Source organism: Schistocerca gregaria, chromosome 4, assembly GCF_023897955.1.
Source record: "Schistocerca gregaria isolate iqSchGreg1 chromosome 4, iqSchGreg1.2, whole genome shotgun sequence".
In the NCBI taxonomy this organism is placed as follows: Eukaryota; Metazoa; Arthropoda; class Insecta; order Orthoptera; family Acrididae; genus Schistocerca; species Schistocerca gregaria.
In genome coordinates, this window is record NC_064923.1 from 685830770 (window position 1) to 685902858 (window position 72089).

The following is a 72089-nucleotide window of genomic DNA, read 5'->3' on the forward strand; positions in this document are numbered from 1 at the left end:
CAAAAGTTCACTTGAAATTTCCGCTCGGTTGGTCTTCCGTGACACGGTCGGCACGCAGAGGTTTACAATAACAGACGTCCTGCCGCTTCCACAGCTCGGAGAGCACTGAAACCGGTTTCGCGGCAAAGCTTAGCGTCCCCCCCCCCCCCCCCCCCCCCCACCTACTCCATGTGGCCCGCTCCCACTCCGACTACTAGGAGCGGCGCGGGAAATTCAATTGCATTACTTTCGGAACGTACCCTGTACTGACGGGCGTAGACCACCTGGTGGTGTAGTTACGAATGTGCAGGAAACGTCAGGTAGTAAGTTACGTGAGACGTTTGTGGGAAGACCGTTAGACACAGAGAAAAAACAACCAACGCACTGACGTGTGTACATACTAAAGTATCACATATGAAAATATTTGCACATATACCAGTTACAACCTTTATATGCAGGGTGTTCAGAAACTGCGTGAAAAACTTGTAATGCTGTTGTGCTGATAAATAATTGCTAAAAAAATTCGGAACTTCGCGCCGTTTCCGAGTTGATTGGCACTGAAGTTAGCCAATCAGGCCGCTGCGCGCAAATTCAAGCGATCCTCCGCAGGCAGTATCGGTGGACATATGCTTCGTTTGGTTTCATGAAACCAAACAGTATAGCAAAATAAAAAATGGATATGAGACTGCAGTAAGGACCAAAGCCGACCCAAAGACTGAGCAGTTACGTTCAGCGTCACCTGGGGTGTGAGAGCAACTGACACTCGTTGTATCGGGCGGGTCGCTTGAATTTGCGCCCACAATGGCCTGATTTGGCAGCTTCAGTGATAATCAACTCGGAAACGGCGCAAAGTACCGAAGTTTTTTTCTTAGAAGGGGATACCCTCAGATTAGTGAAGAACTTTACTCAATAAAAGCAAGTCCTCCGTATCAGGTTCTGTACCACTTAGAGTCCTTTCAGAGTATTCTCCATACTTAACAATCGTACACAACCGCTCGCTCGAAGAAAGATTCGTACCCAAAGACTGGAAAGTTGCACAGGTCACACCAATATTCAAGGAAGGAAATTTGAATAATCCACTAAATTGTAGGCCCATACAATTAACTTCGATATCATGCAGGATTTTGGAACACATATTGTGTTCGAACGTTACGAATTACCTCGAACAGACACAGTCAACAGATATTTAGAAAACATCACTCTCGTAGAACACGATTACCTCTCCACTCACACGAAGTGTTGAGTGCTATCTGCAGGGGATTTCGAATTGATTCCGGTTGGTAGATTCCCAGAAGGCTTCCGAGCCTGTACCTCACAAACGGATTTTAATCAAATTGTGTGATTGTGGAATATCGTTTCAGTTATGCCACTGGACTCGTGATTTCTTGTCAGAGGGCTCACGTTGGTAGTAGGTTAAACAGAAGTGATATCTGGCTTCCACGAGGTAGTTTTATAGGCCCTCTGCTGTTCCTTACCTTTACAAACAGCAGGCCATCTGAGCAGCAGCTGCTTGCAGACGACGCTCTCGTTACCACCTGGTAAAGTCGTCAGAAAATGAAAACAGATTACAAAAAGATTTAGAAAAGATATCCATACGGTGCGGTGCATAATTAATGACAGTGCGATGTCATCCACATACTGCCAGAACGGAATCCGTTAAAATTCGGTAACAAGATAAATCAATCGAATATGGAGGCCGTAAGTTTTGTTAAATGTATAGGAATTACAATTACCGACAACTCAAAGAGGAAAGAACACATAGCAAACATTGTGGGGAAGGCAAACCAAATATTGAACTTCACTGGCGGAACACTTAGAAGATGCAACAGATCTATTAAAGAGACTACCTCCTCTACACTTTTTCGTACTCTTTTAGAGTACTACTGCGCTCTATGGGATCATTACGAGGTAGGGTTAACAGAATACATCGAGAAAGTTCATAGACGAACAGCGCATTTCGTATTATCCAAGGATATCATGCAGAATTTAGGGTGGACTTAATTAAAACGAAGGCGTTGTCGTTGCCGTGGGATCTTCTCAAGAAATATCAATCAACAACTTTTTCCTTCGAAAGCGAAAATATATTGTTGACGCCAACCTACAAAGGGAGAAATTTTCATTCTGCAATGGAGTGGGCTTTGATATGAAACTTCCAGTCAGACTGAAACGGTGTGCCGGACCGAGACTTCTGCGGACAAGTACTTTACCGTCAGAGCTTCCAAAGCACGACTCACATTCTGCATGATATCACAGATTTGCTTCAGCCAGTGCCTCATCTCCTACCTTGCAAGTATAATTTGCGGAGTATCCATGTATATTCAGATTATGTGCATAACATACACACAGAACATAGTGAATGCTGCAAAACAGCAGCAAAAAATTTGCTGCGCCGAAAGATAGAATTTTGATGCTACTAGGACCAAGAGTCTTTAGTATGGATGAAGTGGAGCTAGAAACACCACTGGATGCCGCCCCACGTCGTCTGCCAGAAAGACACTTCCAACAGCCATTATAAAGCCCCGAGGAGTCGCGTGGGTGTACCTCACTCCTCAGTCTATAAAGGAATATACCAGATTCCGCCAAAATAAGACAGCCAAACGATGTCCTACATGTTGGTAATGGAGACGATACTGAATGTTTAATTCTTTATCATAATGTCCGCTCTTTTTAAGCTTCTCGGAGACAAATTGTCGTGGAGACTCGGTTTGAGACCCAGTTCGAAACTATGTTCCGAAATAATAATCAATATTGTTCACAATTTTTTTTTACTAAAAGTTAAAATCACATGTCAGTGGTAACCACTTTCGATCATATCTAGATCATCATCACACCACGCCTCATTAGGTGGTAAGCATAGCACTGACAAGTGTCGGATGACACACCTGGCAGCTGGTGAGTGTCTGAGAGCTACTCATATACGTCGTCAGAGGGTGCTGATTTCATTAACAGTAGTGTTGGGAGCTGTATCCGCTAGAATATTACTTTCATACTCTACAATATGAAAGTTGTCTGTTGTATTTGTCAACGTCAACATAGTGGCTTTATTACATGTCGACTACTTGCAACTTCACAGTTATCTCTGAACTCACTGGTCAACTCTAGGTGTCTGCTGTGGCATCTGCTAAGTTAGTTTTCTCTGACGATGATCCTTGAGGCGAGAACGGCCCCAGCCGTCGAGGAGCAAGGGTGCTCCGCAAGTTTTGAAGGAGGAGAAGCGTTCTTAAATGTAGAAAGAAGCCATAAGTCTCAGGCCCTGTCAACGTCATCAGTTACTACCCTACTTTAAACGTAATATTAAGCATTATAGTAGAGCCAGTTTAATCTTCAGAGCTGTCATCCAACTTTAACCTCATTCGTCAATGCTGTCAGCCTATTTCAAACTGTGTATTCTAACGTTGTTCTTGTTCATTTGAAGAGAGAAACCGGTAAATAAAATATACAAAGTACGACTTGTGGTTGTTTTCGAAAACTTAGTTTGTCAGTCGCTTCCCCTGCAGGTAACGCCTGCTCTTATGAAAGCATTCTTGTTCTATTCTGTTCCAGTCTGTGCTACAGTGAAGGTGTATTTTGCTTACTGTTTTTTACAGTGTTCCATTAAAAGTGGATGCTGACAAAGAGAGAGAGAGAAAGAGACAGACGCCTATGTACAAAAGCAACAATGGTTTTGTATTAGCAAAGTGCTGCACAAAATTATAAAACTTCTCTCACGCTAGTATTCTGGATCAAAAGGCAACATATCTCTGCATCTAAATTTTTGTCAGTGGATGTTGGATTGACGAAATTTCTTAGGCTTTTTTTTTCTTTTGTTATCAGTCTACCGACTGATTTGATGCGGCCCGCCACGAATTCCTTTCCTGTGCTAACCTCTTCATCTCAGAGTAGCATTTGCAACCTATGTCCTCAATTATTTGCTTGACGTATTCCAATCTCTGTCTTCCTCTACAGTTTTTGTGCCCTCTACAGCTCCCTCTAGTAACATGGAAGTCATTCCCTCATGTCTTAGCAGATGTCCTATCATCCTGTCCCTTCTCCTTATCAGTGTTTTCCATATATTTCTTTCCTCTCCGATTCTGCGCAGAACCTCCTCATTCCATACCTTATAAGTCCACCTAATTTTCAACATTCTTCTATAGCACCACATCTCAAATGCTTCGATTCTCTTCTGTTCCGGTTTTCCCACAGTCCATGTTTCACTACCATACAATCCTGTACTCCAGACGTACATCCTCAGAAATTTCTTTCTCAAATTAAGGCCTGTATTTGATATTAGTAGACTTCTCTTGGCCAGAAATGCCTTTTTTGCCATAGCGAGTCTGCTTTTGATGTCCTCCTTGCTCCGTCCGTCATTGGTTATTTTACTGCCTAGGTAGCAGAATTCGTTAACTTCATTGACTTCGTGACCATCAATCCTGATGTTAAGTTTCTCGCTGTTCTCATTTCTGCTACTTCTCATTACCTTCGTCTTTCTCCTATTTACTCCCAAACCATACTGTGTACTCATTAGACTGTTCATTCCGTTCAGCTTATCATTTAATTCTTCTTCACTTTCACTCACGATAGCAATGTCATCAGCGAATCGTATCATTGATATCCTTTCACTTTGTATTTTAATTCCACTCCTGAACCTTTCTTTTATTTCCATCATTGCTTCCTCGATGTACAGATTGAAGAGTAGGGGCGAAAGGCTACAGCCTTGTCTTACACCCTTCTTAATACGAGCACTTCGTTCTTGATCGTCCACTCTTATTATTCCCTCTTGGTTGTTGTACATATTGTATATGACCCGTCTCTCCCTATAACTTACCCCTACGTTTTTCAGAATCTCGAACAGCTTGCACCATTTTATATTGTCGAACGCTTTTTCCATGTCGACAAATCCTATGAACGTGTCTTGATTTTTCTTTAGCCTTGCTTCCATTATTAGCCGTAACGTCAGAATTGCCTCTCTCGTGCCTTTACTTTTCCGAAAGCCAAACTGATCGTCACCTAGAGCATTATCAATTTTCTTTTCCATTCTTCTGTATATTATTCTTGTAAGCAGCTTCGATGCATGAGCTGTTAAGCTGATTGTGCGATAATTCTCGCACTTGTTAGCTCTTGCCGTCTTCGGAATTGTGTGGATGATGCTTTTCCGAAAGTCAGATGGTATGTCGCCAGACTCATGTATTCTTCACACCAACGTGAATAGTCGTTTTGTTGCCACTTCCCCTAATGATTTTAGAAATTCTGATGGAATGTTATCTATCCCATCTGTCTTATTTGACCGTAAGTCCTCCAAAGCTCTTTTAAATTCCGATTCTAATACTGAACCCCTATCTCTTCTAAATCGACTTCTGTTTCTTCTTCTATCACATCAGACAAATCTTCACCCTCATAGAGGCTTTCAATGTATTCTTTCCACCTATCTGCTCTCTCCTCTGCATTTAACAGTGGAATTCCCGTTGCACTCTTAATGTTACCACCGTTGCTTTTAATGTCACCAAAGGTTGTTTTTGACTTTCCTGTATGCTGAGTCTGTCCTTCCGACAATCATATCTATTTCGATGTCTTCACATTTTCTTGCAGCCATTTCATATTAGCTTCCCTACACTTCCTATTTATTTCATTCCTCAGCGACTTGTATTTCTGTATTCCTGATTTTCCCAGAACATGTTTGTACTTCCTCCTTTCATCAATCAACTGAAGTATTTCTTCTGTTACCCATGGTTTCTTCGCAGCTACCTTCTTTGTACCTATGTTTTTCTTCCCCACTTCTGTGATGGCCCTTTTTAGAGACGTCCATTCCTCTTCAACTGTGTTGCCTACTGCGCTATTCCTTATTGCTGTATCTATAGCGTTAGAGAACTTCAAACGAGTCTCATCATTCCTTAGAACTTCCGTATCCCACTTCTTTGCGTATTGATTCTTCCTGACTAATGTCTTGAACTTCAGCCTAATCTTCATCACTACTATATTGTGATCTGAGTCTATATCTGCTCCTGGGTACGCTTTACAATCCAGTATCTGATTTCGGAATCTCTGTCTGACCATGATGTAATCTAATTGAAATCTTCCCGTATCTCCAGGCCTTTTCCAAGTATACCTCCTCCTCTTGTGATTCTTGTACAGGGTATTAGCTATTACTAGCTGAAACTTGTTACAGAACTCAATTAATCTTTCTCCTCTTTCATTCCTTGTCCCAAGCCCATATTCTCCTGCAACCTTTTCATCTACTCCTTCCCCTACAACTGCATTCCAGTCGACCATGACTATTAGATTTTCGTCCCCCTTTACATACTGCATTACCCTTTCAGTATCCTCATACACTTTCTCTATCTGTTCATCTTCAGCTTGCGACGTCGGCATGTATACCTGAACTATCGTTGTCGGTGTTGGTCTGCTGTCGATTCTGATTAGAACAACCCGGTCACTGAACTGTTCACAGTAACACACCCTCTGCCCTACCTTCCTATTCATATCGAATCCTACACCTGTTATACCATTTTCTGCTTCTGTTGATATTACCCGATACTCATCTGACCAGAAATCCTTGTCTTCCTTCCACTTCTCTTCACTGACCTCTACTATATCTAGATTGAGCCTTTGCATTTCCCTTTTCAGATTTTTCAGATTTTCTAGTTTACCTACCACGTTCAAGCTTCTGACATTCCACGCCCCGACTCGTAGAACATTATCCTTTCGTTGATTATTCAATCTTTTTCTCATGGTAACCTCCCCCTTGGCAGTCCCCTCCCGGAGATCCGAATGGGGGACTATTCCGGAATCTTTTGCCAATGGAGAAATCGTCATGACACTTCTTCAACTACAAGCCACATGTCCTGTGAATACACGTTACGGTACAGATACTGAAATGCGTAGCTGAGTGGCGCAGCTACGATTGTGTGGAGCAGATTCTGTTCTATTCATGAGCTGTATTCGATTCGAAATCGGGTTTAGTAAGATAGTACTTCTTTAACCAAATATGTTTTACATGTTCGTATGTCTCAGGGCGGTGTCTAAGAAATGTGTAACACTTATTTTGATATCGAATTACGTAAATTTCAGTGCAGGGCAACAGAACTATGTGAAAATTTAATTTTCAGAGGAGATATGTGGAGCTTAACGCTACACGATGGGAAACCCAGACCAGCCGGTACAGCAAACAGTTCATCTGTGAGACAGCAATCGGTTTTCGAGTGAAATTTACGTATGCCATGTGGTTGCAAAACACGATGATTCAGATTAAAACGTTTGCCATGAATATTGCTAATCTTTATACTTAGTCTTGCAAACAATCATTGTATCAGAAGTGTTATTGTAGTTACGCAGCAAATGAACATAAAAATTTAAGTATCTGACTTTCTGATAAAACTACTTGAAAATTCACAAGGTAGCACTTTACCGAAACCTCTTACTGATACTAAGCCTCTGAGTTGACACTAATATTTTCGTAAATTCTGTCTGACAATTTCTGTGCCTAACAGTGGACGTGAACTTTAACGGTAAATAAATTTGTTGGCCTATGCTCGTCTGCTTTGCAACTTGTTTATACTACGAATAATGACGTCACTTCTCAAAAAACAGATTTCATTTACTGTAATTATGATGTACAATGCTAGACGGTATATAACCATTTTTCATAAAATATTTCTCAGTGCACAAATAGCAATGGTTAATGCGAGTATGCAAACAGATTCATGAAAGTAAAAATGAAAAAGGGGTAAGCAGTCTTAAAGAATGTTGAACTAGAAAAAACAGATTGTGCTTCATTATGCAATGACAACGAAACACCTTTTCATACAGTTACCATACCTAGACAAGATTGCAAAGTATTTCTTATTAACTCTCCTGTGTACACATGCCTTCCTCGACACTTGTTTCAACTATAAGACAAGACCATGTGTTGCATCATGAAATTCATACTGCAACCTTTAACCATACGCAATGTTCTAACAATAAGGAGGTGCACAGTTACAAATACAAAAAAACTGTATTACCTTGGAAGCTGGCATCCATCATTCTTACATTAATATAATCCCATTTGCTCAGTATATTTCCTGAAAATGTATTATTACAAAATCAGTTTTAAATAATGATGCCACCACCACACAGCAGAACAGTTCCTTCATTTTAAAATCTAGTGCCCAAAACACATTGTTACTACTCTCTGACTTACTCTGGTCAACATCTTTGGACGCAAATACAGTCTTGCAAAGAATATGATTATATAAATATTACACAGGTAGAGTACATTTGTCGAATTTGCAATATCATTCACATTTATGGCCAAACATCCTGAAAATAGTCATTGAAAATGGGACAGCCCCCTTCCCAAGCTAAACGAAAGTTCATATCTTCATCTGAAATTAATTCCTTTCATAAATTTAATTAATTGAGGTACAAATATTGAAAGGTGAGAACCGATAGAGGTACTCAGGGTACTCTCCGCCACACACCGTCAGGTGGCTTGCGGAGTATGGATGTAGATGTAGATGTAGATGTAGATGTAGATGTAGTGAATACCCATGAAGCTTTGCAATAATGTTTCCTGTAGATGTAACAAAATAAATATTCTCATGCCTTACACTGAACCAGTAGTTCAGTCAGAACTGCTTCTGCTTCAAATAATTATTTAGGTTGTGGTATTATGCATCAGTGTCACCCCATCAGCGTCTTTATGTTGGCAACCGAATTGCAAGCTTCCGTCATATGATCATGTCAGTCATGTGGGATCCAGTAGACCCAATGGAGCATGCCGGCTGAGCTACACCTCCAGTGGCTCCGTACCACGAGTGCTCTCTGACGCAGTGGTACAGGACAGCTGGCGGCATCCATTGAGCCTAATGTTCTCAGACACTCCGATACGTGAAGCTTTGCAGACGCTGACTCTGTCTTTCATGCTGTAGTGCAGAGAGCCTCATCCATGTTGACACTGATAAGCGACTCATTTCCTTGGTGCATTATTTGTAATGGGTCTTCGAATACTTTGAGAAATACCAGTCAACTAAATCTCCTGTTAACTGTGTTAACTTGTTCACCTATCATTTCTGCTGCTGTCCAGCTTTCCTACAACATTCACCTCATCACTCTGTACCCCATCTTTGAGTATGAAGTAGTGCACAAAACAGGTAGGAAGAAAAAAATGGCTCTGAGCACTATGGGACTTAACATCTATGGTCATCAGTCCCCAAGAACTACTACTTAAACCTAACTAACCTAAGGACATCACACAACACCCAGTCATCACGAGGCAGAGAAAATCCCTGACCCCGCCGGGAATCGAACCCGGGAAAGCTAGGAAGAACTCTAGCCGTAGCAATTTTTTTTCAGAACACAGAAAGTGCGCTTGCCTCGAGATCTGCAGGAGAACTAGTACTTCAACACTCTGATGCTAGGTTTTGTGATAGAGTGGCATTAGCAGGTCACTATATCCTAGTACGATAAATTAACGAACAAATGAATGCACAAGCTTGGGTACATATCCCACTGATAAGTTGAAAGCTAAATGTTGTTTGTGGACGTTGCGTATAGTGAGAAATTTAATCGATGACCAACAGTAAAATATTTAAGACGCTAAACGATACTACGTTGTTTCCAGAACGAGATTTTCACTCTGCAGCGGAGTGTGCGCTGATACGAAACTTCCTGGCATATTGAAACTGTGTGCAGGACCAAGACTCGAACTCGGGACCTTTGCCTTTCGGGAGGCAAGTGCTCTACCAACTGAGCTACCCAGGCACGACTCACGCTCCGTCCTCACAGCTTTACTTCTGCCAGTGTCTTGTCTCCTACCTTCCAAACTTTACAGAAGCTCTCCTGCGAAGCCTGCAGAACTTGCACTCCTGAAAGAAAGGGTATTGCGGTGACATGGCTTAGCCAGAGCCTGGGGGATGTTTCCAGAATAAGATTTTCACTCTGTTGTGTTTAAGTTAGTGTGTCTTTGTTGATAAATACCTGAGAACGCAATTTTGTCGAACAAGATATGATTGTAGACTGTAGCTGCCATATGAAATAAATTGTTGTACATCAACCAGCCACAAACTAGTTTCAAGTTTTTTTATTCAAAAAGTACCGTTACCGATTTCGAAGTTTTTACAATTCATCATCAGACAGATTTTTAATGCTTTCATCAAAACAATTTATACATCGGTTTTCTGTGAGTTGCCCTAGGATAAACAATAATTCACAATTACAATACTGTAACCAAAACGTCTGGGGACATTTTTGTAATGAAATGCAACTTACGTGAAATATTCAGCTGGCGCATTTGTTTTTGCAGCTGTCTTGCAATGAAATACTTTCCCAAGAATGTTTGTGTTTTCCCAGTCACAAAGGTTGCACTTCAAAAACAAATGCACCTAATGGAAATTTCATGTAATCTGCATTCCAACACAGATATTGTAGCGCAACCATTTTGGTTATATATTTGTAATTGTTAGTTACTGTTTATCTTAGGACAAGTCACAGGAAACCAATGTATAATTTGTTTTGAGAAAATTGTGAAAAAATTGACTGATGATGAATTGTGAAGAATTCGTAACGGGTAACGGTACTTTTCGAATTAAGTAACCTAAAACCGATTAGCGACTGAGCGCTGTACACAGTCAAGGAGTTATAACTGAGAATAGTCAGATTACTTAGTAAATTTACTTGGAGCTTATTCATGTTGAAAAAGGAGTAACATTCAGATCGAATTTAGAGACCAATGAGAGTGGCAGCATGCATATACACGTACATGACACCGTTAAAGTATATGATACTTGCGATCAGTGACAAACAGTTAACTGTCAGATTTCACGTTGTACACAATATGTGCTACTACAGTCAACCAACATACTGTTGACATAAAGGGCATTGAACACTCGTATATGCGAAGCGGAGCGCTAGTGCACTTTTCAACTGTAACAAATTCTGCAACAGATGAAGTGAAAGTATGCATTAATCATTATAGAGCCACACAAAATAATTAACAAAAGACAATAAAACTTGGACCACGTATTAAGCAGACAGACATATAAAAACAACATCAGTGCTATGTGAAGGGAGAAAAACAAAGGAAGGTAAACTGTTCAGATTTAATTATCAATTTATGGTGACGGCAAGGGGCACTGTAAGAGCGACGATACGTTGGAATTGTTGGGGATCCTCGGGATGAGACCGATCACTGGACGCGCGATACCGGGAAGCACATGTTGAGCTAGCTGTACGTTCGGCTTCCATAGTAGGGAGTGGACGCCGTTGACCAGTGCGCGCTGACTTGTCGTGTGGGAACGTGCCTGCTTATCTGGTGGCTGAGTGTCAGCTAACAAAGCTTGGTGGATATTTTAAAACGGCAACGTGTGACAGTTACACTAAAAAAAGTAGTAATTTTTGGTTATACCAAGAAGACATTATCAGAACGTAAGAGATCTATGTTACATAAATGCCATTAGTACATATCGGGTAGCAATGATAAAGAAAATTACTTTAAACTCTGTGAGCAACCTAGTTACGACAGTTTAATCATATACACAGTTTTTCTTGAGACACCTATTGTATCTCAAATGCTTGGTCGTTAATTACTTTCTTTTATAAGTAGATTTCTGTGGTACCTCAACGGTAAGCATAATTAAATAGTATTAGCGAAGACTTGTTTTATTATTAACAATAAGATGGATGCTACGTGGCTCAACGATCTGAAATTATATCCTCCTGTGATTAAATCCACATCACCCAACAGGTTATGGAATAAATCTAGCAACCACTCACAAAATAATTTCTTCACACTCCCATCACTTTAGAACGAAAACAAATAAAAAATCTGAAACTTTAGAAATAAGTCAGAACGACTGAGATAATCTTGTTGAATATCAACAAAAAAGCAGCATTAATAACAAATGAAGGGGAGCAACAGGGAATAAACATCAGAAAATATTTATTCTACTTGCGTGCCATCTGTAACACATTGTTTGCTTATAGACCATTATATCTATTCACGTTTATGGATTTATTGCAAAACATTCGTGATTTCCAGTTTTCAGTGTCTACTGGCACTATTGAAGTTGAACAAAATGTGCTTTTGAAGCTATGGTTTTTGGTTGATTGGGTAAAATGTAGTCCAGAGCAAATATACCAATAGAGCAGTGTGATGAACCTACCGAAACTGGTCCTAAGAACCCAATTTTTGCAGTCTAGGACTTCATCAATAAAGCATCGTCCCTACAGTTTGTCAAACTATTGTGCAATATGCCACATGAAGTGTAGAATTCGTAGCTCTGTGAATGCACTGTGTGCTATGATCCACTCATAGACTTTGAGAAGGTCCCAGTTCCGGAGAGCTTGTAATTTCACAGTTTTTTCCATATCCTCCAATACGGAAAACAGTATTGACTTTTGCAACCGATACGTTTGGTCTGTAGATTGAGTCTAGATGTACACAGCTACGGTATGTGTAGCTGTGTCCTTTCGATTGTAGCCTGTCATATAAAACTCAATATGGAACCAGCATGAACACGTGTTTTCTTCGTCCACAAATTGTGCAGCATGGGCATTCTTATGAGAATCGGGTGTGGTTTACTGGCACATATGCGGCTGCCATCTTTATGATGAACTGCGAACTGGCGACGGAATCCGTTCGCCTCGCTAGTGAACTGGGTCCTTTCTGAGCACGGTAAGGGCTGAACGACAGAAAAACAGAAAAAAAATGAAAACGTTATTTCGGCACTGTTCTGTAACGGTTTGCATTCTTCTTGTTTGCAGAAAAGCACTGAAAACCGCAGCCACATCAAGGAATCGGAGTAATTTCCCGTGAATAGTGTTAGAACTTAGAGCATCATAGATAGGTAGTGGTTGCAAGGGCTGCAATGTGTTAAATATCAAGTTTAGTGGAGTCGCAGACAATGACTGCTAAAAATTCGAGAGAATTGCGTAATTAATAAGAAAGCTGTACCCCATTCTTAGCGACGCCTATGGCTAGCAGTACAGATTACTTCAATTTTCATATCACTGAACACAGAGTTTTGAGTAGATAGGAAGAAAATCCATTAAAAGAAAAATGAAATATGCAGGGTGATCCGTTTGAGATGTCAGAAAAGTATAATGCTGTATTTATTAATCTACGGTACGTCTGTAAAGAAATGGTGCAGTTTCAATCAGCTACGGAAGAGCAATGAAACAAGCAAGGAATGTGAAAGAAGATGGAAATGGAAGACAACACTCCAAGTGCACATACCTGTTCAGCTCAGTTCGATATGGCTTCCGTTTCTTGCCCTACAAACATTTAAACGATATTCTAGCTCTTCCCACACATGTGTAAGGACATCTGGTGTAACACAGAGAATAGCGTGTGTAATTTTCAGTATTAAATGATTAATATCGTTAGTACGTTCACTGTATACACTTTGCTTCACATAATCCTAAAAGTAGGACTCTAAAGACGTTAGGTCTGGCCACCGTTGACAGGCAATGACTTAAAACTACCCCTTCCTATTCTAATGTTACTCCAACTGGCTAAAATACTGCTCATTACGACAGATTCATCGTAGTATGAGAGTTTATTTGTTTGTTTTGTTTTAGGGCGCAAAACAATTAAGGTCATACACGCCCATGTCAAAACCGCAGAACAAGAAGCCCAAAAAGGAGTTAAAAGTGATTACACGTGAACCCCCAATCGACGAAAAGGAAGACAGCTAAAAAAGACTTTCTCTTGGAGAAAGGGACTTGAAATACGACATAGAGACAACTGAGTTCCTGAACTAAAGATTAAATGTCCTTCGCCATATTGCTACGACGGATAAAAAGTAAAATCCGGTCGACTGCCCGCGCGTCTACATCTACATCTACGTGATTACTCTGCTATTCATAATAAAGTGCCTGGCAGAGGGCTCAATGAACCACCTTCATGCTGTCTCCCTACCGTTCCACTCTCGAACGGCACGCGGGAACAACGAGCACTTAAATTTTTCCGTGCGAGCCCTGATTTCTCTTATATCGGAGGAGAAAACTGTTGATTGAAATTTCATGAGAAGATCCCGTCGCAACTAAAAACGCCTTTGTTTTAGTGACTGCCACTCCAATTCACATACCAAGTCTGTGACACTTTCTCCCCTATTTCGCGATAATACGAGGGCTATCCACAAAATACATTACGTTATGGAATTAAAAATAAATAAAGTATTGGAATTTTTTTTATTATGTACAGATGACAGCCACACTTAAATACTACGTTTCTACATAGTTGCCATTTAAATTAAGGCACTTATCGTAGCCATGGGCGAGCTTGGAAATTCCTTCGTCGTAAAATTCGACCGCCTGCGCCTTCACCACGTGGTTACCTCTTCTTGAAGCTGTGCGTCGTCATCAGAACGCTGCATAGCCAACCACTTCTTCATTGCTGGGAATAAGTGGAAGTCGCTCGGTGCCAGGTCGGGACTGTAAAGCAGATGAGGAAGCAGCTCCCACTTAAAAGATTCGAGAACTTCACGAGTGGCATTTGCCGTGTGGGCCCGTGCGTTTTCCTGAATCAGCAAGATCTTTGAGCCCAACTTTCCCCTGCGCTTGCTTTGTATTGCTCTTCTGAGGTTGTGCAGAGTTTGGCAATACCTTTGAGAGTTTATTGTAGTGCCTCTTTCCATGAAATCCACCAAAATCACGCCTTTTCTATCCCAAAAGACAGTCGTCATCACCTTCCTTGCCGACATTGTCTGCATGCATTTCTTGGGTTTGGGGGGGAAATTTGTGTGCCCCCACTGCATTGACTGCAATTTTGTCTCGCAGTTCACATGCTTAACCCATGTTTCGCCACCAGTAACGATGCGATCGCGTAATGAGTCGGCAGCTTTCTCGTAAGCGTCCAAAAACGTTAATGCTGCAGCCATTCGCTGATTTTTGTGAATCTCTGTCAAGATTTTTGGTATCCATCTTGCACAAAACTTGTGGTAACCAAGCTTTTCCGTAATGATTTTGTGCAACAAACTTCGTGAAATTTGTGGAAAACTCATAGAAAGTTCCGTTATTGTGAAATTACGGTTTTCACGGACCGCCGCATCGACTTTTTCGACAAGTTCGGCAGTCACTATGCTGGGTCTTCCACTTCGCTCTTCGTCGAGAACGTTAATTCGGCCACTTTTAAATTTTATGACCCATTGGCGCACTCCACCTTCAGTGATTATGTTGTCCCCATACACTTCACCAAGCTGCCGATAGATTTCTAACGATGTACAGTTTTTTGCAGTCAGAAACCTTATTACAGCAAGCACTTCCCACTTCGCGGCATTTTCAATTAAGGCTGACATTTCAAACTGTCACACTAACTCAACGGAGTACAGCACGAACCTCAAACTAGCACGGCAGAATGCCGACTGAGCGGCGGAATGCCATGACAACAAGATGGCCGCGCTAGCCCCGCCCCTAACGGACACGAACGAAAACGTAATGTACTTTGTGGAAAACCCTCGTACTAAACGAGCTGCCCTTCTTTCGTTAAAACAGCCGATAACTCAGACGGCAAACATAAGTTAACGTGCAAGTGGTTAAAGAAAAGGGCATTCAAAGGTTGATGCCAACGGGCACAAAGTGGTGGAGGATCACCACTCAACAAGAATTATCTCCTCGCTGCGAGAGGGCCGAGAGGAGATCGGCCGAGCCTCAGGGAGAGGTCGAATTCCCCGGAGCTTGTTCCCATGAAGGGGAGACAAGTGGCGATGCAAAAGTGCCACCACCTGCTGACAGACGGCAACACAGAGATCATCGAAGGGAATGGAAGAACTAGCGTTGTAAGGTACGAGGACTGCGGCCTTGGCACAGCGTCAGCGTCCTCGTTTCCCGTCAGACCGACGTAACCTGGTACCCACGTAAACATCACCGTGGCTCCATCTAGAGGGAGCAAGTGAAAGCTTTCCTCGACCAGATTCACTAATGGATGGACAGTGTCCAGCACACAAATGTTCTGAAGGGCACTGAAAGAGTCGGAGGAATTACAAATGAAAAGCCTGTGTCGCCGAATGTACTGCGTGGTCTGATATAGGGCGAAGAGCTCTGCTATAAATGCCGAGCAGAGTTCCGGAAGCCGATAGCGAAAATCGTCGGTGCCAGTGACGAAGGCACATTCAATATGCACGAAGGTAATATCGCAAAGTTCTGTGCGATGGTTGAGAAACTTATGGCGATAGAGCGAGACTGGAGAGGTGAACGAAGTCCAAGGTGAACACGGGCCGCCGCACATAGCCAAGGGGAAAGTGGCAGGTAGCGTGAAGTTAAGCTGCCGGAACAAGAGCTGAAAGCGAACTCCAGGAGGTAACAGGGAAGAGGGACGCGCCCCATACCGGCGGTCGAAGAAGGAGGCATAGGGTGGGTGGCCAGGCACTGCAGGCAAACGGCATCTGTATCTGCTGAGAAGAACATCACGTCTCCATGACAGCGGGAGTTTGGGAGCTCGATGCAGTTTCTGCACTGGAATACTTAGCTTTGAACAGTCGAATCTCTTCCACCAGTGAAGTCCACCAGGGGATGTATACTGCATATTTGCCTGGATTCCGGGCGAGATGAAAAATTGAATGTTAAAATAATATTTTCGAACACATTAACGAATCCTTTTAACAGAAGATGTATTTTCCACACAAATTGTTCTCTACCAACATGACTTGCAAAACAGCAACTGTTACAGACATTGTGTCATTACACTAACATAACTGAAACTGACTTTAAGTTCTTTGCTCCACTCAAAATATACCTTATCTTAACAATATATGTTCTTTGGCCTATTGTCAAAAACAATTACATTTAATGATTTATAATGAAAAGTCAATGATTGACAGCAAACTGTTAGTACAGTTCTAAAGACAATAAATAATGATTCATAATGAATCCAATTCTAAATATTGTTCTTTTGACTTTTTTTGTAAATTTGGTTATGAAGTTACAATAAGAATACCTATCATAAAAATCATTAATTGCATCTTGACTTCACATTGGAATTTATACCTGAGGTACTGTAAGAAATGCAAAAACGGATTTCAGGTTAAAGGTCTGTATGATAATTTCGTAATATCAAAATGACTAAAAATCAATAGCGTTTACATCAAAATGTTCGACAATCGTTAATAAAAAGTTAATTACAACTGATATAATTGGCTTTTCGTTGTTGACATGATATATCAAATACACGAGTCAAGTTAAACACATCAACGACTTATAATTGTTGCAAAACTCTGTTTTTAGGTAAGTTGATATTTAAAAATTTTGCTAATTAATTATTGGTTTAATTAAAACAGGGATATTCTCGTAACGCATCTATGGGGATGGAATGCTGCAATCATGGAAATGAGATTATAAATTTTGCTGAAATTTACGACAGTATTTTAACTGACATCAAGTTTTCTAATAACAATAACTTTATGTTTAATTACAGTTAAATGATGTGAAGTATTGTAAATGGCGTCGATTTGGTACACAAGTGAACCATACAGTTCAATTTGGTAACAGAAATTAAGAAAAACCATGGTTTCTAACTTTTGTCCATCACATATTGTTGATAGAGTAATATACAATCAGCTAAACTTTTGGCGGTATCGAAGAATTCATTACGTACCCTATAATTATTCCTGTTACACTATCCACCTCTGGGTAAATGCTGTATCCAGAAACTCGCAAACATTATAAGTGTAGTGAATATAGCAGTGCCATCTTGTTCAAGAATAACACACTCGAAATCGGGGCACAGCATAAATCTTAACATGTAAAGGTAGTTGTTTCGCATCACAGTCTGCTCCGCAAAGAAAAAAGGGTCCATGACGTTATCACTCATCACGACACACCACATGTCCACCTTAGGGATGTTACGTTCGTATTTAATGTACGACGAGGATTTTCAGAAACTCATATTCTGACTTTATGGAGATTAACATGACTGCAAACACTGAATGTAGTCTCATCGCTAAACACTATATGTTTCATAAATCGTTCATCACGTTCGATCTCAGTATGCTTATCTCCGATCGTTTGTTTCTATTAGTCGGTTTGATCGCTAGCAACAAATGCTATTCGTAACCTGAAAAAGGTGACATTTCCTTAAAACCTTATGAACTGTAGTCTTTTTAGGCCTAATTCTCGAGGACACGCTCGCACCTATTTTTTGGGGCCCTTAGCAAGCTATCCCGCATAGCTTCTACGAACTCGTCACTCATCGAAGGTCAACCAGGACGAAGTTTGTCCAAAAAAACTGGCGGTATTCTTTAAATGATTATTACACTGGTTAATGTTATTTCTATGTGGTGGCTCTTCGTTGGATGCTCGAAGTTGTTCACGTTGCACATTGCTCTCGGATTTTAATTTAGCAAATCATTACGGAATCGAAATTAGCAAAGCAAAGAACACAACTACACAACTTTCCTCTGTACGTCATACCACAGAAATTCTTTGTGGTACTGTGCAATATGGCACAACTTCGTGTCAGCTCTGTAAAAAAAAAAAAAAAAAAAAAAAAAAAAAAAAAAAAAAAAAAAAAAAAAAAAAGGGAGAGAGAAAGACAGAGATATTTCGCTCATAAATTGTCAGCTAAGTGCAATGCTGACAACACAGATAATTATGTATCGAGATTTTGAATAATGGACTGTCATTCTGTCTTTAAAATTACGTACTTTGCACAGTTTAATCTACTGATAGTGAAATATATTGCCAATAATTGATTAACTATGTTTTGAATGATAATAATTCATTAACGGGCCGATTGTCAGGTGGAATAAGCTTTATAGTTTCATGAAATATCCTTGAACAGCCTTTCAGCAGATCACTCAATAAACGCTGCGTACCACGTGGTACAACACTGACTCGAGGTATGATATATGCTGCATTCACAATTGAGAACACGTTGACTGCTAATGGGCTGTGTCACGACACAAACTTCAGGTTTGTAAAATTCAATAACAAGTGCACTGTTTTTGTTTTATTGATGTTTGTTTATTTCAAACTAGTTTTTGGCTTATCACGAAACACGTGTTTCCTGAAGACGCCCCAATAAGCCGAACTCTAGTCTGAAATAAAGAAGAACCAGTAGAACGAAAACAGTGTACTTGTTGTTCAACATTAAATATACCAAGAAGTAATGGAAGAATCCATAAATAAGACAATATCCAGGGTCTTCTACTCATATATTTGCATTAACAACGAATTAATTTGCATAGTTACTTGTACAGTAGAGCGTCGATTATCCGAACGTCGGTCAACCGAGCGACCGCTTAACCGAACTGAGTACTCGCTCGCACCTGTTACTCTCCCACCCTACCGTCCATCATCCCCCTCACTCCCAAACCAAGTTTCCCACAGTGGACGCCACACTGGGCCACCGCTGGCGGAACATGGCTTCTAATGGGGCATTCACAAGGCGCTGCTGACCTGCTAAGCCGCCAGTCGCTGTGTTTCAACAATCGGCACACTTCTGTCGGCTTGGCACTGGCAGTAGAAGTAGCGGCAGTATCAAAGCTGTTCACAGCAACAGCTGCGCCAGCTTAAAGTTGAGGCAGGCGTGCCGCTTCGCGCAGTTTGAAGGATTGCGCGCCCCCAGGAAGAGCTTATCACGGTGCAAACAGTCACCTGTTCTCTGTTACGACCACTTGTGTGCTGCTGCCTGAAGAAGTGAACTTGACGATATAAAATGCATAAACGTAAACGAGTTGTCCTTTCTATGATGGACAAGTACGAGTTTACTAAAAGGTTAGAAGAAGATGAATCTGTAACCACTTTATCCAATGAGAACAAGGTGGGGAAGTCGACAATTACGGATATAAAAAAAAAAACAACAAAAGACGAGCATAGCAAATTTTATAGCTCTGCTTGATTCTACTGATGGATCAAGAAACCGTAAACTATGAAGCTAGCCACTAACACAGACCTAGATGATGCTGTTTACAAGTGGTTTACACAAAAGAGATCGGAAGGAGAACCTATCTCAGGTCCCATTCTGTATGAGAAGGCAATGCAGTTCAACGAAAAACTTGGAGGGCCTTCGAAATTTAAAGCGAGCACGGGCTGGTTAAAACGCTTCAAGTCAAGACACGGCATTCGTGAGCTTACTATACAGGGAGAAAAATTGTCGGCTGATTCTTCAGCAGCTGATTCTTTCAAAGTCAAACTAAGGGACGTATTAAGGGAAGAAGATTATGCTCTCGAAAACGTTTACAATGCTGACGAAACTGGACTTAAATGCAAAGCATCTGGTCCTAAAACAAGCAAGGACCGTACTACAGCTTTGGCTTGTACTAATGCTACTGGAAGTTACCGACTGCCTATGTTCGTCAGTGGTAAAAGTAAAAAACCACGTTGTTTCAAGCACGTTAATATGTCAGCCTTGCCTGTTGCGTACACCTCACAAAAGAGTGCCTGAATGGATAATACGATTTTTATGAAGTGATTTCCGGACGTTTTCGTACCCTCTGTAAATGCTAATCAGCTAAAGAATGGGGAGAGGGAGAAAACACTACTTTCCTTGACAATGCAACAACTCATCCGTCATGTGATATTTTAAACGAAAAAGACGAGTTCATAAAGGTAATATTTCTTCCACCTAACGTAACCTCCTTATACAGCCCATGGATCAAGGCGTTATTGGGACTTTCAAACGATATTACAGGAACGAATTGTTGCGTAAGTTATTGTTAGAAAGAGAATAGGATGGAGAAGAAACCATAAGAATATTGACTTGAAAGACGCGTCCTACATGTTCAGCGCATCGTGGAATAGTGCAAAGGAAGAGAATTTGAAGAAAGCCTGGAATAAAATTTTGGACACAGAAGAAAATTCACAAGGTACGATTGAAAATGACGAACAGAATGATATGTCCGAAATACTCGGTAAGATAAAAGAAATAGAATGCCACGAATGTGATGAAGAAGACGTTCATGAATGGATGAATATCGATGATGCAGATCCAGGACATTAAAATCATGCAGGACAGCGAGATTGTAAACGTCGTCACTGATAAATATGACGCCGCCAGCATCTCATCAATCAGTGCTCCAGAAAGTGAAGATGGAAGTATACCAATAGCTTCTGAGGCTTTCACTTGTTTAGATACTGCCTTCCAATGGTTTGAAGCCCAAGATGAAAGTGACCAGTTTCAGATACCTGTATTGAAAAAAAAAAAAAAAACGTGACTTAGCTGCTCGCAAGCATGTAGGCTTGCTTAGACAGACCAAAATAAATGATTTTTTTAAACGTTAATTTTGTATACTGTGTGTATTGCTCATGCAAAATGCGTATGTAATATGTATCTATTTTTGTTTAATGTTCTGTTCCACATACTATATATTCCTACTGAAATTGCCTTTGTATGTTACTTTGTAATACTAAAAGAGATGCCTGTTTTTATGAATAAATTTACTGTACAGCACTTCTTTTTGGCAAGTAAACATGTACAATTCGATTATCCGAACAAACCAGTTTTCCTAACACCCATGTCCCCCAATTACTTCGGATAATCGGCGCTCTACTGTATATAGTGTTTTACTTTTCTGATATGTCAAATGGATCATCTTGTACACCAGTAGGATATGCTGTGATGCAAGTTCCTTCTTTCTCAGTTAAAAGAAACAAATGTCTACTTGTGGAATATGTCTTAGTTCTAAAATTCATCGTTTCAAGTTTATTACGGGAAACGTATGACAGACTAGGTAGAAATCTGGCACCCACCTCCCCTTGACCATCCGTTTGGACCGCGCTTGTCATGCTAACTCTACCGAACCTGCATTTCTTAGACTGAACGGAAATACTTGCTCATTTACACACAATAATCACTTTTTAAACATTACTTTATTCGAACCTCCTTCCCGCATACATAAGTATGGCAAATAAAACATTAGCAGAACTTTCGAAGCTGAAGTTGCACTGTCAGAGCGATAGTGCAAATACAGATACCCTGACGGAACGGCATACGTTCGGGCGTCGAGTAAACACTCTACTCCTATCTCATTGCGTTTTTAGGGCTGTTAAAACAGCGGCTGCCACTAGCCGCATTCTGTTAGTGAAAGGACCGGTGTTATCTTGAACCTAGTCAAGGACGAATAAACAAGGACACTCTTTATCACGGCTTTGTTGCGTTGCTACGTTATACTACAGCCTGACAGCAGTATATAAACGCAACTTGTACTTGTAGGTCGCGTTAATGTGACAATAACTTCTTATGTGGAAACTTCTTGGCTATAACATGTTGAATAAGTAGTTTCCATGTACAGTCAAAACTCTGATGTGTTGTCCTTGCTGTCGCTGACGTTTTGGCGCAAACTGTTTTCCTGCCTTGAGTGTCTAAAATAACATTCTACTGTCAGTAAGTCACGATGATATACTACTTTTTTTCTTTTCTTTATAGTTTAAGCTGCAGAATGAAAATGTGACAGCCAGTGAAATGTTTGACATGTTACTGCATATTGTACGTAGTTGCAGATAGTACGACTACACTGTGGAAGTTACTAGTCTAAGTGTCTTAAACTTGTTGTTTCATTAGTAATAGGACTGTCTTAACGCAGCTCTTCATTCATGTCACTTTACAGCTATACTCTTCATTTCAGAGTAAGAGCTGTGTACAGCTGCCCGCATCTCGGGTTCGATTCCCGGGAGGGTCAGGGATTTTCTCTGCCTCGTGATGGCTGGGTGTTGTGTGATGTCCTTAGGTTAGTTAGGTTTAAGTAGTTCTATGTTCTAGGGGACTGATGACCATAGATGTTAAGTCCCATAGTGCTCAGAGCCATTTCTTTTTGTGTACAGCTTCATCAACGATGTACCTTTATACTCCTGCGGCCGTCTCCCATGATTTTTTTCTTTTCGCTTTAACCTAGTAGAAGAAATAGTGGTAGTAGTAAGAGTTTTAATCATCTGTAGGATACTGAACATGACTTGGTACTACGTAAGAACAATGAAAGCAACACAATTCATGTATACAAGCATTCAGGTACTTACAGGCCTAGTTTGACAAGGCTGGGACCAGTAGTCGACTGTTATCTTATTGCAGAAACCATCCTGGCATTCATCTGAAGAAACTAAGGGAAATCACGAAAGCTTAAGACGGGGAGGCCAGATGAAGATTACAGCCCGTCTATTTCAAACAAAACTCACTCTTTAGTCTGTCCCAAGTATACAATACTGTTTTAAAGAAGTTTTTTAATAATGTAAAAGGCGCGAGGTACGCTGTTGATTCATTTCTCACTCCCAGTCAGTGCATACACTACACACACGCTATCAGTTAATTTCAGGAGCTTAGTGAAGATGTCTGGTTTTCATTATGAGTACCACCACTTCCCATTTGCTAGCATGAAAAACTAAGTACCATCCCTCTATAGCAAGTGAGATGCTGGGCTCAGAAAGTTGATAAAACGTTAGTATTATGCATTTGCATAGCTTTGGGAATAAGTTTCACAGGAAATAAAAAAAAATACATTGTGAAAGTGTTAAGTGAAATTACTGATGTTTTATTTTCACTATTATTACTGGCATTATATTCTTCACTAAACCTTTACTCTGTGTTTTCTAAGTAATATGTAGAATGTATTGCTTAACTGATCCTTTCACTGTAGTTTTAAACAAGTTTGTTTTAATTATCTCATTAATCTCCTTGGTTAGCTTATAGTACAGTTTTATTCCTTGGTACAAAATGCTGTTTTGACTTTTATGTCTATTCTTTCTTGGTTCAGTCTAGCTCTTATCCCAGGGTCATGGACAGTTCTCTTCGTGAGATAATTATCAATGTTATTTTTGATGTTTGCAACTTATCGGTAAACGTACTCACCTGCTACACTTAACATTCCCAGTAACAAGTTTCTGATGGTGTTGAGTCACAGTCATCTAATATTTCAGTGCGTTTATTGTATTTATATTTTGTGGTATGTGTTAGTCTTGTTTATGTTCATTGGACTGCCTTAACAGATATAGCGTGTTAATAGTCTAAGAACTTTTAGCATTGTACTTGTTAATAGCACAAAAGCTGAAATCTAGATAGTACAGAACATAAATATTGTAATACACAGTCAAATGATGAGTGTACTTTCAATATTATGTAACTTAAAGCCACTGCAGTTACACACTGATGACAGAACTCTAAAGGCATAACACATTGATGACATTCTGTTTGCAAGTATCTATGTGTGTTCACACCACTTCAACTGACAATCATTATTCATTCCTAGAAACTTTGCATTTGATCTGCAGCTTATATAGGTGCTATCTACATTTGATTTAACAGTGTTATCTTTTCTCTTCAAATGGAAATTAATGGCACTTGTTTTCATTATGTTCCAAGGCACTTTATTACATACTAACCAATCGTAAATTTCCTTGAGGATTGCATTTGTTTTTTTCTGAAAGAAGTGTTCTTCTTTTCTTAGTGACAATAACATTGCTGTCATCAGCAAAGAGAATTTTTTCTCCATGACTAGCACTACTGGGAAAGCCATTTAACTGTATCACGAAAAGTATTGGCCCTAATATGCTATTCTGTAAAACTCATGGGTTATTATATTTGATTTCTGATAAATGTTTCATTAAAAACTTAGACTTATTTGAGATATGTGTTATATCTACTCTATGCATCCTGTCTGCTATATGTGATTCTGTACTTCTGCCACTTCAGAAAATTGTGATTAATGTAAAAGGTTGTATTTATTCAAACAATTCATCAATTTGTCTTTCACAACTGGTTCTAATATTTTTGAAAATGGTGAAAACAACGAAGTAGGTTGGTAGTTTCCTTTGTCGTCTGCATGACATTTCTTTAGTAGATGGACAACTATTGCCTGTTTTAAATACTCCAGAAATTTGCAAGTGTGAACGACTGCTTTATTATTTTTGCTAAGGGAGCCTGCATATTCTGCATGCATTGTTTCATTACACACATTGCTACTTCATCTAAGTCTACTCACCTTTTATTTTGGTTTCACTGACTTCACGCTCTTCTCTTGTTAGTAGCATCATGGTACTTACAGTATAATTATTTACGAATGATATGTTAGGGTTCAGGAATTTTTGTTGTAATTTCTTTACAAAGTTTGAAAAATGCTCATTTGTATAGTGTGCTACTAGGTGTAGATCATTTATTACTTCATCCCTCTCCTTTATCTGTATGTTATTATGCCTCTGTATATCTCTGTTTCCTTTTCAGTGACTTCTCCCACTGCATTGCTTTTATTCTCTGCCTTGTATATTATTTTGTCATAAAATACCTTTTTGCAGCATTCACAAATTTCTTGTATGGCTTTTTGTACCAACAAATGAAATTTAAGACCTCTAGTTCATTTAGACTCTTCTCGTGGAACTGAGATACTCAACACTCTGGGAGGAATTTTTAGTACTTCCTGTTATCCATTTATTTTTGTGAGACATTGATACAAATGTGAGTACTTATGGGAATTGTGTTTTCAAAGTTAAATTCAAGTCATGTAGATAATTTAGAGAATTTCGGATTTACATTGGTTTTACTATAAACTTCATCCCTAATGTGGTTTGATAGTCCTCTTGAAAAATTTCTGATAAATGCCACACTGCAAATGGGAGATCGACTTTTTGTCATCAGTCTTCTGACTGGTTTGATGTGGCCTGTCACGAATTCCTCTCCTGTAAAAACCTCTTCATCTCAGAGTAGCAACTACAATCCAAGTCCACACTTATTTTCTTTATGTATTCGGGTCTCTGTGTTCCTCGACAACATCCTCTAGTACCATGGAAGTTATTCCCTGATGTAACAGACGTCTTATTATTCTATACTTTCTTCTTATCAGTGTTTTCCATGTAATCCTTTCCTCTCCGATTCTGTGCAGAATCTCCTCATTCCTTATTTTATCATCCCACCGAATTTTCAACATTCGTTTGTAGCACCACATCTCAGATCCTTCGATCCTCTTTTGTTCCAGTTTTCCCGCAGTTCATGTTTCACCACCATACAATACTGTGCTCTAAATGTACAACCTCAGAAATTTCATCCTCAAATTAAGGCCTATGTTTGATACTAGTAGACTTTTCTAGGCCAGGAACGCCTTTTCTAGTGTTAGTTTGGTTTTGATGTCCACCTTGCTCCACCTTAATTGGTTATTATGCTGCCTAAGAAGTATAATTCTTTAACTTAATGTACTTCATGCTCATAAATCCGGGTGTTCTGTTCCTGTCTAACATTCTGAGTGGTGTCTGTTTGTTTTATATCGAGTCTCTCTACCACTTTCGCTCAAAGACGCTCTAAGAGTGTTTATTAGGGAATTGACTAGTTTGAACCTGGGACCTGTTGCTGGTAAGGAGACGCCAGACCACATATGACATGTAGAGTTCAGAAGACTTCAGTGACACTAGCGACGATATAACCAAATACTTAATAATTTCAGCGTCAACTCCACCGCACTCCCTGTAAAAGAATCTTAATACTAACTAAATTTAGTGGAAGGAGTACAAGGCTTTCCTATTTTTAGTTAGCTGGCAAAATAACGTCGAAGAAGCAGTTAAGTTTACCATTGGAAATTTTATTCTACTCACAAACGTTGTTTATAAATTGCACTATTGATAAAAGGAAATGTTTTAAAACAAGATGGTAAAAACCAACTGCATTCAACAAAAATGTGAACGAATATTATCTGCATGGGTTTCCAAGTTCTACAATGGATCGAAGGATGACCTATGCCATATCACATCTATAATATAGGTTTAAATTAGGTTTCACAAAAGAGAAAACTATCAGAATGGTCTACAGTGACCTTCAATTATCTTTAATTACTTATCTAACTTGTCGTAAATTACAGTGGCTGATGTGGCTTCTCAATAATTATATAACAGAAAAATCATCGCATTTCAGATTTTTACAAGTGGCAAATGTGAACACCATGAGCTTTAATTGACGATCGACACTATTATTACGCAAAAAGGGGATGTAACAGATGAGACTTTTGTAGTTCTGAGTGAAGCTTTATGCGCTGTTATGCGGTATCACATGGGTTCATTACCTTGTCGGTGTTCGTCAGGGGGCGGCGCTCAGCACAGCTCCGCTCACCTCACCATCTCGGAAGCAACTCTCTCCTAACTTCTCCTTACTACAATTTACCGAAGTTGGTTTAAAAAAACTATGTGGCTGTGTTTTCATCTGACCAACCAGGGTCTCAATGTTAACCTTAAGCTCCGCCTACAAAGATTCTGTCTATCACATGAGAAACGTTATACTTTTCGTGGTAGGGCAATGTTTTTAAAGTTTGCAACGTAACAGAGACGCGAAAAAGTCTCTCGCTAAAACTTGAGGGTGGTGTGGCCCTTTTTGTGTTATCGTAAGATCTATACTGTTCTTCTGGAGGTCTGTACCTTTTGAAATGGGCTGGGGGTGGTCCTAGCGTTTAGCTGGCGACGTGGGTGTCCGTCCCTTATCATAGGGCCTTCCAGCTTAACACGGTTCTGCTGTCGGCTTCTGTTCTCGTTTCTCCCCTCGGAACTGCATCTGTCTCACAGTGGGAAGGTATGACATGCATTTAGTCATTCTTGTGTTAGTCTGTGGTATTCCATTTGCTCACTTGTTACTCGTATTACTTTGGTTAATTTAATGTCATGATTTATTCGGAGCTATGTGACATACTACTGGATTTGCTTATCATGTCAGGGTTTTCATGAAAGGTGTTGGATTTGCCTGACACCTTACATATCACGACCCTTCGAACTTAAGTTTCGCACTGAAGTTAGGCAATGATTGAATCGTTGTCTAAGCCAGTCAAAAATTATTCTGTTATCTAAATTTTGATGCCTACTGTTCACCCACGTTATTCTGTTCTATGCTAGTTTGTATTACTAAATTATATTTTTATATTCTTCTACATTATTATCAAAAATATGTTTATATTGACAAGGGAAGAATATTTTTATTTTATTATAATTATTATTTTTAAATATTTTCTTTCTTTATTTAATTGTTAAGTTTGTTTTTTAAGAAGTTTGTCATCAATAGTGAGAAGTCTTTCACATCGATTTACTTGGAAATATTGTTTTATAAATGTAGTAATTAAGTAAAATCTATTCCTAACACATTTTCTAAATATCATGTACAAGTGAAAGGTTTTTGTTTCTAGACACTCATTTCAACATTGTTACACTAACAAATAAGAATTATTTCCAAGAATTGCTTTGACAAAGAAATATACATACACAAGTATTGAGGTATTATCCTAACACATGGTACAAATGTTAAAAAAAAGGGAAAACATCAAACAAAATAATTTTTTATTCTTTGTTTTTATAAGGAGAAAATAAGTAAGATATAGTTATTCTTTTATTTTTATGAAGAGAAAATAAATGGCATATAGTTTTATTGTTTATTATGGGTTACTTTTGTTCTATATACACTCTCCATTTCAGAACTAATGACTTATTTTTATCGATAGTCTATTCTTAAGTCCATAGTCAATGACTGTTATTTTGTAGTTTATTAGCTGTCTGGTGTGCTCAACTTATTTAGTTTTTCACACGTTTCTTTTGCACAATTCCTACATCACATAATTTGATTTCACACATTCACTCAATCCTATGAATGTTTAAGCATGAGGTTGGCGAATGTTTTTGCAAAAAGGTGATGGATTTGAGTGAGATGGATGTGGGCAAGTATTTGATGTACATCTTCGTTCGTCATTCCTTGTTGGCTTTGCAAGTGTGTGTTGCCTTTGTGGAGGTCCGATAATGGAATGGAGCTGTGAGTGCAGAATCTCGTGGCTTACTGGCTTTGTATGTGTGAAAGTCATCGTTATGTGTTGCTGAAAGCGATCGTTTTTCGTTATAATACTTCGCAGATGACTAGTTTACAATACACGTTCCACATCATTACGAAGTGTCGTATTCATGATCTATGGAACAAGTATTAAACTAATCTAATCTAATCTGATAGGGATTTGGGAAGGTATGTCGTCTATTCTTCACCCATCTTCTTTCTTAGTCTCAATATTACGAATCTTCAACTTCTGTTCTTCCTGCTTTTTCTCTGCTTCTTACTTGCTTCTTGGTTCTTCTCTGGGCAGGATATGGAAATATTTATTGATAACTAGTTGCTTTGAAGTTCTCCTCTCAGTAAAAGTTTGATAAATTGTTTGGGCATGTCATTTTTACTTTGTGGAAGTTTTCTTCAGTTTCGCGCATCAGCGTGCTGTTTAATAGCAGTAGTGCGAGTTTTATACATTTTATTTTTTTTTTTGCATGTGGTGGCTTGCCCAAGAGGTCTTCTCGTTCGGCCGTTTTTTGCTCGCTCCGCTGAGTCGGGGCGTTCCGGGGTTTACGAGTGGTGAAAGTCCGGTGTTTGCTTGTCAGTCCCTGCACCGGTCCCTTCTGGTGTTCGGTGTCCTGTCGTGTCTCTGCAGGGTTCCGCCACTGTGTGGTTCTGTGTTCTGTCCCAGCAGGGTTCCGCTTAGCGGGGCAGATTACAGCCCACTTCCTATACAAGGGCTTTCTGTTGGTCTCACTGTCCTTTCCTTTCTCTCTGCGCTTCTGCCTTGTAGGAATCGTGTCTTGCTAATTATGTCCTTTTCTTTCTTGATACTTCTCTCGTTGCAACTTGTGGGTCATTGCATCTCGTCCTTGCTGGAGTTTTTACAATGGTTCTTACAAAACGTTGTACCTATAGTCATCTAACATATGTCTAGTACCTACATTATTTTAAGCTTTACAATTTTCGGCGTCCTTTCCATGATACAATTCTAAGATATTTTGAGTCTTAACTTCAAGAATCCTCAAATTCGTTTTTTTTATTTTTGTGTAGTGTTGTGGTGTATAGGATTTTAGTATTTCATGCTGTTAGACTATCTACGTTTTATCCCTTCACCTTAATCTATGGTACTATTGGTGTTATTTTAGTTTTGTTTTTATTGAAACTACTTTCTTTTTCCCACCTTCCTCTCTCTTCATTCTTTTTTCTCCTGACGATCTTATCTGCAACATAATCTTGAAATATTGTGCTGATTATTTACCAGTAATAAAATTAATCTTCAAAACTGTACTGAAAGTGTTTAATACTACCAGTCGTACGTAAAATACCCTCTAATTCTCTTTTACTGTGATCCGAAATACCATGAACTTCTTGCAATTTTTTGTCGATTTCTTTATGAACTTCTAACATGAGTTGAGGCGATTCCCCCTTTTGTGCATACCATTCTAATTCTTCATCCTCTTTATCTTGCGTCATTCAAAGAGAAGTGTGACATTCCCGAATGTTACGCTACCTTTCTCCATGTCTATTATCGCTCGTCTCTCACTTTAAAAAAATTGAGCCTATAATCAAATCTACAGTTACTTTAGGTATAATCACGAAGTTGGCTTCGATCTTTTGACCTTGACACAAAGAGTTAATCTTGTTTGTCTCGTAACTTTCGCAGCATTGTTTCTAGTAGGACATCTTACTTTAATCTTACGTGTTTTCGGAACTGGCAACTCCTCATTGGCATTACACTGCATGAATAAATTTTCTGAGATTGCCGTCAGTTCACTTCCGCTAGCAATTACAATATTGACTGAGATATTCTTTACCATGGCCTTCACAACTGGATGAATTTGAAAGGCTTGGTTCTGTTCTTCTTCTTCTTGCATCAACGAATCCTCCACTGAATCATACATGAGTCTTTTCAGGAATTTCCCTTGTGAATTCGAACTTTGTGTAGGATAAGCTTCGACTGCTACTTCTCTCTCTTTGATTTCCTCTTCTCTATTTCTTCCTTCATTTACGCTTTCTTCAACATCCTCTACTTTTTCCTCATCCTCGTCTATCTTCTCCTTCTTTGTCGCTACTTCCACATAATCGCATCTAAATGCTCTAATTATCGCTTTATAACTTCCTTAATTATATACGTTGGGTTGTGTGCCAACTCGTAACTTATTTTCAACTTCTGCCGACTGTGTATTAACCTCATCGAATTCACTTTCACTAATTTCCATCTCAAATAGCTCTGCAATACTCATTACTTCGTCCTTTCCTCCTACATTCGTTGTGCATGCATCTGGTAATTCATCTTCCTCGTCAGTATTCTCCCAATTAATTTCGTCCCAACACAATATTGTTATTTTCTTGTCTTCGTTTTCATCTGGTCCCTGTCGATTTGTTTCTTCCTTCTTCTCTTCTCGTGATAAGGTTTTTACTTCTCTGTTCAAGATGCTGCAATTGTCCTGGGTCAGTCGGTCATTCTCTTTGGCATGGGCTCTTACATGTCAATTCGAACGTTTATCGGGGTTTAATTGTCTTACCTCCACGTCTTCTATCTGTATTCTCTTTTCTTGTTCAGCTTGTTGATAGTGGTTTCTTTGTTGATAATTTGTCGGTCTATTGGTTCTCCAGTACCCATTCCGGTTGTCGTTATTCCCTCTGTAATAGTTGTTGTCATTCCCAGGTGAATTATAGTTATTGCCATATTCTCTTCTAAATCCATAACCGGTTCTTAGTTGAAATCTATTGTCGTTTCTTGGTGTGAAGTTAGCAGATGGTTCGTAATTATTGTTTCTTCGTACTGTCTTGTGGATTCCACTGCTTTTTTGCTTTCGTTTTCACGTGCGCTTCGTCTTTTTCTTGCATCATTTTTCGAAAATATGAACTCTAGTTCCATTAGAATACCTTTAAATGCTTCGACGTCATTGTCTCTTCAACCTACTAATGATTGCTGGTATTTCAATGGTAGCCTCATCGCGCATAATTTAATCAACTCTCAGTCATTGTATGGTACATCGAAGCATTGATTTTTCTTTGCCATTAACCCGAAAAATTTCACGGGACTCTTCTCTCCTGAATTTTCAAAATATGGGTTATGTAATAATTCGTACTTCACTCTGTTCTGTGCTTCGCTCGACCAATATCGTGAGAGAAACTTCTCTCTGAAATCTTCGTACGATCGGCATGTCGTTGCAACATTGTGCATGGTTTCTGCGACTGTTCCTGACATGTGTGCACATATAAAGTCTAATTTGTGTGCTAGCGTCCAGTATTCTGGTAATCCTAGTCGAGATTGATCAATAAAAGTTCTTGGATGTAATGAGTTTCCTTCTCGAAAGTGCTGAAATTTTCTGACTGTGACGAAATGATAGTTGTCGTACTTCGTCATAGTTCTATATGAAATTCGCGATTCTTCGCCACTTTTGTTTCTGATCATTTCTCCCGTCGTTCTTTCCGGTTGTGGTAGATCCATTGGATATTGTCCACTGTAACTTTCGCCTACCCTTGCGTAGTATCGTTGGAGTGGTACGCAATAATTTTCTTCCATCGGTTGTGAACGTTTAGCTGAATGCATTGCACTGTACTCTTCGCGACCTGGCTTTCCATTGTCACGTATTGGTTCGGTATCTTGTCTGGCTAACCTTGCTGCTTCATTACACGATCCAAACTGTCTTGAAACATACATTTGTATTTTCGCATGTGTTTGTGATGACGTTCATCAAGAATTTCAAAACGTGTTTGTTGCTGTGCAGGCTGTCTGATTTCACGTATGTTACTTTCCGCCTGTGATTGGAATCGCAAATGTGTAATATCTTTGTTAATTGCTTGTTTTTCCGGTGCTGTTACAGATACGGATGTGGTTGCAGACTCTGTGCTTGTTCGATCCTGTTCACTACGCTCTTCAGTGGTTTGCAACAACTCTGTTCGCAATTTCTGAAATTGTCGCTTCGTTTGCGCTTCTATTTTGACTATGAGGTTATCATATCTTTTCAGCGCCGCTTTTGTGATACGTTTGTGTAACACACTGTTTTTAACAACTTCACGCGCTGTACTTGCTGCTTGTGTAGTAATTTCGTTTGTCTGCTTCTCTGGTTTCTTGACTTCTCCCTGGGTGTTGTTACGTAATGTTTTGATCTCGTCCTGAATGTCATTATGTAATGTTTGTACGTCTGCTTGTACCTTGTCAATGTCTGTTCTCAATTGATTGTGACCTGTTATTAAGTTTCCTATCACTTCTCGAGATTCTTTGCCCCGTCTTCAATATGACTTAGTGTAACTGAATTTTTTTGTTTTGTTCTATAATCTCACGCATTTGTCTCGTGGTTTCTGCAATTTGTCTCGTGATTTCTGCATTCTGAATTTGAATTTGGTTCGCTATGTCTTTATATTGCCTTGTCATGGTTTCCGTAATTTGTTGTAATAGTTCTGCCAGATTGGTGGGTCCTATTACGTTTTCTTCCGACATCCAACGCTCTGTGTTTTCGCCCAATTGTTGGTTTGCAACCGACTGCATTGACCTCTGCTGTGACACGTTTCTGCTCGCATTCCTTGTACTGTGTGGTGAGGGAACTCTGATTACTTGTACTATGGGTTCTACGTATTCAAGACGCAAGTTAGAATCCTCATCGACTGTCTCTCTACTTTCCTGCTCCTCTGTCGTATGTTGACGTATGTGTTCTATGTCTTGACGTACATTATCCTCGTTATGGTGCCTTATATGTCCTATTTCTCGCAATACTGCATCGTCTGTTGTACTGTCCTCTATTCTCTGTCCATTTTCATGCTGGGTCTCTACGTCAATTCGGTCAAGGTCTCGATATGCCATTGCTAATCTTTCCGAATCCCTTATTTTCTGTTTTAAAAGCAATTCACGCGCCCTACTTCGAGTCAACATGCGCTCATACGATCTCACGCGTTTCATAAACTTTTTGCACACACGACTTGGCAAACCATTCACTTACTTGTTGGGTCAGAACCAACTTGTCTACGATGTATTCGCCACCTGTGCGCTTGCATTGGAGAGAAAACATATTTGTAAAAATTTTTAAAATTCATAGCTTAATTATGCTATTGTCTCTGCTAGAATGTCTCACTTTCTTTTGAATACTTTTACTATCTATCGATGCAGCTACTGTTTTCGACTATGTAATCTTTAGGTAAAACAAATTTTTTACAAAAACTTTTCAAGATATTTTTCTGACGTAGTTAGGCATGTGGTTGACCTCCAATCATGGTATTTTACCATCCTGGATAGGGTCGCCATTTTCTAACATTGTGCGTGGTGTCTGCAAATGTTCTATATCGTGTCTCCCTACCACTTTCACGCAACGACGCTCTGAGCATGTTTTTTAGGGAATTGACTAGTTTGAACCTGGGACCTGTTGCTGGTAAGGAGACGCCGGACCACACATGACATGTAGAGTTCAGAAGAGTTCAGTGAGACTAGCGATGATATAACCAAATACTTAATGATTTCAGAATCAGCTCCACTCTACACCCTGTAAAAGAATCTTAATACTAACTAGATTTAGTGGAAGGGGTACAAGGCTTTCCTATTTTTATTTAGCTGGTAAAATAACGACGAAGGAGCAGTTAAGTTTACCATTGAAAATTTTATTCTTCTCACAAAGCATTGTTTATAAATTGCACTATTGATAAAAGGAAATGTTTTAATACAGGATGGTAAAAAAGAACTGCGTTCAACAAAATTCCCTGAATGGGTTTCCAAGCTCGACAATGGATCGAAGGATGACCTATGCCATATCACATCTATAATATAGGTTTAAATTAAGTTTCACAAAAGAGAAAACTATTAGAATGGTCTACAGTGAGCCTCAATTATCTTTAATTACTTATCTAACTTGTCGTAAATTACAGTGGCTGATGTGGCTTCTCAATAACTATATAACAGAAAAATAATCGCGTTTCAGGTTTTTACTTCAAGTGGCAAATGTGAACACCATGGGCTTTAATTGACGATCGACGCTAGTATTACGCAAAAAGGGGATGTAACAGATGAGACTTCTGCAGTTGTGAGTGAAGCTTTATGCGCTGTTATGCGGCATTGCATGCCATCATTACCTTGTCAGTGTTCGTCAGGGGGCGGCGGCCAGCACAGCTCCGCTCACCTCGCCATCTCGGAAGAAACTCTCTCCTAACTTCTCCTTACTACAATATACCGAAGCTGGTTTTAAAAAACTATGTGGCTGTGTTTTCATCTGACCAATCAGGGTCTCAATGTTAACCTTAAGCTCCGCCTACAAAAATTCTGTCTATCCCATGACAAACGTTATACTTTTCGTGGTAGGGGAATGTTTTTAAAGTTTGCAACGTAACAGAGACGCGAAAAAGTCTCTCGCTAAAACTTGAGGGTGGTGTGGCCCTTTTTGTGTTATTGTAAGATCTATACTGTTCTTCTGGAGGTCTCTAACTTTTGAAATGGGCTGGGGGTGGTCCTAGCGTTTAGCTGGCGACGTGGGTGTCCGTCCCTTATCGTAGGGCCTTCCAGCTTAACACGGATCTGCTGTCGGCCTCTGTTCTCGTTTCTCCCCTCGGAACTGCATCTGTCTCACAGTGGGAAGGTATGACATGCATTTAGGCATTCTTGTGTTAGTCTGTGGTATTCCATTTGCTCACTCGTTACTCGTATTACTTTGGTTAATTTAATGTCACGATTTATTCGGAGCTATGTGACATACTAATGGATTTACTTATCATGTCAGGGTTTTCATGAAAGGTGCTGGATTTTCCTGACACCTTACACCTAGGTGTTCTCATTTCTGCGAATTCTCATTATTTATGTGTTTCTTCGATTTACTCTCAGCTGTGTTTCTTCGATTTACTCTCAGTGCGTGTTCTGTACTCATTATGCAAGACATTCTATTCAACAGAACATGTAATTCCTTTTCACTTTCCTTGACTGCTTAACAAAATTTTGGGCATGCAGCCCCGTAAATTTCACTTCTTCTGGTATTTCAGCTGTATATTGTCCAGCCATCTTCAGAGAGATCTAAGGTGATTTCAAAGTAGTGTAGGGATCGGGAAATCGCTTTAAATGTTCTTAGCGTAAAACTGTACGCTCCCAAACGAAGAAACGTAACCAATAAATCCCTGAGGTAATCAGCCAAGTCGTGCAATCAACTGGAATAATAATCTGTATGTACTTAGAATGTAATAGTCACAAAGGCTCAATCATATGATAAGCAGTTGGCAGACTTGGATGCATTGGTAGGCTACTTGGAAAACGCAGTCAGTCCACAATGTAGACTGTACACTAAAGAGTCGTGCGAGCCATCCTAGAATATTGCTCTAGTACAGGCCGCAAAATGGACATGGACATCATCGGCCATGGTCAGACTGTTTAAGAAAACAGGGTTTTCACTTAGTAAATCGATGGCAGTGCAGAAAGTAACTCGTGCTTCCTTGTCTCTGGGTTTACGTATCTGAGCTGTCTGCAGTTTATAAGGATTCTTCATAATCATTCTTCATAAACTTCTGGGACCCACCCATAAAATGCGAGACCGTTGACACGCCGAGCATCGAGGACCACGTTCGAAAGCTTCCCTCGCTCTCTGCAAGTTTCTGAATGTGCGCACTCCTCTCGTATCACTAGCACTGTCTTCACACTTCTTCATCCAAGCCAAATCGGTATTCCAAGACCGTACGTGAAAGATCATGCCAACACTGAAGCGTCGTCTAAAAAAAAGGTTGTGCTTTCATCGCAGACTTAGTTCGGCACTAACGACGAACTCAGGTAACACAGTGTTATGCGATACAACGCTCCATTGTTACTAGCATACCAAATAGCATTGTCTCCTGTACCCTTTGCCTCTTTGCCGCTCAACACAAATTACTGCACATCCTCATTGTTCAAGAGAGATTTGTCTCAGCCAGCTCCGCTCCACCATGTACGGTAGAAACGTTTGGTAACGGGTTAGAGTATTTCAGTAAAATTCTAACTAGCTTCACTTTTAATAATCGTTGCACATCTGACAAACATAAATAAACAATAATAGCGCATATGAATCAGGATACTCGGTTTTATAAACATTTAGGAGGGAATCCTGCATAGTTTCATGTTGTTGTTGTTGTGGTCTTCAGTCCTGAGACTGGTTTGATGCAGCTGTCCATGCTACTCTATCCTGTGCAAGCTTCTTCATCTCCCAGTACTTACTGCAACATAAATTCTTCTGAACCTGCTTAGTGTATTCATCTCTTGGTCTCCCTCTACGATTTTTACCCTCCACGCTGCCCTCCAATACTAAATTGGTGATCCCTTGATGCCTCAAAACATGTCCTACCAACCGGTCCCTTCTTTTTGTCAAGTTGTGCCACAAACTCCTCCCCAATTCTATTCAATGCCTGCTCATTAGTTATGTGATCTACCCATCTAATCTTCAGTATTCTTCTGTAACACCACATTTCGAAAGGTTCTATTCTCTTCTTGTCCAAATTAGTTATCGTCCATGTTTCATTTCCATACAGGGCTACACTCCATACAAATACTTTCAGGAACGACTTCCTGGCACTTAAATCTATACTCGATGTCAACAAATTTCTCTTCTTCAGAAACGATTTCCTTGCCATTGCCAGTCTACATTTTATATCGTCTCTACTTCGACCATCATCAGTTATTTTACTCCCTAAATAGCAAAACTCCTTTACTACTTTAAGTGTCTCATTTCCTAATCTAATTCCCACAGCATCAACCGATTTAATTTGACTGCATTCCATTATCCTCGTTTTGCTTTTGTTGATGTCCATCTTATATTCTCCTTTCAAGACACTGTCCATTCCGTTCAACTGCTGTTCCAAGTCCTTTGCTGTCTCTTACAGAATTACAATGTCATCGGCAAACTTCAAAGTTTTTATTTCTTCTCCATGAATTTTAATACCTACTCCGAATTTTTCTTTTGTTTCCTTTACTGCTTGTTCAATATACAGATTGAATAACATCGGGGAGAGGCTACAACCCTGTTTCACTCCCTTCCCAACCACTGCTTCCCTTTCATGCCCCTCGACTCTTATAACTGCCATCTGGTTTCTCTACAAATTGTAAATAGCCTTACGCTCCCTGTATTTTACCCCATCAGGATAAAAGTTATGGTTCTAAACACAGGTTTATAGCAATTGAGTTCTTATTAAAATCACTCACACAATGTAACTGGTCCATACTTTGATACATATCTCTATGCATGAAGTTGGTGGAGCATTGGTGAAGCAGTGGTGGCAACCAACGTGGCGGCTAACGGTAATCACTGCTCTTGATATTTGAAAGCTCTCTACAATTTCTTCTTGGCGACGGATTTTTAATGTGTTAGAGCCATTCCCTGTTGCCGAGAGCGTCACGCAACAGCCAAATCCACATCCGAGGCAGAATTCCTTGCAAAACGGCTTCCAGCTGCCTGCCTTGGCACCGTCGATGTGTACTCTGCAACGGCTAGCCCCTGATTGCCTATCGTTCCCACCGAGTAGCCGCGCAGTTCGACCGCCATAATCTCCTTTTACATCACGCCGAGCCACTTCCGTTGCGGAGGGATTTCTCTTCGTCTTTTACATATCACAAACACAAATGCCCTCAGCATGAACCAGCTTCAAATATACAAAGTTTTTCTTCTAAATATACACATATAAAAAAATATAATCATTTGCAACATCGTTTAGCTTTTTCCACATGTACATCACAATACTTTAAATATCCTGTCACAAATCATTGACCTTAATCAACAAAGAACACACACTCCATAATCGTAGATACACAGTTACACAATATAAACCTGCCACCAATCGCTATAATTGTTACAAGCCATACACCCACAAACATGGTTTGCCACTTGCTATTTTAGATGTTATGACAGCAACTTTTAGGTACTTAGACAGTCCTCAACTGCTGAAAAAATGTACATACACTACTGGAAATTGAAATAAGAACACCGTGAATTCATTGTCCCAGGAAGGGGAAACTTTATTGACACATTCCTGGGGTCTGATACATCACATGATCACACTGAAAGAACCACAGGCACATAGACACAGGCAACAGAGCATGCACAATGTCGGCACTAGTACAGTGTACATCCACCTTTCGCAGCAATGCAGGCTGCTATTCTCCCATGGAGACGATTTTAGAGATGCTGGATGTAGTCCTGTGGAACGGCTTGCCATGCCATTTCCACCTGGCGCCTCAGTTGGACCAGCGTTCGTGCTGGACGTGCAGACCGCGTGAGACGACGCTTCATCCAGTCCCAAACATGCTCAATGGGGGATAGATCCGGAGGTCTTGCTGGCCAGGGTAGTTGACTTACACCTTCTAGAGCACGTTGGGTGACACGGGATACATGCGGACGTGCATTGTCCTGTTGGAACAGCAAGTTCCCTTGCCGGTCTAGGAATGGTAGAACGATGGCTTCGAAGACGGTTTGGATGTACCGTGCACTGTTCAGTGTCCCCTCGACGATCACCAGAGGTGTACGGCCAGTGTAGGAGATCGCTCCCCACACCATGATGCCGGGTGTTGGCCCTGTGTACCTCGGTCGTATGCAGTCCTGATTGTGGCGCTCACCTGCACGGCGCCAAACGCGCATACGACCATCATTGGCACCAAGGCAGAAGCGACTCTCATCGCTGAAGACGACACGTCTCCATTCATCCCTCCATTCACGCCTGTCGCGACAACACTGGAGGCGGGCTGCACGATGTTGGGGCGTGAGCGGAAGACGGCCTAACGGTGTGCGGGACCGTAGCCCAGCTTCATGGAGACGGTTGCGAATGGTCCTCGCCGATACCCCAGGAGCAACAGTGTCCCTAATTTGCTGGGAAGTGGCGGTGCAATGCCCTACGGCACTGCATAGGATCCTACGATCTTGGCGTGCATCCGTGCGTCGCTGCGGTCCGGTCCCAGGTCGACGGGCACGTGCACCTTCCGCCGACCACTGGCGACAACATCGATGTACTGTGGAGACCTCACGACCCACGTGTTGAGCAATTCGGCGGTACGTCCACCCGGCCTCCCGCATGCCCACTATACGCCCTCGCTCAAAGTCCGTCAACTGCACATACGGTTCGGTTCCACGCTGTCGCGGCATGCTACCAGTATTAAAGACTGCGATGGAGCTCCGTATGCCACGGCAAACTGGCTGACACTGACGGCGGCGGTGCACAAATGCTGCGCAGCTAGCGCCATTCGACGGCCAACACCGCGGTTCCTGGTGTATCCGCTGTGCCGTGCGTGTGATCATTGCTTGTACAGCCCTCTCGCAGTGTCCGAGCAAGTATGGTGGGTCTGACACACCGGTGTCAATGTGTTCTTTTTTCCATTTCCAGGAGTGTATATGGAAAACACAAAATACAAATCAGAGCTACAATCATCATATGTGGAAGCGTTGTCCAAAAGCAGTTTTGTCTCCTCAATTTTTGTGAAGATAGCTGCCTGTTTAGTGTTCAGTAGTGGGAATGTAGGTAGGATTAAGTGGCTGCAGACACTATAAATTCATCCAGTGCATTCACTGATACTCAGAAACATCGATGAACTACGACTGGACAAAGCTCAGGCAGCAGAAGAAAAAAATGCAAAAGTTGGTAAGGCAAAGGGGGCAGAGGAAGAGATTACTCCAGAAAGACGAGGAAAAGCGAAGAAAAAAGTATAGATTACAGATATTGACAGCATTAGTCACTAAGCAATGTTGGCAAAAATTGAAATAAAAACTTTAAATACGAGTTGTCATAAACTGACTTTCTTGAGCTATAATGGATCTTTTCTCGAGAACTATGAAAGCTAACATCCTGAGATTTGGCATAGTTCTTGACAATTACTTACTGAATATTCCTGTGCAGCTCTTTTCTCTTATCTATCCTGCGGGAAAAGTTCTCCTTTAAAATTTGAGTAAAATAGAGCAGTTTCAGCTGACACAATACTAAAAAACTAAATTCAAAGGAACTATGACCTGAAATAAAAAACTGTTACACTTATTTTATTAGTCTCTGACACAGATGTGAACTGATAAATTCCAGTTCTATTGCTTTATTAGTTTACAAGGAATGGAACATTATAGAAACAGTGGTAATTAAAAATTCCAATGCTTATAAAATGCATGTCGATGAGCATTTTCAAACAAAAATTTCACAGTATATCAAGCATAGATCCCCTATCATTTAGCTACAAAATAGCAGGTCAGCAACTGGAAGCAGTTAATTCAATAAATTATCTGGGAGTACGCATTAGGAGTGATTTAAAATGGAATGATCATATAAAGTAGATCGTCGGTAAAGCACATGACAGACTGAGATTCATTGGAAGAATCCTAAGGAAATGCAATCCGAAAACAAAGGAAGTAGGTTACAGTACGCTTGTTCGCCCACTGCTTGAATACTGCTCAACAGTGTGGGATCCATACAGATAGTGTTGATAGAAGAGATAGAGAAGATCCAACGGAGAGCAGCGCGCTTCGTTACAGGATCATTTAGTAATCGCGAAAGCGTTACGGAGATGATAGATAAACTCCAATGGGAGACTCTGCAGGAGAGACGCTCAGTAGCTCGGTACGGGCTTTTGGTAAAGTTTCGAGAACATACCTTCACCGAAGAGTCAAGCAGTATATTACTCCATCCTACGTTTATCTCGCGAAGAGACCATGAGGATAAAATCAGAGATATTAGAGCCCACACAGAAGCATACCGACAATCCTTCTTTCCACGCACAATATGAGACTGGAATAGAAGGGAGAAGCGATAGAGGTACTCAGGGTACCCTCCGCCACACACCATCAGGTGGCTTGCGGAGTATGGATGTAGATGTAGATTTAGATTATGTTCTACATAATAGTATTAAGTTTTATTATTGTAGCTGCACTATTTTTGGAAAATGTATTTTTAAGTACAAAAATGCATTTTGCTCTACTTCTCTCCTTAAGCGATAATTTTTAATATTAATAATGAGTAATATTTTGTAATAACAGAAGGGAAAGAAGAGCTAATAAGTTGCACAATGTGCCCACTGGCGTGCATGTCACAGTGATTTTGGGGTGTAGATGTAGATGTGTACTTCGCCGGATGATGATTATGGAAATTAGTATTAGTGATTTACAAGTGTTGCCCCACTCTATTATCCTGTGGAACCCGCCCCGGGTGGCCTGTGCGAAGCCTGGAGGACGCGGCACACTGCATTCCGGTTCCATTCATACAACGGGCTTAAGTGCCCGGAGGAACGACTGACGATGGTCGAGTTTCCCCTATTGTGTGCAGCGGAAAGCGACCTGCGAGACGTCTGAGTGTCGCCGCAGTTTATGTGTTTACCATTCTGGCGCGTCCGGAACGAAGACCCCTGGCACCGACTGACTGCATTGTCCTCATGATTCTGAGAATACTCGTGGACCGTGCCCTGCTGCGTGCGAATATCTGGTGCCGGATGGCCGATGGAGTAGGCATGTTGTTTTCGTAGCTGGTCAAACGGCAAGTTGAGTGCCCTCAGCTGAATAGCAGAGGCATGATGGGTCGACTTAAACTGAGACCAGTTGACGTCATAACGCCCTGCTCGAAATTGGAGGGAACGGTCGCTATTGGCGCAAATGATGTTATCAGGCTATGTGGAGGAAATTTGGAATCAGCACTGAATATTGTTTCGCGGTTTTCGAGGAGAGTAGGGAGTTGAGCAATGTTGGATTCGCTCTTGCGTTGCGCGGGCGCAGTAGGATTCGGGATCTGATCTTCATCGGAGTCGGATGGTCTTGCGACTTAGTCGCACTTTTTTCGGTAGAACTTAGAATTCTTGAACAGCCTTCGAGGCCAGGGGTTGAAACAGAGTTGCTGCACACCAGAAGTCGGCGCCTACATCATTAGAAAGCCGCCTACCGACGAACTGCTACAAATTTCATGATTGGTAAAGTATTTTGCGACTCTGACATTGTAGCACCGATTAATTTTATACTGAAGTCCTCTGCAGGTCGCGCGCTCGCCTTGACACAAGTTCACCTTGCTAGTTTCTCCATGTGATGCCATTTGCGCTCTCACTACTAATCGCGATACTGCTATATAGTCGGCAGATTAATACGCAACTGGCCATTAAAATTGGTACACCACGAAGATGACGTGCTAAAGACGCGAAATTTAACCAACATGAAGAAGACGCTGTGATATGCAAATGATTAGCATTTCAGAGCATTGACACAAGGCTGGCGCCGCAGGCGACACCTACAACGTGCTGACATGAGGAACGTTTGCAACCGATTTCTCATACACAAACAGCAGTTGACTGGCGTTGCCTGTCGAAACGTTGTTGTGATGCCTCGTGTAAGGAGGAGAAATGCGTACCATCACGCTTCCGACTTTGATAAAGGTTTATCGTAACGCGACATTCCTGCTCGCGTTGGTCGAGATCTAATGACTGTTAGCAGAATATGGAATCGGTGGGTTCAGGAGGGTAATACGGAATGCTGTGCTGGATCCCAACGGCCTCGTATCACTATAGTTCAATTATATTATCTTGGCGGCTCGCACATGCCCGCCCAGACGCGGGAGATTGCTGCGTTGCCAGTTGCACACGACGCACGCGCCAAGATAAGCAGCGCCATAGTCCAGCATATACACTCCTGGAAATGGAAAAAAGAACACATTGACACCGGTGTGTCAGACCCACCATACTTGCTCCAGACACTGCGAGAGGGCTGTACAAGCAATGATCACACGCACGGCACAGCGGACACACCAGGAACCGCGGTGTTGGCCGTCGAATGGCGCTAGCTGCGCAGCATTTATGCACCGCCGCCGTCAGTGTCAGCCAGTTTGCCGTGGCATACGGAGCTCCATCGCAGTCTTTAACACTGGTAGCATGCCGCGACAGCGTGGACGTGAACCGTATGTGCAGTTGACGGACTTTGAGCGAGGGCGTATAGTGGGCATGCGGGAGGCCGGGTGGACGTACCGCCTAATTGCTCAACACGTGGGGCGTGAGGTCTCCACAATACATCGATGTTGTCGCCAGTGGTCGGCGGAAGGTGCACGTGCCCGTCGACCTGGGACCGGACCGCAGAGACGCACGGATGCACGCCAAGACCGTAGGATCCTACGCAGTGCCGTAGGGGACCGCACCGCAACTTCCCAGCAAATTAGGGACACTGTTGCTCCTGGGGTATCGGCGAGGACCATTCGCAACCGTCTCCATGAAGCTGGGCTACGATCCCACACACCGTTAGGCCGTCTTCCGCTCACGCCCCAACATCGTGCAGCCCGCCTCCAGTGGTGCCGCGACAGGCGTGAATGGAGGGACGAATAGAGACGTGTCGTCTTCAGCGATGAGAGTCGCTTCTGCCTTGGTGCCAATGATGGTCGTATGCGTGTTTGGCGCCGTGCAGGTGAGCGCCACAATCAGGACTGCATACGACCGAGGCACACAGGGCCAACACCCGGCATCATGGTGTGGGGAGCGATCTCCTACACTGGCCGTACACCTCTGGTGATCGTCGAGGGGACACTGAACAGTGCACGGTACATCCAAACCGTCATCGAACCCATCGTTATACCATTCCTAGACCGGCAAGGGAACTTGCTGTTCCAACAGGACAATGGACGTCCGCATGTATCCCGTGCCACCCAACGTGCTCTAGAAGGTGTAAGTCAAATACCCTGGCCAGCAAGATCTCCGGATCTGTCCCCCATTGAGCATGTTTGGTGCTGGATGAAGCGTCGTCTTACGCGGTCTGCATGTCCAGCACGAACGCTGGTCCAACTGAGGCGCCAGGTGGAAATGGCATGGCAAGCCGTTCCACAGGACTACATCCAGCATCTCTACGATCGTCTCCGTGGGAGATTAGCAGCCTGCATTGCTGCGAAAGGTGGATATACACTGTACTAGTGCCGACATTGTGCACGCTCTGTTGCCTTTGTCTATGTGCCTGTGGTTTTGTTAGTGTGTTCATGTGATGTATCTGACCCCAGGAATGTGTCAGTAAAGTTTCCCCTTCCTGGGACAATGAATTCACGGTGTTCTTATTTCAATTTCCAGGAGTGTAGTTCGCAAGCTTACGTTTAGAGGGGAGCGCGCAGTTCATGAAGTAAAGCCACCACGGCCGCATTAACCCTTTCGCTGCTACAAAGACGTGCTCCCTGCAGTCCGCGTTTTGCGCGATTTTGAAACTGCACTGTTCGCCTGTGCAGACACATGATGTTCCGACTGCGTTGACACTCTTATCATTCGATTCCACAAAAAGTATTTGGCCCAAAAATTTGATTTTTACACTTCTGCTTGACTGATACCTGCCCCCCGTAAATGACTTACTTTTGTTTCGATGTTCAACGCAGTTATTATGCAGCATTAAGTATAGTAAATCATTGCACGAAATTTTGAAGAGTTTGCAGAAGTAAAAGTGCATAGAGTATACTTTCCGTATGGTCGATTTTAGTTGCCACAATGTTGAGAATAAAATGTGGACAAGATACCTAAATTTCATATAAAATTTACTGTATAACAATATCTCATTTAATTTAAGTACCACGTAGCTGTCGTATGTAATATTGAGAAATATTCCATCTTTTGCGACTGTAACGTAAGTTTTATTGATACCGGTCGCGTTTGGCTTTATTTTAAAGCAATTCACTCAATCAAAAGGAAGTAGACAAAATACATTAAACAAAACTGTGGACTTAAAAAAACATTAGGACTTGAATATACCGTCTATCAGTGAAGTGCTCTGAGCTATGTCAAATATAATTTTTGTGTGTGGCACACACAAACAGCATTTATATGCTAAAACACTGACCAGCCTACACAAACGTTGAATATTATGTTACCGCAGCACAAAACTACGAAAGGTGACTTGGCAATCGAGGAGACAAAATACTGTCCACTGAAGATGCTTCAAGAGAGAGAAACGCGTCTGGTGTAAATAAGTCGCTTATTGCAGTTACAGAAGAAGAATATATTTCAATACCATTGGTAAAACTGCGACTGTGGAACAAAAACAAGAAAAAGAATATGAGTACCATTGTGTATGTGCCATACCTCTCATTGATTTAAGTGCTTTAAAATAAAGCCAAACGCAACCGGTGTAAATAAAACTTTTATTACAGTCGCCAAAGACGGAATATTTCTCAGTATTACATACGACAACCTGTGGTACTTAAATTAAATGAGACATTGTTATACAGTAAATTTTATATGAAATTTTATATGAAATTGTCCACATTTCATTCTCAACATTGTGGCAACTAAAATCGACCATACGGAAAGTATACGCTATGGACTTTTACCTCTGCAAACTCTTCAAAATTTCGTGCAGTGGTTTACTATATTTAATGCTGCATAATAACTGCGTTGAACATCGAAACAAAAGTATGTGATTTATGGGGGAAGGTTTCAGTCAAGAAGATGTGTAAAAATCAAATTTTTGGGCCAAATAGATTTTGTGGAATCGAATGATGAGTGTCAAAGCAGTCGGAACACCATGTGTCTGCACAGGCGAGCAGTGTAGCGATGACAAAATCGTGCACAGCGCGGAATGCACGAGAAGCAGCAGCGAAAGGGTTAATGAAGAGACAAAGCACTAGAAATTTCAAAAAATTGCCTTCAAACGAATAAAATTCGTGAAGTAAGACACCTCGGTATTGTTTTCAAATAAAGAAATTATTAAGTATTGCACAAGCTTTGAATTCTTTACCTTTTGCTTCGTAGCCCAACACCTTAGCCATTACGCTACCGCAGCTCGTCTGGCAAATTAATTACATGAGGACTCTAAGATGTCACACAAAATACTGACAAACACAGTTGGTATGATTATCAATTACTCATGCTTTGTCCTAGTACAACATAAAATAAACAATTACCACTGTTCTTTATTGCGAAAAAGCGGTTCGTGGGATTGATACAAACACCTTTCCTTGCTATCGCCTGAATTAGGAGTCTTATTGCTTGTCTGGTTTAATTAATTTATAGAATATGAAGCAATTGGTATAAAGAATGCTTTTCCCAAACTTTCTATAAAAGAAAGTCTGCTATCAAGCCATTTTTTTTGTTCTATTACTTTATTTATGACTGAACGTTTCTAAAACTGAAGACACTCGTCCGTGCTCTGCACTGCAGTCGAGAATTGGCAACGTTGTTCTCTGTTCATTGGCTGACTGAGTTTTGTGACGTCAGATGCGCAGAACGAATCTAAACTCGGCAGCCAACATAAATGACGCGCACTTTAGCAGTAGAGATGACAGCCATCTTATCCTCATGGCTGTAACGGATCGTACTGCCACGTCTCGATGCCTGAGTCAACAGATGGGGACGTTTGCAAGACAACAACTATCTGCACGAACAGTTCGACGACGTTTGCAGCAGCATGGACTATGAATTCGGAGACCATGGCTGCATTTGACGCTGCATCACAGACAGGAGCGCCTGCGATGGTGTACTCAACGACGAACCTAGGTGCACGAATGGCAAAACGTCATTTTTTTCGGATGAATCCAGGTTCTGTTTACAGCATCATGATGGTTGCTTTCTTGTTTGGCAACATCGCGGTGAACGCACATTGGAAGCGTGTATTCGTCATCGCCATACTGGCGTATCACCTGGCATGATGGTATGGGGTGCCATTCGATAGATGTCTCGGTCACCTCTTGTTCGCATTGACGGCACTTTGAACAGTGGACGTTACATATCAGATGTGTTACGACCCGTGGCTCTACCCTTCATTCGATCCCTGCAAAACCCTACATTTCAAGAGGATAATGCACGACCGCATGTCCTGTACGGGCCTTTCTGGATACAGAAAATGTTCGACTGCTGCCCTGGCCAGCACATTCTCCAGATCTCTCACCAATTGAAAACATCTGGTCAATGGTGGCCGAGCAACTGGCTCCTCACAATACGTGAGTCACTACTCTTGATGAACTGTGGTATCGTGTTGAAGCTGCATGGGCAACTGTACCTGTACACGCCATCCAAGCTCTTTTTGACTCCATGCCCAGGTGTGTCAAGGCCGTTATTGCAGCCAGCGGTGGTTGTTCGGGTACTGATTTCTCAGGGTCTATGCACCCAAATTGCGTGAAAATGTAATGACATGTCACTTCTAGTATCATATATTTGTTCAAAGAATACATATTATCATCTGCATTTCTTCTTAGTGTAGCAATTTTAATGGCCATTAGTGCATTTGATTCATTAGGACCTCCAGTCATTACCGTCAATCTATTGCATCACAGGGAGTAGGAGCCGCTTGTTCTCGAGCCAACTCGTATTCTCATAATAGTTCAGTATACCCTATCCTTTAACCTACAGTTTGTGTCGATAATTATATGCATTTATGTTCTGATGTATAATAAATCTCACTGTAATATTTAAGCAGCATATCATTTCTTAGATATATGCAGAATCCCATTTCCTGTTGTTTATTATGATAAAATTCTCTTTTTTATCTGAGTAGATTACATTTGTTATTAAATTTTTGGGACTGTGCACTCCTTATTTTACCACCTAGCAGGGTCCACTATCATTTCCTTCCGTTACCGTTGTGCGCATAATTCATTAGGTGGTAGATAATGAGGGGGACGGGTGCATGTTCATTCTCATGCAAAATTCGTCAGAATTAAAGAGGTACAAACTCTTATCCACCCCAGCAACTCGCAATGTCCTCGAACTGGTCCATGTCCAGGGATTGGATGTCTATCGTCGACTGGTAGAACGTTTCTGACTTGTTTACATAGAATTAGAATTGGTGACGATGTTGAGAAATCGTGCCACTTTGTAGTGCAGCATTTTGTAAAACTTTCTTGGGCTGCCGTAACAATTTTAACTTGGTTTTTGAAGTTTTCTCATGCAATACGTTAACATTGTTGTAATGAATTAGCGTAGAGTGTTTGTAGGTAACGTTGTCTCTCACTTGTTTACAATCGTAAGTTACCCAGTACTCTCCTGATAATAATCAGAACGCTATATTTTGTTTCAGATATCTACAGAGGCCGTAAGATCGATTCAGTTATGTGCTTCAGCGCTCCCTCGTGGCTTGACAAAAGCTACTACCACAAGATTTTAGTACTTGAAGGTGCGGGAGAGGAGATTGAGGTGGACAGAGTGGACTACAGATGTGGTGCTGCTAGGGGCCAAGGTTTCCTCAGCTATACGGTTCACGTTACTGTACACTACAAACACTTTCACGAGTTAGAATATAAAAACTTTAAGAAAACATTCTTTATAAAGCTGTATAACTTCGAAACTTATATAGGGAAGATGATTAGGGATTTTGGTGTATACAGGCGTGAACATGAGCTGTATGAGAGAGTTTTTCCAGAAATGAACAGTCTACTCAGAAATTCATCAGGCGTAACCGCACGCGGTGTGAAATGTGACGATGAAAGAATTCTAGTTCTAGAAGATCTGGCCGATCGCGGCTATTGTGTGATGAACAGAAGACTGCAGCTAGACAAATCCAGTTCAATTGCAGCCCTAAAACGTCTCGCTGAATATCACGCAGCTTCTGTCATTCTGATGAGGAAATACCAAGATTTTTCTGAAAGATACAAGAAATTGTATCTTATTCCAGAGAATTTAGTGGGTATTGAATTGCACTATGGATCTAGCTTCGATTCACTCGCCACTGCCGTCGGAACGTGGCCAGGATTCGAGCACTATGAACATAAAATACGCAGTTTTTACGAAAAACAGTTGGGTACATTGTTACAAGAAGAAGATAGCGATTCGTTCAAGGTGTTAAATCACGGTGATCTGTGGATAAATAATATACTGTACAAGCGTAGTACGGAAACTGGCGAAGTGCTGCATGTAAAACTGGTGGACTTCCAACATGCCGCTGTCGGTCGTCCAACGAACGATCTACATTATTTCATTTTCTCATCTCCGCAAGAAGAGGTAAGAGAGAAGTATTTGGACATGATGCTAGAAGAGTATCACAAAACTTTGATGTCAACCTTAAGTGCCTTAGGTGATGACAGCTGCCAGTATTCATTGCAGACTCTGAAACAAGAATTTGAGGATACTTTAATGCTGGGTTTCTTTGCTGCCAACATCGTTCTCCCAGCTGTCCTACGGGACAACACTGAAGCCTTCGACATTTTCCAGACTGACGAGACGACGGTGACAGAAAAATATCGTGTCTCCTTGAGTGGACTCCGGTGCAATGAGCGTTTCAAGGAAGTTTACCAGAAATTACTTGTATATTTCGACCGTAAGGGGTTACTGTAGCTTATTTGTTATTGCCTACTGGATGAAATAAACAGCTGAAATAAACATCAGAGGTCACTCCACACCGATCTCGCTGACTTAAAATGTATAAAATCCGAAGCTATATTATATCAACTTTCCTCTTATATTTTTAACCTTTTTTCCATTACCCTAAATAATGGTTGTTGCAGTTGAAAGATATTCACTCACAATGCTCCCTCCATTCCCAGATAGACTAGCCCAACCCAATTCAACACCGTACTCGTAGTACTAAGTGACTACTAGCTATACTCGGGTGTCACTTTCATTTGACTTTAAGATGAGAAATGATAGTGGTTTATTTTTCCCAGGTTCTATTCATTACAGCGATGTATTGAAAGTATACAAGCAACCATCGTTGAAAGAATTTTCCGTAGCTTTCTTTTGTTCAGCAAAGCGATTTTCGCATTTGTAGCTTTCTCTTCCTGTTCGCTGTGTCAAATCTTGTTAACTGCCTTCCAGGATTGTTTACCTTCTCTGGCATAACTTTCGCATCATATATTTAAGAGAGCATTGTCCTCGTCTATCCTACACATTTTATTCGGCACAGCCTTGTTCTTCAAAACCTGTATTCTATGCTAATTATTATGATTAGTTGTCACACATCCATGCAACACTCACTAGATTGTTCATAACTGTAATGTTATGTGCAGCTGAAGCAATATTACCTCAGAAAACTTATGACACTTAGTGGTACTGGTACAGATGTTATTGTGTTGTGTTGTGTTATTTTATGTAATTTTGTTCTATTAGAAACCTTATCACTCTTGTATTCACTACTTTCTAGACTATTTTACTTATTTGCATTCTAAATCACGTTCGGTTGTAGGCTATCCAATCCTAGACTGGTCTTGTCGTGTGAACTTCCAATTCATTATTTTATATTAGATTTTTGGGAAGTCGAAAATGATTCCAGTGAAATTCATGAATAAATTAAGTGGAATTTAGTTGAACACGGCTTGTGTTACTTACTTTAAACTGCCTATGATATTTAATAACACATTTACCCTGCCCTACCTTGCACTGCATTTAGCCGGCGACTGTATTTCTCAGAAACGGATAAAGGATAAGTAAAGTCATTATCTCAACATGACGTGGCTCCCACAGTAGTGCTCTCGGTTACTTTGTTTATATTTTAAATTGGTAGAGATACTTTGATTAGCTTATTGTACAAATTTATGGAAGCTATTAATATACAAAGTGCTTTGTACTCTCCTCATGATTCTATACAATAATAATACTAGTAAGATAGCAAGATCATTACGAAGTGTATCATCGTTAGAATTGCAGTGTTCGATACTTAAACACTGGCGAGATGTGAAATTAGGGGCGCTTATCTGTTAGCGTGTGTCCGCCTCCGTTCAATAGCCCTCTGTGCGTCTGCCACGCCAATGCCCTGGTCTCGCGGAACCCACAAATGGTTTTTCCTTGGTGAGAGCGGCAAGAACAGGACGCTCTGGCCTCGTGAGGCCAACTGAGGAAATATTTGCATAAGAAACAGCATCTTCAGGGTCTGGAAAACTGACGACAACTGAGAGAGCAGTGTGCTGACTACAAACTCTCTGTATCCAAAGGTCACCATTTGGCGGAGGATGAACGGCGGTCGCTTAGCATACCGTGGTCCTCTGAGCCTCTTCGCAGAGTTACTTAATATTATGTAGCACCACATTTTGTGCTGATGACATTTGTGATGGATGCCCCCTGGACAAAAAGAGACATTTGAAAAGGCAGGGAGTGAATCCATGCTGATCTTTGGCTGCTCAGTCAGGGAACTCGACGGGAATCGGTTCCAGTTGAGCCCAGGGCGCACAAACGTCTTTCGTGGCATCTGAGGTGCGGTCACTGTAAGTGCCATTTGCCCCGTAGCGCCACACGAGCGCCTTCGTACCAGGTTTTAATACCTACATCTCCTGCCTGAACAGTGCTCCTTAAGGTTGCGTCGAGTCAAGCGGTTATTTTCGCGTCATATCATCGGCATCTATGAAAGTTTAAGCTGTGTGTGTGTGTGGGGGGGGGGGGGGGGGGGGGGGAGGCAGTGAAAATTTCCGTGCGTATTGGTATGACGATGCCTTAAAATGTTGTTGCTTACTACGTTTGAATACTACAAGGTCTTTAGCCATATTGTCATGAAACAATACATAGCAAACTTATAACTCTAGGGGAAACTGACACAGCTCTTCCTAGTCGATTGGCATATCTATAATGCAACAAGACGACCAAGTGCCATGCTCGTTACCTTCACTGAATAATAAGAGAATGATCGTTGAGTTTGGCCACTCCGCACAACGATAACTCAGTGAGAACAAACTTCGGTGTGCGACAGGTCATACGAGGGTTGTCCAGAAAGAAAGTTCCGATCGGTCTCGAAAGGGAAACAACTGGGAAAATCCGGTAGAGCTTTGCACAGATGTGTTGAACAGTGTCTCCAGCATGCCCGTCGATCGTTTCGCGTCGCTCTTTTCAGTTTTGAGTGAACAGTGGGCACGTAAAGATGCGAAGGGAATAGCGTCTCCCGCCAAATACAAGGGCCTGGTTAGAGCTTTCGCCTGTGTCATGCTGCCCACATAACGCCAACTGTCGAACAGTTCCTTCTTAATGGCGACTGTCGCCCGCACACTGCAGGGGCAATGAAGACGTCCCTGCAGCGTTTCCGACGAGAATGTTCCATCACCCACAGTACAGTCCGTAATTTGCTCCCCCTGAGTCCCATCTGTGCTCACAAGAACCACTGGCTATGAAGACACAATTTTTCCACAGACAACGAGCTGCAGACCAGTGCACGTAACTAGCCGAAAGCACAGGCGGCTGCTTTCTATGACGAGGATACTCGAAAGTTGATACAACACTACGACAAAACTCGAAGTTGGAGCGGCGACTATGTAGAGGAGTAGGTGGAACTCGAATTTGGAGCGGCGACTATGTAGAGGAGTAGGTGGAAGGTGTACCTATCTGTTGCAAATAAAACGTTTCTGCTTTTCACTTTAGTTTCCATTTCACGACCGATCGGAACTTACTTTCTCGACAACACTCGTATTTGTAATTAGTGCGTCGTCTAAGCATAGAAATTTTTTAGGACAATTTAAATGTAATTCTTAATTTGAATCAAGTGTGATTGTAACAGACTATTATTCGTTCTATTTGTTGGACGAAATACACAAGTAGTTAACAGAGAGCAGGGTTTTACAAAAAATGTGGATTGTTTCATACAAAAAAGGCTACATGGAGGAAACAAAAAAATTATCCTTGTATAGGCACGTCGCAAATTGAACTTTAAAGAGAGAATATCAAACATTATAATGAAAGGGGCAACACAAGTTGCGTGCTGAAACATATAACAAGTTGCTCAGGGTATTGATCGCTCTACTGCAGATTGCGAAACTTACGTTTCCCTAAAATCAGCAAACGATGCATCCATTAGCACCATTCTGCGGCCGGAAGGCCGACTGCATGAACCTCGAAAAGTTTAGTTCTCTATCGTCACAGTCTCACTTTAAAAAAAAAAAAAAAAAAAAAAAAAAAAAAAAAAAAAAAAAAAAAAAAAAAAAAAAAAAAAGTATCTACATCGAAGGAACAACTCAATGTTGTTGCCAGTGGGAAAGATGGGAATATCACATGTGAGCAGAAACTTCCGACTTTTGTTGTACAAAATGCACATTAGCAAACCCAACGTTGGTACTGGTCGAGAGCCTATCTCTTTGATCAGTCGACCTCTTCCTGCCTAGCATGTTCGTGGGGCGACTCAGTTCGACTGGATGACTAGAACTTTAAATGTGGCCTGCTGGCGCAGTGGCGTCTCGACCTTTGGTATCTTTCCAGAGAAGGCAAGAATGTCATAATGAATTATTCTCTGGGGATGGCAGTGGTAGCACTGTGTCCTCTGCCCTCACCTAGACTTGGCACCGCCTCTGCCCACCAAAGGGCACAGCAGGCCACAGCCTTACTGCTGCAAAAACTTCCCCTCTCCCTAGGGAGGCTCACCTCTCCTAGTGAGATAAACTGACTGCCTACTGCCGACAACACGACCCTGAGACCGTACTGCGGGAGCACCTTACCACTCTTCCTCCTGAGATCAGACGTCCATTACTCTCAATAAAATAACCATCACATAGCGGCAGAAAATAAACAATATCACGTAGCGATATGAGGCAGTAATATCACAAATATATCTTTATGACATGTAGTTGGGCTCATCTGTATGAAGAGAAGCGGGAATGGTTTTGGTAAATCTTTGCCACATGGAGCTTTGTTCCTTTCACTTGGAAGGAGAAGATCTTAGGCTAACAGAGTGAATGTTGTTGCGCGTAGATGATGTCTCTTTCTGTCTTTCTTCTTGCCAGCACCCGGTTCACTATTCCCTGTACTATTGGCAGTTACAGAGTGAAGACTTCACTTCCGGATGCGGAGTTTTCTACTTTGCGATATGCAAACAACATCGGATTGTACAGCCGTCAGGTTGCACAAACTAGAAACAACATCTGACTCTGGTGTTTTTCCCAGCTGCGCACAGGTGGCAAAGGCTAGAATGCTTTACTTCACGTTTGACTTGAGAGTAGCTTCTCTGAATTCTGACCATTGTTTTTTAACAATGTAATTTTACGATTTATAAATTTCATCCTGAAGAAGACATCCCTAGTAGGTATCGAAACCTACGTCGATGTACCTTCCAGTTACATGCAACCGGTTGGCTGTATAATCCTATGTTGAAACTATGATACAGTTTCGAAGTAACAGCCAGGTCTAAAACTGTGAATGAGGTAATGCATTTTCATTTCCAGCATCGCAAATATTTGAGTGGGATGCTTAGGGAAGGTTTTTCATTTTTCGAATCATAAGGTAGAAATTCAATTCGTGGTTAACAGAACATTATCTGGGCAGACGTTCCATTATTACCATGCATGGAGTCAGGAAATTACTACATCAGTTTTCACCCTTTTCAATGTATCTAATTCTAGAATACGTTTCATCATTTAAAACGGATTAACGTTGTGTTTCATATTAATGTTCATGTTATTGTTACTGACAATGTCTAAAATAAAGTCACAGCCTTCATTCAAAATGTAACTGTAATACTTTAAATGTGTGTGTGTTTCCTGAGCTAGAATGTAACTTTAAACTGGAATATAATTTAACAAAAAAAGTGGCTCTGAGCACTATGGGACTTAACATCTATGGTCATCAGTCCCCTAGAACTTAGAACTACTTAAACCTATTATTATCAGAACCATGAAGAACATCGTCTGGTGTGCTTAGGGAGCAGTGAAAATTTACACATCTCTACATAAATTCAGATTAGTATCACTACTCTCATCGTCGTTCTATGCATCAGTGAATACCAATGTCTTTATTGTTGAAAAGTTCTCAGTTGCAGCTGCTGATAAAAAGTTGCTATTATTTCTAGAATAATGCTTTCAGAAATTCTGCGCAATTCTACATTAAGTGTGTAGTACAGGCACATATTCAGAAAGTTGCAGAGTTGTATTACGTTCATGTTATAGTACACAGGTTGCACAACTTAAAGATTACGTTGCAATCACAATTAGAATCAGCCATTTTACATTCGGAATATTGTACTGAAACATTACACGATTTGACTATTACACTGAAATATTATACCGTTAGAAATTTAAAGCTTGGTCTAGTGTGTACACAGCAGATACAATGAGAACTTTAAACCTAGGATGCTACAACGTGACACTTGATGAGCGGAGGTAGGAAAGTGACATCTGTACTCCTTCCTAAGAAGGATAGAGAATGTACTGTGCCGTCTTTTGTTACCGAGTATTCCAAAATCGCAGTCCGTCTCATACTTAACGGACAATAGTGGTTGCAAATTTTATTGAAGGTAATCGTAATATATTTGGTTAGGGGTGGGGAGATACGTTGGAGTTCAGATAAGATTAAGAATGTGATCTTGTCTCTTATATCCATTCCATGCCCCTTCTTCAGATTTTAATATAGGTTGGCTGTTATTGATTTCAACTGAGATAGAAAATGGCGGACTACAGAAAAAGCGAGACACGATTACAGCGCAAAAACCTTTGCAAAGAACAGGGGTACACGTTTAGTAGAGCACGATGGAGGGCTTGGGAGCTCTTAGCACCTACCGGAAACGGAGAAGAATTTTTCACAGTTAATTTTCGGTTGTGTTCTGGTCCTCAGTCCAGAGGCTGGTTTGAGGCAGCTCCATGCTACTCTATACTGCGCAAGCCTCTTCATCTCCGAGTGACTAATGCAACTTACATCCTTCTGAATTTGATTACTGTATTCATCTCTTGGTCTCCCTCTGAGATTTTTGCGCTCCACGCTTCGCTCCATTACTAAATTTGTGATCCCTTGATGCCTCAGAACGCGTCCTAGCAATCGATCCCTTCTGCCAGTCAAGTTGCGCCACAGATTCCTCTTCTCCCCAATTCGATTCACTACTACTTATTAGTTATCTGATCTACCCATCTAATATTCAGCGTTCATCTGTAGCACCACATTTAAAAAGCTCATATATTCTTCTTGTCTAAACTATTTACCATCCATGTTTCAGTTCCATACAAGGCTACACTACATACAAATACTTCCAAAAAAGACTTCCTGACACTTTCATTTATATACTCGATGTTAACAAACTACTCTTCTTGAGAAACGCTTTCCTTCCTTTCGCCAGTCTATATTTTGTATCCTGCTTCGACCATTTGCCAAAATAGCAAAACTCATCTACTCACTTTCTAATCTAATTCCCTCAATATCATCCGATTTAATTTCGCTACAATCCATTATCCTCGTATTGTTTTTATTGATGGTCATCTTATGTCCGCTTTTCAAAACTCAGGTCGGTAGCAGTGGCAAATTTCGAATACTGCGCCGGCCTCTTGGATCAGTTGACTTCATTGCTCCAGTTGCTGCCCGGCGATGTTGCATCATCTTTGTTTTATCTCCCTGTGAATGCATTAATTCAGCCGACTTCTGGAACGTTTTGCATGACGTTGTGTATACAGACGTCAACCCTGATCATCTCAGGAGCTAAAAATTTTGACTTCCTTTTTGAATGAATATCCCCATTTGACTGAATGTTTCTTATCCATAAACTAGATTTCGGCTTTCAGGCCGTTATAGATTAGAATGTTCTTAGACCATTAATAACATTTTGCTGTGTACTATGCAGAATGATAAATACACTATACAAAGAAAAGGACATGGATGTAAGTATTTTGTATGATGTTTCAAAACAAAAACAGTCTCGGATACGAAATTATTTAATGACAATGACGTGTTTCTCCCTTTCGGGGCATGATCAGATTGTCTACGAAAAGAAGAAACTAACCAGATAGACACAAATGGAGTAAAAGCGAACGGCCCTATCTTGCGCTGGTACGCAGGAAACGTGAACTAAAAATAATAAAAAAACTTACGTAAAAGTAGTTTTATATGTGACCCACGATTCATAAAACCACATATTATGTAAAACAGACACCAAGATAAACGGATATATAATGCATCCGTTATGAAACATCTAAACCAAGAAGTGGTCCTAGTGGAAAGAAAGAAACAGCTAGAATAACAGCGAGAAAACATAAAAAAGTGGCGGAAAAAGTTTTCAAGGTTACCGTATGTTTTCTTGAGCACGTGCCAGCCAATCCTTTCATGGTTGAAGGCCTCCAAACAAGAAATCTCAAGAAGCAACAAGATAAATTTCAAGTGACTGAAGACATACAGTTGAAACTGCAAATTATATATATATATATATATATATATATATATATATATATATATATATATATATATAAAGCCTCTAGGCAAAAGTGGGTAGAACAAACATATACAAGGTGCAATACAAACAGCTGACGGCCACAAAATTTTAAAATATATTACCATAATCTTTTAAGGCAGAAGGCCGCAATGTTTTCGCTTAAGGGAAATTGAGAATAAGGCTTTAAGCGGCTGAAGACCCACAGTTGATTTTCCAAAAATTCAAAAATACCTTAACTTTTATGTTTTCAATGGGGGAACGAACACTAAATTAAAAAAATACACCGCAACGACAATAATTAAATTTAAGAATAAGGTTTTATGCGACTGCCGGAACATAATTGATATACATAAAACACAAAAAATATTTTTTTTGTTTTAAAGCAATGTCTATAACAGATTACCAAAAGACCATTAAATACACATGAAAAGGACAATATAGACAACGGCACTCAGACACCTGCCCTCGAACATTAACGTTCAGTTAGGTGAGACAGGGGGTGGGCCCAACTACACTTGATTCGTCGGTAACACAACAAAGATACAGTCACAGACCGACCGACCGACCGACCGACCGACCAAAAGACTAGCTTGCCACCAATCGGCACATAAAAACTCAAAGGCCCGACTGTTACGGACGTGATTATTCACAATGAAATAGCTAGTAAGCTGTCAAAACTACACACCATGTTGGACAGCGACAACAGGTGAGGAAAGGCTGGAAATTACGTTAGTGGCCATGGCAAGTAACTAGAACACTAATGGCCATAGGGCAGAAAATTCCACTTGTACACTTGAATTTGAAATAAGGTAATACAGTTAACTTCACCAAAAATAACACTGCCCGAATTTACGTCAGTGGCCAGGGCAGGTAACTAGAACACTAACGGCTAAGAGCCCGAAAATTACGCTGGTGCACTTGAATTGTAGTGAACCAATATAGTTAATTCCAGCGCACTGAGGCTCGATTTCACCACTACAAACACTCGGTGTTTGTCACAGGAAAAGCTCCCCAACAGCGAACCACCGAAACGGGCGACACAACATGAACGGACGTGGTTTGGGTACTTAACACACCACTCAACTTCGACTTCTTCGGTCGGTGAGCCGCGATGCTCGTAGCGATCGGACAGCTACACATATGCTCCGACAATGTGCAGGGACCACCAGTGGATCCAGCCAACTGCACTGCACGGAGATATCCTCCCTGGTGCGCACTATCCTACCGACGACCCTCAGAATGCCGACAATATCTAAAATAGTCGTCAGTGGAAATAAGGCCAACTACACTCACAACCTGACAAACACTTACACGATGACCTGAACGATACCCAACAGTAACTAAGCAGGCACGAAGACAAATTGGGAGGCGATGCACACGCGCACACACACACACACACACACACACACACACACACACACAGCCGAAGCATGAACGATCGGCGAGCCAAAACGCGTCGTCCAGTTGGATGACCGATCGACGATCCAGCAATACTGTGGTTCGAGTGATGCGTGGCGCTAATGGTCGGGCGATCCATGTCGATGCAGACCTCACAGCTCCAACCTGACTGCACTAGTGCTGCATTAGAACTCCCTGACTGGCAGATCCGGACTGCACTCCAGACGCGTTCCAGCTGACTGGCAGCCCAAACTCTCAACCCCAAATGGCTTGCGACAGACAACGACTGGAAAGTAATAGCCGTCGAGCAAAGATACTATGAGAGGAGATATATTGATACGTGCTGCTAGCGCCGCTCATGGTCCGACAAGGCAGCAACTCAGTGACACCAGCAACTTAAATTAACGTAGTGAGTTGGAAGTACGTTAAAAACAGGGTGTAAAATACATGATGGCAGGAAGATGAGCCACACACGACTGAACCTCCCCCTCTCAAACAAGAACCCGGGTGTGATATGTGAAAGGTGGCTACACTGAGGCACAGCGCCAGAGATTGCGCCAAAGAGTATTATTCAGCCGCCTCCACTGGCAGTTGCAGCTGAGAAGTTGCTGAGGGCAGTAGTAGTTCTGAGGTAGCCGTAGTTAGAGTACTAATTGTGACCATGTCGTGTGCAGTTGTTCTGTTGGGCAAGACACCGGATGTTGTTGGATTGGGTATGTTGTAATGATAAAAGTGTATTTTTCGTCATTATATATGAAGGTGAAGAAAATTTTTTATTTCAAATGTCTTATGCCTCTTGGTCACGAGTTCAGTCAACAAAGCATCTGGCTCGTGTTCTTGTGTTAGACTATAATTCTGGTTCCTATATGCAATTACAGTATTTCTAGTTTTTTTAAATTACTTCAGTGTAAATCGTGTTTAAAATATCTTGCCTTATTGAGGTAGAACCGTGTCAGATGTATACTTCGAATCACACTTCCACACACAGAACAGTTACATTTGTACTTTGTTTGTTTCGTATATTTTATAGTTGCTGGGGACTTAATTAATTGTGTTAACGGAAATTTCCTTCCATTCTTTGTTGTTATTCTATGCAGTCAGATTGCGGACTAATATTATTCTGGGCCAACCGGTTACGAGACTGCGTAACCGCACAAACAGCGACTAAAATGAAAAGTATTTGCATTGTATTTAATTAAGCCCCCATGCATATGCCAAAGTAAATTAACTAGCGGCTTCTAAAAAGGCCCAAGACACTGGCCGAGAAAGGCTGCAAGCGAAATACTCGGTCGGACCCACCGCTACAGAGGAAACACGCCCGCTGGCTACTCGACATACCTGCCCCCGAGAAGAGACCGACCTAAGTCCAGGAAGGCGACCAATACACAGCCATTGCTAAGCCATCAACGAAAATATCGAGATACCCACTTGGACTTCAACAATGCAAAGGAAACATGCTACAGGCAACCCGACATACCCACACAGTATAAAACACTGAGCTAAGCCTCACAAGATGACCGAAGCTGAAGGGGCTATCCGAAGCTGACAACCAAGGAGCTACCAGAACTTTACATCCAGAAGGTAATGTCTGACCTTAATGGATTATCAATGCCCACACTGAATCCAGCTGACTGTCACCAGGTAGGATTCCCTCTAGAAGATAATTAGTGTCATCAAGGCCTTCAGTAGCCTTAAACAAAAGCGAATTGACACTCCTGTCTCTGCGACCACCGCTGACGTAATGTCAACCGGCTGCAGCGTGAGAACGCCCTGCCAATTCTGGAGCGCTGCCCTCAGTCAGTTGATGCCTTACTGCCAACTCATAAACGAGATGGCCTCTTCTCAGCAGACCAATCCCCGGACACTGACTGCCATTGTCGTAACACCTGAAACAATAACAAGTCAAACAATACGATGCCACAAACTCAATCTAAGCAAGAGTGAAACTGACTGCATATAACTAGGTAAGCACAAGCGTATCCGCACTCTACTACCAGGGAGACACCCCTTAAACCCGCCGGGCAGAACAGGTGATTAGGATTGTGGAAAGGGTCAAATAAGGTGTGTTCGATTCACTTCAAACTTGCAATTTATTGCAATTTAATAAGACCTTTAAACCAAAACAGCACATATCCGAGCCTTTACAACTACGAAATCCAATTCTTTCACCGATGAAGATCTCCAAACAAGAAATCTTAAAAAGCAACAAGATAAATTTCAAGTGACTGAAGACATACAGTTAAAACTGCAAATAATTATATAATCACAGGTAAGTGGAAAGCCTCAAGGCAAAAGAAGGCCACAATTACATTTCAAAATTTACGTTAATTTTAAAATATATTATGATAATCGTTTAAGGCAGAAGGCCGCAGTGTTTTGGCTTAAGGGGAAATTGAGAATAAGGCCCTAAGCGGCTGAAGGCCCACACTTGATTTTCAAAAAATTCAAAAATACCGTAAGTTTCAAGTTTTCACAAGTTTTCAATGGGGGAATGCACACTAAATGAAAAAACCAACGCAACGACAATAACTAAATTTAAGAATAAAGTTTTAAGCAGCTGCAGGCCCACAACTGATTTACATAAACAACAAAAAATATTTTTTTCTTTTAAAGCAATGGCTATAACAGATTACCAACAGACAATTAAACACCCATGAAAAGGACAGTATACACAACGGCACTCTCACTCCAATCGGGGAGCTGCTCTCGAAACATTAACGTTCAAATAGGTGAGACAGGTAGTGTGCTCAACTACACTTGATCCGTTGGTAACCCAACTAAGGACAGTCACAGACCGACCAACCAAACGACTAGCTTGCCACCAATCGGTACATAAAATCTCAAAGGCCCAACTGTTACGGACGTGATTATCCACAATGAAATATGCATTAAGCTGTCAAAACTACACACCATGTTGGACAGTGACAACAGGTGAGGAAAGGATGGTGCCTGCAATTACGTCTGTGGCCAGGACAGGTAACCAGCACACTAACGGCGACAAGGCCGAAAATTACGCTGGTGCATTTGAATTGTAGTGAACCAATATAGTTAATTCCAAACGCACAGAGGCTCGATTTCACCACTACAAAGACTCGGTGTTGCCCAGAAGAAAAGCTGTCCAACAGCGATCCACCGAAAAGAATGACATAACATGAACAGGTGTGGCTTGGGTACTTGACAAACCACTCAACTTTGACGTCTTGGTTCGGTGAGCCACGAAGCTCGTAGCGATCGGACTGCTGCACACACGCTCCGACCCTGCGAAAGGGACCGCCAGTGGACCCAGCCGACAGCACCGCATGGAGATATCCTCCCTGGTCCGCACCAACCGACCGACTAGCCGCAGAATGCCGACAACATCTAAAATAGTCGTCAGTGGAAATAACGCCAACTACACACACAACTTGACAAAGACTTACACGAAGACCTGAACGATACCCAACAGTAACTAAGCATGCACGAAGACAAATCGGGAATCGATGCATGTACACACAGCGGAATCATTAACGATCGGTGAGCCAAAACGCGTCGTCGGGCAGGACGACCGACGGACGATCCAGCAAGACTGTGGCCAGGCTCCAGTGATGTGTGGCGGCTACGGTCGGGCGAGTGATATCGACGCAGACCTCACAGCTCCCACCCGACTGCACGAGTGCCGCATTGCAACTCCCCAACTGGCAGGTCTGGACTGCGCTCCAGACGCCTTCCAGCCGACTGGCAGCCCAAACTCGCGACCCCAACTGGCTTACGACAGACAACGACCGGGAAGTAATAGCAGTCGAGCAAAGATACTACGAGAGGGGATATATCGATACGAGCTGCTAGCGCCGCTCACGGTCAGGCAAGACAGCAACTCAGTGACACCAGTAATTTAAATTAACTTAGTGAGGTGGGAATACGTTTAAAACAGGATGTAAAATACATGATGGCGGGAAGATGAGCCACGCATGGCTCACGAGACGTAACCTGTATTGATGAGGGCGAATTTTTCATTTTATGGTACTGCATTACCGAGATACCTCTCAGCCAATCCTCAACAGAAAGAGAATTGGCAAATTTGAATTTCCTGTAAACAACGCATGCTGTCCTGCAATTGTTAATAAGCTATATAAAGAAAAAAAAATATCAGCAGCAGAATATAGAAGTCTTCCCGTCTCACGGTTTTCGATTTCGAAACTTGTGAAGACCTTTTTCGCGGGGAACCTCTCTTATGATTTATCTAAACCCCTTGTTTGCACTACTCATAATAAAGTTCCCCGGCGTAGTAGTAAGTGAAGGCGCGAAGACGAAGAATACAGAACAAAGAAGGCTGTGAGACTTCGTCAGCCAAGGACCGCACCACGACAGCAGCGCCCTCTAACCGAAGAGAATATAAGCGCCGCTCCTGCCAGCCACGGCCGCACAGTATTCGCACACTACTAGATCGCCACAGTCCTCGACCTGGACTAGCAGAGAGCCCTATGATAATAGTGAAGTTTGATCCATATCAGTTGCTTAAATGGACTTTGTATATAGGAAAGGACTTAATGACTGCATTGTCGCCCACCGTTTGCGACACGATCTTGTAAGTCCCAACTTAAGTCATGTCAATCTGTTTATTTGTAATAAAAACTATGAATGTGTTTTTGTTCAATTGTTGTATAGTTATTCGAGAGAGCAGCATCCTTTAGGCACCCTACAAGCGACGAGTGAGCGGGACCCCACAATAAGCTTCAGTATAATTCTGTTCACAATTAACGCCCGGGCATGCAGCGTCGGGTGTATACAAATTGGAGTGAAGCGATTGCGAGAAAACATGCATAGGTCAGAAGGTTCAAGACCAGGTTCAAGGAGGACTAACTGGCCAGCCGCTATGGCCGAGCGGTTCTAGGCTCTTCAGTCCGGAATCGCGCTGCTGCTATGGTCGCAGGCTAGGATCCTGCCTCGGGCATGGATGTGTGTGGTGTCCTTAGATTTGTTAGGCTTAGGTATTTTTTTAGTCTAGGGGACTGATGACCTCAGACGTTAAATCCCGCAGTGCTTGGAGCCATTTGAGGAATAATTAACTAAAAAAAGGCCAGATTAAACAAAATTCCTCATTTGCCGCAAATCAGTTCGCGTAACTAGGAATCCTAAGGATACTATACATTGCTCAGAAGAAGAGGAAGAAGTTGAATCTACAAGAGAAGCTGGTAATTGTTAAACGTCTCGGTGTTGACAAAGACAGGTTGCTGAACGATCAACTGATTCATCATCGCCATCAGCCAATCAATCATTAAAAGATGTGGCCTCTTCGAGTCGTGGATTCAGGTAGGCTTTCAGCAGTCTTCTCCAAGTGGGAAGGTCTTGGGCAGTTCTCTGCCACGTGTTACCAGCGATCTTCTTGACGTCTTTGTCCCATCTGTCTGGTGGTCTTCCTCTAGGCCTCCGTTGCTCTCTCGGACTCCAGTCCAGTATTAGCTTCGTCCATCTGTTGTCTTTTCTTCTTGCGACGTGGCCAGCCCACTGCCATTTCAAGGAACCTACTGTCTCTAAGATGTCATTAACCTTCGTCACAGACCGGATGTCATCTGCCCTTTTCCTATCCTTTCTTGTATAGCCCAGATTAAAACAGTGTGCCAGAATGAGACCCGAACTTGATACCTTTGCCTTTCACGCGCAAGTGATCTACTAACTCAGATATCCAAGCACGACTTGTAAACTCTCCCTTTCTAATCGTCTAACTGGATAGCGATATAATTGACGGCGATCGCATATGCCTAATGAAATTTTACTGTGAGAAAGGCTATCGTTCCACGTAATATTTACTAAAAAATCACTGGTAACACAATGAAATCACTGATTATTTAAAAAGGGGATAATTAAACGGTCGCCAGCCCGTTAGGCCAATTAATTACCAGCACCTTGAGAAAGGTAATGACAAAAAAATTGAAGCAAATAATCGTGGGCGTGGCAACAGAAGGTTGTCATGTTTTTCCACAGCACAACACGGTAAAATAAATGAATCGGAAACCACAGTTTGCGATTACTTATTATGAAATGCTAAATTTTGAAAGTAAAACTAAATGGAGTTACTGGTTAAATGAACGACTGGCTTAACGTAAACTCTGTTATGTAAAAAAATGACGTTCAGTAACCTCGGTGCAACGTAATGCAAAATTTAGAAAAAGACAAGCAATTTACTTTGGATTATTGAAAGATTGAACTGAATTTACTTTAAGCAAATCAGCAATTGGTTTTACTTTCAAAATAACAACAATAAAATACGTACCAAGCCAGCAGAAGCCACTCGCTAAGTTAAATACAAAATAAATGAAATTGCGCACTCTTAATTTGTGTTGTGCCTTTAGATATTAGTTTTCCCGGTGAAATATTAGTTTATTTTAAGTAGCCTCTATCATGCAATAGAAGAATGAACAGTTAATGAGTCAGAAAATTTACCCTGAAACTGGTCATTGGCGAACATACAATACCGGCAGTAAATATTTTATCAATTTTCGTATTCTTAGGACACTCGGTGGTTGCATGGAAAGGAAAGGGACACTCCCTGCTAATAATGTGTGAGGACAATGACAACACAGGTGACTTACAGGTTTTAACTATTGAAAGTTATTGTTCAAATTATTCATACTTTGTGAAAGAAATGTTGCTAGACAATGCCAACGAGAGTTAATAATTATTCTCCTAACAGTCTTGTGATGTAGAAAAATGTAGCAGACGCTAAAGCTGAGCTGCCGTTGTTGCTGCTGCTGTTCGATGAGGACCCCGAATCGTCTCCAGAGCCACGGATAGTTTTGGGACAGGCAACATTTGGAACTGCAGCGTCCTTCGCCTGTCCACTCCTACCGTGCTCTCAATACTCGAGAGTTAACAAATCAGGGGCGTCTACATTGGCGCGAGCACAGCTGCACACCGCGGTGGTGGAAGCGCCCAACAAACACTTCCGCACTGTTCCACGACTGAAGCTGCTCTGCCTCGTCTCTGCTCGCAACCGACGGAGACTCTCCCCGTGTTCATAAACACCGGCACAGCTACTCCCAGTTCATCGTTACTATTGTTACATTTCAATAAAGTTCTCTTGGCTGTTTCCCAGCAATTTACAGTATTTTCATTATAATTACAATCAGTTATATACAGTCAAAAATAAAGACAGTACTATATCGATTACGTATGAACTACAGTTTCTCTAATTCAAATTACAGCTTCGGAACCAAAGGTGCAGTGCAAATTATCAATGGATATTAAACGGAATAATTGTGCAGAAGGTATTTTACCTGCATTTTCGATGTTACATGTGCTCCACATCCCATGATATTTTTCCCGAAGGGAATTCCCGTAAAAATACAAACGGAAATGCAGATGCGCAAAACATTCAATTTTGTCCACATGAATTTTGTTCGATTGGCTCTGAGCACTATGGGACTTAACAGCTGAAGTCATCAGTCCCCTAGAACTTGGAATTACTAACTAACCTAAGGACATCTCACACATTCATGCCCGAGGCAGGATTCAAACCTGCGACGATAGCGCTCGTGCGGTTCCGGACTGGAGCGCCTAGAACCGCTCTGTGACACCGGCCGGATTGAATTTTGTTAATCACTCACTAAGCTTCTCATTAATTACCACTATTATGTGTGAGTTTATAGTAACATTACAAGACTGTGTCATTATAGCTCAACTCATCATAGTGTACTGCCGGCTGTGGTGGCCGAGCGGTTGTAGGCGCTTCAGTCTGAAACCGCGCGGCCGCTTCGGTCGCAGGTTCGAATCCTGTCTCGGGCATGGAGATGTGTATTGTCCTTAGGTTATTTAGGTTTTGGTAGGTATACGTTCTAGGTTACTGATGACTTCAGATGTTAAGTCCCGTAGTGCTCAGAGCCATTTGAAGCATAGTCTACCGTACCATATTTCAAACAACCAAATTTCATTTTTCAACAAGGCATTACATTTTCATATCAGTACCGTACAAAAAAACGTATGTAGCATAGTTAAAGGTATACAAAAATGTATAAAAGGATAAGAAGTGAGATAATAAATCACTAGTTACAATGTTGACTTAAGATAGTTTTTTTAATATTATTACCTTTAACAGATTCCATTTCCTATTATGAGCGAACAGGTTTAATTCCCTACGAATCCGCTCAATGCAAAAATCATGCCAAGAACAATACCAAACTGGTACTATCCTGCCACTAGTGTCACCTCGTGAAACTTCCCCTTTCCTAATCGGCCAACCGGATTGCGGTACAACTGACCGTGATCGCATATGCCTAATGAAATTTTACGCTGAGTAAGGCTACAGTTACTGAAGGAAAATAACGCCGGATAGTTGGAGAAAAGTGTACAACAGACTCTTATGATGGAAGAATCTATTCGAAACTTCCGCTAAATACTGATGATAATTTTGAAGTGGTTGTAGTATAGCACAATCGGTCGCGAACCGCACAGGGGGAGAAAAGGGTACCACGTAATATTTACTACAAAAATCACTGATAACACATAAGCGCACACTGACTAACTAAAAAAGGAGTAATTAAACGGTTCGCCAGTCCGCTAGGCCAGTGAATCTCCAGCATCTTGAGAAAGGCAATGGTAAAGAAATTTAAGCAAATGGTCTTTGGCGTGGCAACAGAAGGCTGTCATGCTTTTCCACAGCACAACAGTTCACTGGAAAATAAACGAATCAGAAAGCACAAGGGGAGGCCACAACGTTTGGAACGCGGATTTACTGTAAACTTCCTATACTCGTAGTACTCCATGAGGACAATAAAAAGCGTAAGCAGTAGCGTGTACTTCTCAAACGTCACTGACAAAATCTAAAGATAATTTCGACCGTCGAATATATATCTGTGCGTGGCCATTTTAACCATGAAATGACTGTGTTGAAAATAAAAAAAAAATGACGAATGGAACTCGATCCAGCGATCCACCGGTATGAACGCCAACCACTTAAAAAAAAAAACCATTTTGTTCTATATTGTTCGCCGAATTTGTTCAGGGCGGACGTTCGATGACGCTCGTTCAGTTTGTTCGTTCATTTTTTTTTATTAGAAAGGGAAGCTAACGCTCTGACCGAACACGCTCTGAACCTTACAGGCACCACTCGGCTGCAGCCTCTTCATGGTTAAAATGGCCACGCACAGTTATATATTCGACGTCCGAAACTATCTTGCGATTTTCTCAATAACGTTTCAGAAGTACGCGTTACTGTTTACACATTTTGTTGTCCTCGTGGAGTACTACGTGTGTACGAAGTTTGCAGTAAATCAGCGTCCCAAACATCGTGGCTTCCCCTTGTGAATCTGCGGTTACTTATTATGAAAAGCTAAATTTGGAAAGTAAAATAAAATGGAGTTACTGGTTAAATGAATGGCTGGCTTAACTTAAACTCTGTTATGTAAAAAAAAAAAAATGAATTCCAGTAACCTCTGTGTAAGGTAATGTAAAATTTAGAAAAAGACAAGAAAGTTACTTTTTTCAGTATTGAAAGCAAATGAGCAGTTGGTTTCACTTTTAAAGTAGCAGCAATAAAATGCATACCAGGCCAGGTGAAGTCACTCGCTAAGGTAAATACATAATAAATGAAATTGCAAACTCTTAATTTGTGCCGTGTCTTTAGTTTTTAGTTTTGACAGTGAAATTTTAGTTTACTTTAAGCAGCTTCTGTCATGTAATACAAGGATGAACAATTCCTGAGGCAGTAAATTTACACTGAAACTGGTCATTAGCAAACACACAATAGCTGCAGTAAATATTTAATCAATTTTCATATTCTTACGACACTCGGTGATTGCATGGAAATGAAAGGGGCCCTGCTTGGTAATAATGTCTGAGGAGAATGTCAACGCAGGTGCCCTATTGGTTTTAATTATTGCAAATTATTATTCAAGTTGTTCATCCTTTGTGAAATAATGCTGCTGGACAACGCCAACGTGAGTTTATAATTTTTCATATAACAGTGTTATGACGTTGTAGGAGAATGTAGCCGACGACAAAGTTGAGTTTCCGATGTTGCTGCTGGTCCTGCTGTTCGATGAGAACCCCCAGTCGTCTCCAGAGCCACGGATAATTATGGGATCGTCAGTAGTTGGAATTTGAGCTTCCTCCGCCTGTCCACTCTTACCGTGCTCTCAATACTCGCGGGTTAACAAATTACGCGCGTCTAGATTGGCGCGAGCATATCTGCACACCGTGTCGGCGGAAGCGCCCAACAAACACTTCCGCACTTTTTCATGACTCAAGCTGCTCCGCCTCCTCTCTGCTCACAACGCGTCAGAGACCAGTTTATACGAAAAGGTAAACAGCGGCACACCTGCTACCATTTCGTTGTTGCTATCGATACGTTCCAGTAGGGTTCCCTAGGCTATTATCCAGCAATTTACAATATTTTCATTATAATTACAATCAGTACATATTAAATATAAGTTCTGTAATACAGCTTATAGCTTCAGAATAAAAAGTACAGTGCAAGTTTTCAACGGATATTAAACGGTGAAACTTTTGGATGGTAGGGCAGGTATTTTATCTGCATTTCTGTTTTACAGACTTACGATGCACCCTCGCAGCCTCAATTCTGCCAGTACCTCGTCTCCTAGCTTCTTTCTTCCAAGAGTGCTAGTCCTGCAAGGTCCGCAGAAGAACTGTGAAATTTGAAAGATATGAGACGAGGTACTGGAAGAATTGAAGCTGCGAGGGGCTGCCTTGGGTCGTGCTTGGGTAGATCAGTTGGTAGAACACTTTCCCGTTAAAGGTGAAGGTCCCGAGTTTGAGTGTCGGTCTGGGACCCATTTTTAATTTCCTAGGAAGTTTCATATCAGCGCCCACTGCGGTGCAGAATGAAAGTTTAATTGTGGAATGTTACCAGTGTTCCGAATGTTGCTGCAGTGTTTATTTTATGTCGACTTTTTTTTTCTTTATTGTTATTTTATACCTATACATAGGTAGGCCAGCAGCGGCGCAACTAAGCCGCTCTTCGGCCACAGACATGAACATAGTACAAGCAGTAAGAGATACAAAGAGACATGGAGGTTAAAAAACAGTAGACAAACAGAGTAAAATAACAGAAGCCGTTCACTGTGGAGCAGTCAAGTTAAAAGCGATTCACACAGCACATAACGGAGAGATACAAAGTAGCACACGTGAACGATGGAGCACGGAACAAGAGACACGGATGCAGTAACAGGACGACAAAACACATAAGCACTGCGGCGACAATCTCCGGCGGTTGGTGATGCACTTGTCACACGAGTAAGGCCGGGGACCTGCCAGAGGGAAGGGGCGAGGGTAGGAGGGAATGGGGGAGGGGTTGATGCCAATGGGGAGAGGATGGGAGAGGGAGGGGTGGTGTGTGGAAGCCCAGGGAGAGGGGGAGGGGAGGGAAGGAGGGAGGCAGAGAAGGGAGAGAGGGTGTCCACAGTATAAGGAGAGGAGAGGGAAGGCAAGGCTCAAAGTTGGTAGGAGGGGTAGATGGAGGGGAGGAGGGCATCATCCGGGAGGGGGAGTTGGCGGAAGCCACCTTGGGAGAGGGTGTGGAGAGTGTGAAGATGGAGAGCAGGTGGGATACAGGAGTACAGGCGCGGCAGCAGGTTGGGGTGGGAGAGGATGGGAGAGACAAGCGGGTGGGGAGGATCAAGCTTGCGGGAGGTGTAGAGGATCTGTATTCGTTCGAGGAAAAGGAGGAGGTGTGGGAAGGGGATGAGGTCATAGAGGATCCGTGTGGGGGAAGGGAGGCGGATGCGATAGGTGAGGCGGAGTGCATGGCGTTCTAGGATTTGAAGGGATTGGTAAAAGGTAGGAGGGGCGGAGATCCATGCGGGATGGGCATAACAAAGGATAGGACGGATGAGGGATTTATAGGTGTTTTATGGCGACAGCATCACTCTCAATTTGTTGGTTTTTTTGTGTGGGAAGTTAGAGGAACCATATTTTAAAAGAGGCTTTCTAAAGACTTTTTATTGTAGACGAATTTACCTCTTTACATTTTATTGCTTATGTTTCTTTATTTTAACGACAAGGAATGTTTTTACCTCTTGACTGCGATGCTTAAGGCTGCCCCCGGTCCTGGTATCTTAAAGTTTTACAGATTCAGAATGTATACGCCTCTGGAGGGCGGGAGAAGATGGGCAGGGGCCGTAAGCGGACGACTCTGCAAGCGGCGCTCGAAGCGTCCCGCGCCGGCCACCGAACCCACACGCCTCTGTATGAGGCTGTGGAACCTCAGGCGTAGCACAGCCAACTCGTACAACTGCAACGTTCTTTTACGCCTTCTGACGGAGTTTTAATGACATATTTCGATTCCTCTTTTGCATGTATAATTTTTCGTACTCTTTGTGACTTTCATGCGGGTGCTTCTATTTTATTTTTGGGTTTTATGTGTCTGCATTTAATTACTAGTTTCACCCACTTTAGTTTTTCGAAACTGTGCCTTAAGCCAGTCAAGCACCACCTGGGTACTTCGTGGTGCACTATACGCGGTACCTGTATTCCAATTTGTCATAATAATTTTTGTGTGAGCTCCAGTACAGACATGTGTGCGGCTTGTACCGCAGTTTTGTTAAGTGTGTCTCCATCTTGTGTGGCCACGGCAGAGCCAGCTGATGTGCTCGAGATAACATACGATAACCGTGAAATATTTTTCCGCCAGGTATTTTTACTTTCTCGGTGTTATTCTTAACTTGATGTATATTTTAAATTATGTGGTTCTATGACTGATGGGTCACGTATCCAGCAAATTTCACGTAAGTTTTTATTATTTTAGTTCACATTGTTTGCGTAGCCGTACTGCATAGGACCATACTCTTTTCCTCCTTTTGTATCTAACTGGTTGGTTTCTTGTTTTTTGTAGACAATCTGATTCTGCCATAAAGGGAGAAGGGAGATTTTCATCTCCCTTTACGTCCTGTATTTCGCAATGGAGACTGCTTTTGTTCTGAAACTTTGTAACTGGTTGCTGTAAAAACCTGACACAATGGAATGGGAAAATTTTTATTTTGTATGACAAAGTAGCTGAATTTTTCAGTGGAGAATTGATGTGAATTATTATGTGTGTGTTGTCTCTTGAGTCGGACATGTCTGACGCAACTGACACCACTTTCGATGCAGCTTTCCTATATACACGGGGTGATCAGAACAGTCTGAAAAACTTGTGAGGGTGTTGCTAGTAAACAATTATT

General features: G+C 41.5%; 1 protein-coding gene across 1 annotated transcript; it reads left to right on the forward strand.

Moving 5' to 3' along the window:
• The first annotated feature begins 22099 nt into the window (after positions 1-22099).
• Positions 22100-51804, forward strand: LOC126268210 (uncharacterized). Its single transcript, XM_049973839.1, has 2 exons — positions 22100-22252; positions 48532-51804. Exon 2 carries the CDS (start codon positions 48564-48566, stop codon positions 49782-49784), a length of 1221 nt encoding a protein of 406 aa, XP_049829796.1. The 5' UTR covers positions 22100-22252; positions 48532-48563; the 3' UTR covers positions 49785-51804.
• Positions 51805-72089: the final 20285 nt, after the last annotated feature.

Bases quoted from the DNA above. Each gene is read 5' to 3' on its own strand.
- LOC126268210 (XM_049973839.1), top strand. From the start codon at position 48,564: ATGTGCTTCAGCGCTCCCTCGTGGCTTGACAAAAGCTACTACCACAAG.